Here is a 69,079-nt window from a genome sequence, read left to right as displayed (position 1 = left end):
GAAGCCCAAGTACCCGAACCACGTCAACAAGCTTAGCCAGAGATCCAAATCCCACATCATTAAAGGCACTGGAAACTGTAACTGGCCTCACTACTGTTTAGCAGTGGAGATGGTTCATCAAGGAATGGGTGCAACGCAGAAGGTCACCCACGCAAGCCACGATGCACGAGTAAGCAGTGTCTGGGGCGGGAGAGTGGGAGTTATAGCATCCTCCGAGGGCAGAGCCCTCAGCTCTCACCTGGGGCTGCCACCTCCACCGTGAAAGCTGCTGGGCTGGGATGATGCCCTGCTATGTGCAAAAAGCTGCGTGGCAGGGCTCATGCACTCGGGTCAGGCAGGCGAGGCTGCCCTGTGTCCATCCCTTCAGCATCCTTTTCCCCCTTACTCCTACACTTTATTTCTGCTAGAGGACCATGATACTCCAACCCTAACTGCAAGGGGGATGGGCGGGGGCCTCACAGATAGCCAGTGTTGGGAGCCGAGGGCCTGGCTTGTGCCCCTCTGCAGCAAGGCATCTTGAACATGTCCTGGCTGTGGGAGGTCGCTCGTATCTCTTTGACTTGTGTAAACCTAACCTCACACTTTCCTTGGGATAGAGGCTCCCCAAGGCTTCTCAGGTGCAGAACTCTCCTTTCTGAAGCTCCAGGTCCTGAGATATCTGGCTGTGGGAACAGGGCTGAACTGGGCACGGGGTCCAGTGAGCCCCACCTTGACCGGCAATTTGGAAATCCCCTAGCCAAGGCCTTTGTGCCCACAGGCTCCAGCACCAGGGCTTAGACTAATGCACTGGGCTGGTCGGCCATGCTGAGCTTGGCCGTGTAACTTTGGTCCTGTCCTGGTCTTTCTTCCTTTTTCTGGATCCCAGCCTCGCCCTGTGCCCATGCCTGTGCCAGGCGCAAGCCACCACTCCTGCCTGTTTCTTCTGCCACCTTCCTCTCAGTTCCTCCTGCTTTAAACAGGGTCTGCAGCCAAAGCTTGAAGGCTCAGTCGTTCTATCAACAGGCACATTACCCATTTCCCTGGCCTCAGGGCTGTATCACGAAAGGTCTCTGCAGCACTGGAGACGTCACTGGAGACCTACTCAGTCCTGTGAACTCCCTAGGCCCTTTCATATTTCCCCTGAGGCCTGGGCTCCGCCCGCTGAGGCCTCACAGCCTCACTCTTTTGAGACCAGACTTCATCTTGCCCTCTAGTGGCCTGGACATGGTGAGAGTTGGTAGTGATTTCTTGTAGTTTTCCCACTCAGTAGATGCAGGCCAGCGTGCAGAACCTGTTTTCTCTGACTTGTCACTGACTTGTTGCATCTGCCTTCATGACTCAGCCCTCGCCATGTTCCCAAGTGCTTTCTTCACAGCACTCCACCAGAGTCTTCAGTCCTGTGTTGTTGCTGTGCTGCCTCAGGAAATCATCCTACAGAGTAGGCACTAAATGCTAGCTGGCCTAAACTGAGCCCATGGGTGGGACGGACTGCAGGGTGGGATGGGCTGGTGAGACACCATCACGAGTCCCCTGGGCCCTCTCGGAAGCTCTCCAGGCTGTGAGGTTCTCATGTTCTCGGCTTCTGCAGGAGTCTTTTCACAGATGTCTGAGTGCTTTTCTGGCATTTGCAAGGCAGTGACAGGGCTCACAGGCAAGGAACAGGCAGGACGGGGTGGGTAGGGGTGGGGTGGGGTGGGGAAGCTGGGACTGACCTTGGCTCTGCAGGCTACAGGCAGCAGACACCTGACCCACAGGTGGCTTTTCCTGTGCAGGCACTAATTTCAGCACCAGGCCAGTCCATTTTCACCCTACACTTGCCTGACTAGACTCTGCCTGACAGAAAAGCCCTGAGGCTTGGGAGGGTCAAGCTAGGACCAAGCAGTCTTGAGGCCCTGTGGAAAATGTTTCCACCAGGCTTGGGGGAGGGGGTTACTGAACACATCTTGCAGGATGTTGGCAGTGGGAAAGAGACTATCTAGCCCCTGGGCAAAGGTTGGCACTCAATCCAGACCTGGCTGGATTCTACCTGCCCAGGGAGGAGGGCCTGCCAGGGAGGGAGTACATGTCAATGCCTTGTTGTGGTGGTGGAACTGGAGCAACAGAAGCTACGTGGTAGCTGTGTGCTCTGGGCAGGTAGCTGGACCGTGACTCTCTGTACTGCTCACTGGCTTGAGCACATGACCCTCCCGGACCATGAGTCATATTCCTGATTATTACCTGTCTTGTTTCTGTAACCCAGGAACTACAAGAGGGAAGATAGGCCGACCTTTGCAGCCCCCTACATGACAAAATAGGAATGTGTGGGGAACATGTGCAAACCCCCAGGCAGGAACTGACCTCCCTGACACGGCTGTGGTGCTCACAGTCGATGCTAAAAACAGGCAAAGGACAGGCAGGGTGCTGGAGGAAATAATGCAATGAGCTTGCACTTCTGGAAAGATGCTTAAGAGCTAGAGAGATGGCTCAGTAGTTAAAAGCTCTGGCTACTCTTGTAGAGGACCCCAAGTTCCCATCACCCACCTGGTGGCTCCTAACCACCTGTAACTCCAGCTCATGGGGACCTGACAGCCTTGCTGTCCTTTGCAGTTAACAGGCACAAATGTGGTGCACATACATGCAGGTAAACACTCATGCACATAAATAAAAATAATAAAATCCCAACAGCAACAACAGCAGCAGCAGCAGCAGCAGCAATATGCTCAAATTTACTCCAGAAGGCTGGGTGTGGTAGCTCACACCTGTAAACCTAGCACCTGAGAGACACGGGCAGAGGGACTGTCTCAAGTTTGAAGTCAGGCTGGGCTACATAGCAAGTTCCAGGCCAGGCAGAGCTGCACAGAGAACCTATTTTAAGGAAAAAAAGAAAAGGCCAGGTAGTAGTGGCCTACACCTTTAACCTCAGCACTGCAGAGGCACAGGAAGGCCAGTCTACAGAGTGAGTTTCAGGACACCCAGGGCTACACAGAGAAATCCAGGAGACCGGGGGGGGGGGGGGGGGGGGGAGACATAGGGAGAAAGGGGAAGAGGGAAGAGGGGGAGGGGGAGAGGGTTCTTGCTGCCCAGATGTTGCTGTGTGACTATTTCCTTCCCTTCTTGGGGCAGAGAGCTCATGGGAAGCCCAGAATACCATGCAGAGGGCTGCAGGAATGAAGACTTCATGAGCCTAGGGTAGGTTTGTCCATGGTAACCCTAATAAACTGACCAGTTCACCCACTATCCTTGGTGAGCTGACTCGGGTCTGCCACTGATGCTTTTCCTCTGGAGTGAACTGGCATTTCCCTATTTCTCTCCATGAAAGGCCCACGACACTGATGACAGGACCCCAAGGACTGGTGAGACTGTGGCCAGTGGATTCTCAGCAGAAGCAGTGTTCCGCTCAGGCTGGGCCAGCCCAGGACGGGAGCTGGGCAGATCTCCAAGACTGTAGTCTGCCTCCTGTGACCTGAGTGCAGACACACCTGAGCCTGTGCAGAGGGACCACTGCTGCCTCGTTCTCAGAATGAGAGAAGAGAACAGCTGGTGAAGGTCTCCATGACTTGGGGACCGGGCTGTTAACGGAAGGCCAGGTGTCTGTAGGGAAGGCTGGGTGCTCCTTATGTGCTGATGAGGGAGGCCCACCAGCTGTAAAGCTAAGTGACACATGGCAGAGGCCTCGTGGGAAAGCAGGGTTGGGCCGGGGCTTGGAGGCATCCCTTGACGCTGTGTGTCTCCTTTCTGACTCCAGGAGGCGTCTACACACGCTTGTGAGGGAAGAGTCTGAGCACCTGATCCTCATGTCCAGGCGAGGGCCTCAAGGACTCAAGAGGCTGAGTGACTTTAGAATTCGGCGGGTCCAGGGTGACCTCTACGCCTTCCGCACTCAGAGCAGTGTGGCCTCCTTGCTCACTCTTGGCCGGTGGCCGTCCACTTTGCCTATAAGTGCTGCAGGATTCCGCTGGGCTGAGCACAAGGACCACAGGCTCTATTACTGGGGTTGCCTGCTGGGGCACAAGGGCTCTATGCCACTGTGGTCCAGAGTCCCCAGAAGGACTTGTAGGGCATCCCCTGCCCACTCTAGTCTGAAGGAGCACCAGGGGTTTTCTGGACTCTTGTACTTTCTATTTTACTTTAATAATACTGAGCCGGGACCTCCCAGCATTCCACATCAGTGTGGGAGCCCCAGACTTGGGTCCCCAACTGGGGCCCACAAGAGGGACCTGAAAATGTCTTAAGCTTGGATAAAGGGAGTCCCTTACCTGTCGCTCTGGTCTGTGTGGCTCCATCAGGTTCACGACCTGCCCTTGCTGTACCAGGATAACCTGGGAGTCTCCAAGCCAGGCGACATGCAGCATTGTTCCTGTGATGAGCGCACACACCCCCGTGGTGCCACTCTGTAGTCGCTGCAGGGAGAGAAGGAGATCCGTGTAGGGGTGCAAAGGGCTGAAGAGCAAGGTGACCCTACACTAAGGAGCCCCACAGCTGTACCCACGTAATTTTCATACTGCCTGGAGAGAACATGTCCCTGAAAGCCTAGCAGTGATGGCGGGAAGCAGGCTAATGATGCTGGGACACAGGGATGGAAGGGCAGGAGCAAGGATGGAGCCACACCGACCAAAAGAAGAGGTAGGCAGGACCAATACTGAGGGAGGACTTCATGAACGTATGCGTAAGTCAAAACTTCCCCAGTGCATGCTGTAAACCAGTAAGACTATGCCGAATTGTATCTCAAAAAATCAACATTAAAAAGAAGGGGGCTGCTGAAGGGGGAGCTCAGTGGTGGAATACTTGTGTTAGCCACAAGAGGCCCGAGGCTTGAACCCCAGAACAAGGGAGTGAGGGAAGGAAACCAAACACCCTGCTAAGAAACTTCTTCCTCTATTCTGAGCTAAAATCGAGCTTCCGCGCGGGACACAAGGGAGAACACCAGGCTCCCCTTAGGGCTTTAGATCCCCAATGGCTATCTGTGGGGAACAGGGGTCCAGTCCTGCTGTACTCCACTGAGGTCTGTTGCTCAGTGTATGACGACGGAGAACCCTGGGATTCCAGGGTGACCATCCTTGCTTTGCCTGAGTGCAGGCCCCGCAGGCCGTGTTTCTGGGTTGGTTTCTTAAGCAGTCTAAGCAGCAGTGTATCAGTATCTAAAGTGGCTATAGTGCTAGACTCTGTCCTCCCTGCTGCAGGGAGGGCCCGCTGAGGTTGCTTTCGGTCCACAGAAGAAAGGCTCACTGTCTTTTTTCATAAACAAGGGCTTCACCCCTACACATAACTGTCGCTCAAAGAAGAGGAGTCTCTACTGAGACCTGGCTGAACGGCGGGGGGGGGGGGGGGAGTTCGGGGGCACACACTGAGAGACCTGGCTGAACGGGGGTGGGGGTGGGGTGGAGGGTGGGGCGCTGGGACAGTGTGTCACTCATATTTTATATTTCCCGTTTTGTTTTTTTTTGTTGTTGTTGTTGAATTGACATGTGCGGCCTTCTTGATCCTGGCCAGGCCACCACTCCCAGAGCTGTCAAACTTTTAGCAACCTTGCTCTGCCAGTATTACCTTTCACAGGCATGCCAGACAGTCTGGAGCCCACCGGCCCAAAGCTACCTCCTTCACCTACTGGGTCCAAGCTCACTGGCACTGGCCGCCAGCTCAGATGAGCAGGGTTGTCAGAGCACCTAGGACTGAGCTGACTGGGATTCAGGATCCCTGGGAAAGCAGGCTTGCCCTCTGCCCTGTCTCCTGCTTGGGGAGCTATGGTCAGTTCTCCTAAGCACCTCTCTGGTGTCCTGTCCCCCTCAGCCGAAGGAAGCAGCCTGGGTCTCAGGTCAGGTAGCCCTCCGCTGGGTCGGCAGACCATGTCTGCGTCATAGAGGTCCAGCATGGTGGCCCCAGGTGCTGCACGTCAAGTGCTGTAACTTGACTCCATAAGGAGATATTAAAGGCGCCAGCTATGGCGTCAGGGAGGAGGATTTTGCTGGGGGTCAGCACTGGGAGAGATTGGGGCCAGGTAAGGTAGAGGGTAGGGCTCCTCAGAGTTAGGTCCCGGTGGCTTTGGGGGAGGAAGGGAGACCAGAAAACACATGCACACACATACAGGTTCGCCTGAACTTCCCTTTTTTACTCTGAGCTACCATGGCACATTACTAGCAAAGCCACTATCAAGCAGGCCCCGTGCTTTGCACAGCCAGAACTGAGTCAAAACAAACCTGTCTTTATAAAGCGACCCAGCTTCAATTATTTTGTTATAGTAATGAAGGGCGAGACTAACAAGACAGACGAACTTCGTGCTGCTTCTGCACAGATAAAAGCTGAGCACCACACCTGGAGGAATAAAACAGCACGGCTGCCAGCAGCGCGTGGGGAGACCCTTCCTTCCTGAAGCCCCAACCGTTTCTGTTTTCCTTTCTCCATGGAAGACAGACTCTCTGACACTAACGGCTACAGCTCTCCAGACAGCACGTGAGACCCAGCTGCCAGGTCTCACCTCTCGCCTGGCTTTCCAGAGGAACATGTCGTCAGTGCGCCGGAAGGCTTCTTTGAGGGCCGCGGCCGGGTCTGTGAGCAGCTCTGGCTGGTGAGCAGCCTGGGCGTGCACGTGGACAGAGGCATACCTTGCAGCATCCACACCTCCGTGGCCGTCAAACACAGCAAAGTAGGCACGGTCCACTGAGTCCTGTGGGAGGGGTGGGAGTCAGATCCCCGCCAGCTGCTCGCAGCTGGGGAGGGTGTTCTCCAGGCAGTAGCTAGGGTAGCGCTACAGTCGCAAGGTTTGTCCACACAATTCGCGTGTTGGAAGCCTAACCCCCACAGTATGTAAGAGGATGTTGGGGAAGTTATTGGGGTTGAATGAACTATCAAGAAGTAGCTTTTCGGGGCTGGAGAGATGGCTCAGAGGTTAAGAGCACTGACTGCTCTTCCAGAGGTCCTGAGTTCAATTCCTAGCAACCACATGGTGGCTTACAATAATCTATAATGTGATCTGATGCCCTCTTCTGGCCGTCAGGGGTACAAGTAGGCAGAGCACTGTATACATAATAAATAAATATTTAAATATTAAAAGAAGAAGAAGAAGAAGAAGAAGAAGAAGAAGAAGAAGAAGAAGAAGAAGAAGAAGTAGCAGCAGCTTTTCTCCTTGGGAACCTTGGTCTATCTTGCTATGTGATGGCTTGCAGTACCTTGGTGCTCTGCAGCATGTCCCCATCAGTATGAAGGCCCTCTTCAGATACAGCCCCTTTACCTAAGGCCTCTCAGGCTCCAGAGCAGGAAGAAATACATTTTTTTTAATTAATGCCCCAGTCTCAGGCATCTCATTAAGCAACAAAACAGACCCAAGACAGGCAGGGTCTGGAAGAACTGGCCCAGCCCTGACTATCAGACAACTTAAACTGGCTCAAGTTCTACAAACAGGGAGGCTTGGGGAAGGACAGGCCTCAGTCCCCGCCGCTCTGCCAGGATGTTGCAAACCACAACCTAAGGTGAGGCGCATCAGGACGTGTCTGCTGGTGGAGGCTCAGCAATTCAAGTTTGAACCTGGCCTCTTTATATAAAAACACAGGCCAGGCTGGGTGTGGTGGTGCACGCCTTTAATCCCAGCACTCGGGAGGCAGAGGCAGGTGGATCGCTGTGACTTGGAGACCAGCATGGTCCACAAAGCAAGTCCAGGACAGCCAAGGCTACACAGAGAAACCTGTGTCAAAAAACAAAACAAAACAAAACAACAACAACAAAAAAAACACAGGCCAACAGTTGTCTTTGTTTAGTCTTTGGCTATGGAAGGCAATGTGCCTTGAAGCTTGGCCCTGAGGCACTGGTGCTCTGAATTAGCCTCTCAGGCTCCCTGGGTGGTACTCACCCTTAAGACAGCAGCTTCTCGGTACTACTTCCCCAGGCCCAGCCCAGGCTGGCAGCTACCTTTTGCACCAGCTGCTCCCCCCTCCCCCGGGTGCTCCCTTCCCTCACCCCTGGCCGCCCCCCTCCAGCCGTCCCCCCCCTATCCCCAGCTCCCCCTCCACCCCTGGCCGCTCCCCCTCTCCCCTCCAGCCGTCCCCCTCCCCACCCCATGCTTTACTGCTTGCTCTAGGGCTCTGCAGGTGCAACTCACAGACAAGCCGAAGAGCTGGTTGAAAGTGGGAAGGGACACATGCCGATCCTCCATCTTGCGCCGTGTGTTCCGGATGGCATGGATAGAGACCAGCCACTGCCGCTGAGGGGCCTGGGCAGCCAACGGCAGCTGCTTGTGCCACTGGCTACATGCTTTCCAAAGCCAGTGAAAGAAGCTCCGTGCCAGGCCTTTGGCATCTAATACTGATGGGCATAATGGAGAAATTGTTAACCCAAAAGTAAAACCATGCAGTTGGGCTTAGCTAGTCTCCTATACCCTTTCCCAGTCGGGTCCCCAGGTTCTAAATAGCCCCTCCCAACAGCCAGCATGGGCCCCACTAGTCCATCCCTTCACCTCCTGGGACATTCTCAGCATACCAACCTATAAACTATGCAAGAAAGCCTGCTGCCAGTGATGAGAAGTCTCTGGTAATTGCCCATTAATTAGAAATACGTTAGGTCCAATGATAAAGGAATAAGTGAATTCTAGCCTGTTCTGACAAAAAAATTAAGCCACTGCTAAAAATGATTTTCAAAACTAAACATGCAACTGTCCTCTAAGCCAGCATCTACTCTTGGGCATGGATCCCAGAAAAGTGAGGACTGTTGCCACAAGAACAATGCGCGAATCATCCTAGCTGCATCTGTGACAGTCCAAATCTGTGATCTATCCAGATTCCCTCCAGCCTACAAATGGCTCACCGGCTAGGCCTTGGGTGAGGGTCCAGCTGCAGAGCTGAGTGGAGCAGCTAGGTCCAGTGTGCAGAGGACCACGCCAAGCGGAAAACTGGCGAGTCCACTGATAGGGTTTTTTTTTTAATGACATCATTAAAATGGAGAAGAGTCGTCACTGCCAGGTCTGAGGGACTGGGTATAGCAGGGAGGAGTGCTACAGTGACCTGTAGAAGGTAACCTATGGGGTCCTTTTGATAAGGGACCTGTTTTATGTTTCACCATACTGAGATCCTGTATGTAGCACGCCACTACAGTTTTGTATGGAGCTCCTAGGAGGAGACCGGGCGGGTAGCTGGGGCATCTCATAATTAACTGCATGTATACTTATGGCTATTTCAAAACTAAGTTCACCTAAAAGATGGAACAGAACACAACAACAACAACAAGGCCCAAACCAAGCGAACAACCAAAAAGTCCCGCCTGTGTGGGATGTGGCCCGTGTCAGAGCACTGGCCGAGCACACCTCAGGCCCACGGGCGAACTACAGGTAACATGGAGAGGGCATTACAAAGTTTTCAAAAATGCACAGCTGCTTATGACATGATTCTAAATGAGAAAATGATAGAAAATTATATATATAGTTATCCACAAGTACATGAAAAGCCACTTAGTTCCAGAAAAGGGGGTGTGCGTGGCAGAAATGATCTCAATATAGTCAAAACACTGGCAGTAGGACCCCAGGGCTGCATCTGTGGGCATATTTTTTCCCCTATATGTACACTGTCCTAACACTTTCTCAACTCTCCATAACGAGTACCTGCCCTATGTGGTGGCTCTGAAGTCTGCCGGTTCCCCTTTCAGCCACTGCCAAGTGTCAGACCAGGCAAGCTGCTGCTGCTGCTGCTGCTGCTCTCAGGCATTAGAGAACACAGCTCCATAAAGCCTAGCTTCTCAAGAAGAGATCACCAAGATCAAGTTCAAAGGAGACTTCAGGGCCTAAGCTTTCAGGCCTCACTTCGTTTCAATGCATATAACCCTCCTGCCAGTGTGGGGGAGTGTGGTCAGAGCCATCGTCTAAGAGGGTAGCTCAAGGTCAGAGAGCCGAAAACCAGAGTCCGGGCATCAGAGGCCACACCAGAGGGGAGAAGTGTCCTTAGTCTGAAGCATGGCTGTGGAAGAAAAGGGCAGGGTGGAAGGAAGCCAGAGGGAGAGGCACTGAGCTGCCAGCAGGAGGAGCACACGCGGGTGGGGCAGGAAGCCTGGATCTGCAGCAGCCGGCGTGTCCAGGACCCTGTGCCACTCAGGACATTTACCAACAGCTGTGGGAGTGGCAGGCTGAGTTTGTTAAGCCCAGCTAGGCAGTGCAGCTCTAACTGTGAACTCACGGTCTGCAGCCGGGGCTTTCATTCTCACAACGGCCTGGGGCGCTGCTGTGCTCTCCTTCTCGCCCCTGGAAACCGCTAGTATTTAGGCAGCTTTGAGCATGGCAAAGCCTCTAGGCCTGGGCTGCCTCCTTTTTAGCTTTCGGTTATACTGCTTTTTTCCAGAAATAGGTTTGGATTTGAATTTTGCTCAAGCAAAGAAAGGGCAATTAAAACTGAGGAAGGCAAGCCCTCCAGCAATGCTCAGCCTTGAATGGCAAGCCCTCCAGCAATGCCCAGCCTTAGGCTGTGGGAGCCCACTCCTGACCCCGCTTTTCTGGCCAAGGGCCATATAGTCCTGAGCTGGGAGGTCTGTCTTCACACCAATCACAGGGAGGCTGCTGGCAGGTGGGCACAGGGTGTTGTAGTCTCATGTCTGCCTGTGGCGGTAAGCCTCAGAGAATGTGCTGATACAGCCGGGCAGCAGCAGCTTGGAAATTGCAAACCTGCCCTAAGCGCTCAAGGCTGCAAGTCTAGGCCCGCGCAGCAGCTCTGGCACAGGAAGGGAAGGTGGAGCAGGGAAGGTGGAGCCTTGTGCCCTCAGGTAAAGCCTGGCTTGCCAGCTGCAATTCTCCTTCCCACCAGCAGGTGATGCTGTCTTTTGCCTGGAGGGGTAAGGTGGGGGTGCTTCCTTTGTGGGGCCCTGGTGGCTGGACGCCTGCTGGATTTACAGAGAACAAGGGCTGCCTGTCCTCGTGCATAGTTGTCTCCCAGGCTGAGGGGCAAGGCCACGCTGGGATGAAGGCTGGCAGGGAGCTGTGGAAGGGGCCGGAAATGGGGCTGGGGAGGGGGCTGGTAGTGGCGAGGGCCAGAGGACGCATTTAGCTTTCTTTTCCCTTCTGCTGTGTTCTTTGTTTTCCCTTGTACACACACCCTAACACTGAGCTTAAAGTTCGCAACAGCAGCAGCAAAGGGGGACTTCGTCTCATACCAGGCAACGCCTCGGCAAAAGACTAGGACAGAGAGCCACACAGAGTTAGGAGTCCTGTGTCTCAGAAACTGTCAAACGGCCTCCAAGCCGCTTGGCGCTCACTCCCAGTTTCTGGGGCCCTCTGGTTGTGGGGTACCATTGGAGGGCCCGGCCCACTGATGGATGCCACTCCATTAGCAATGGACAGGTAAGCCTGTCTTTGCCACCTCATGATCACTGACTTCTGGTGGTCTTAGCTGAGTAAGGTAAGTCAAGGCCAGGGACCGAGACAATAGAGGCTGCCCTCCAGGCAGACATGCCACTCTGTGGAGAGCCTTGCGTTAGCTGAGGGGAAACAGCAAGTTCCGGTAAGGTTGGCTGGGCGTCAGCACCTTGGATTCCTCATGGTAAAGCCGGATGAGCACCATTTATTTTTTAAATGCACGCTTAGGAGAAGCCTCAGGTAGGGCCCGTCTCACTGGCTGGCTCTGACCTGGGCGCTGGTCAGTCCACTGCAGGTTTTCTATACGCCATGCCATTTTTTTTTTTTTTTTTTTTTTTTGACTCTGACCTTGCTGTCTTGATAGCACCCTGGCCCTGACCTTTACTGTCAACCTGAATCTGACACTTGCTAAACAGTCCCAGAGCTGGACGAGAGGAACTCACAGGTCACAGGGGCTTTCTCTTCCTCCTCCTCCTCTTCCTCTTCCTCTTGTTCAGGTGACTTCTTAAATTCAGAAAGGTCAGTCTGTAGGAGCTGGGAAACTGCTTCGTGGGTCACGGCTGCAGCAAACAGTGGGGGAGCATTCCTAGGGAGAAGACATGAGAGGCGGGGCTAGAGCAGCTCCCAGCTGACGCCTAGGCCTGAGAGTCGGAGATGATGGTGATCTCTGCCTCCAGAGGCCTGAAAGGGGTGTTTACACAACAGCAGAGGCACGGCGTTTGCTGGGATCTGATGGGAAGATTACCTTAAGGGATACGAACCTCAGTAGCCACGGATCTGGCCTGATGTTGAAAGTGGTGACCCCGGGGACTAGGACATGTGAAAAGCTAGGGTGTATCCACCTCCAGTTCATATGCTGAAGGCTGAACACCCACTGCCTCAGGCGGGGCCATTCCTGTGAGCGCTAGGACAGACCACACTGAGGCAGAGTAGGATGGCCCCTTGCTGCAGCATGCCTGGCTTCTTTGTGAAAAGGGGTAACTAGAGACACAGATACACACGAGGGGAAAGCCGTGTAGCTATAGGACAGGGATGTAGGGGTGATTATATGCAGACCACCAGGAGAGCTCAGCTCCGCCGACACTCTCATCTCCATCGGTGGCCCATCCTGTGATGCAGTGATGACTATCATTGCCGTGTCTGGTCTGTGTGCTCTGGGATGACAGCCCTGGGAAACTGAGGCCCATGCTGCTCAGCAGAAGCAGTGCTCTGTGCAGCTCCACGTCTCAGAGCTGTTGAGCTTGTAGAGAAGGGAGCTAGGGGGAGGCCAGGCTGGGGCCACAGGAACTCTGGTCTGTGCGGAAGACAGACACGCTGAGTTCTCAGATGTCCGAGTGCAGGAAGGATGGGTTGGATGGGGAATGGCTGGTGACCACAGTCTGGAGAGGCCAAGGCCTACAGGCTGGGCAGGGAGGGCGCCTCGGGGTCAGAGAGGGACAGAGCAGAACAGTGTTGGGAGCTGACCAAGGGTCAGAGGAAAGAACAGAGAAGCAAACTGGATCTGAGCAGTTGGGCTGGGGGGAGGGGCAGCCCCGCCGCTGAGCCCAGGCGGGACAGGGAGCCAAGCTCTGTTTCCACAGGTACTGCAGAGTTCAGGAGACCTGGCAAGCTGTGGGAACAGGGCGGCAGGTGACAGAGTCACAAGAGAACCAAAGGCTTGGAGGCCCAGCTCCAGGAAGAGTCGGTAAAGTGGGGGAAATGGCAAAATAAGGGACTAGGCTGGCTGGCCACTGAGCTCCTGGGGTCTGCCTGGTTCTATGCCCATATGGGGGTTACAGGCACATGCAGACATGTCCAGCTTTTACCTGGTTACTAGAGATTTGAACTTAGGTTCTCATGCTTGCACAACAGACGTTCTTACTACTGACCCACCCATCTCCCTAGACCAGCATCTCATGCTGCCCAGGCTGGTCTCAAGCTTGCTGTATAGCCAAGGCTGACCTTGAACTCCTAACTCTCCTACCGCTGCCTCTTCAGGGAGTGCCAGGGTTACAGTCATACTCTGTCATGCTAGGCTGACACTTCAGCGTTAACGAGAAAGATGACCTTCTCAGAGCCTGGCTGGTGAGTCATATCCTAAGGGGACTGGCTAGCTACTGATGGCCTTTCATTTTAGAGACCTGGGAATTGAACTCAGGGATCCTGCAGATGAGGCGAAAGTCTGTCACAGCTTTCTTTCCACTTTTCGAGCCAACCTGGCCTTCAGTTTACCCTGGCTCCTCGGCAGGCTTGAGCCGTCAATTCTCCCGCACCAACCTCTGGAGTAACTGAGATTATAAGACTGCGCTGCGAGGCTCTGCAGCTGCCAACCTGTGGAACTGCACAATGAGCTGAGCTCTTCAAAACAAAAGAGTGACTTGGGGACATGGGGAGAGATCTCTGGAAACAACCAGCTGAGATGGGGTGCAGCTTGGTGGTAAAGCACTTGCCTAGCTTGCTGAGACCCTGGGTTGCAAGTGTGTCCATCCCCCGCCCCCACTTTGAGGTATTTCCTGTGAGGCCGGGGAAGGGCACCTGCTCACTGTGGTGCTGGTGAGGTCATGCTTAAGCCTCTTGCCCACTGGCTGCCGCTGCTGCTGGGGGCAGGGAGGCCACTTCCAGCCATGGAGACACAGACAATGCCTGGCCTCCAGCCACCGGCATTTCCTTCCTGGACACAGCTTCTACTTTTTCCAGGGACCCACCCGTGGATGTGCTCTAGAGGCCCTCAGTCACCACACCATCCTGGGCGTGGAACCCTTACACTTGACTAGAGTACACTGTGCCAATGAAATGTCCACCTCAAGGTTGACTAGGTGCCTACAATATAACAGGAGACGAAAACCATACACAGATCATTAGAGTATAATTCTATATTGCTCAGGGATCTAAAGACGTAACAATAAAACCACAAGCGGAGGAGAAAGGAAAAGGAGTGTGTAGCGCCGGAGATGTGACTCCAAGGTGGGCTCAGAGGAAACACCATTAGAATCTGAAGAAAGAGCTGATGGGTCAACGTATCTGAAGCCCTTTATACCCACAGCTCTACCTGCGCTGTGGGGACATGAGGGTCTGCACAGCACAAAGTGACTGCGTGTGCACATGGTTGAGTGTGCACTTGGTGATAGTGAGTGTGCACATCCGTGAGTGTGAATCTTGGGAACTGCTGCGCATGATGCCAGTTAGCTGACACTACAGATGACACATACACCCATGTGCATACGTGAGAGAAAGCGCTAGAGAAGAACAAAACCATCTTTGGGCTACAAAGTAGACTACGCATAGCATTGCACTAAATTTCTGTTTGATTTATTTTGTTTTGTTTTGAGACAGGGTTTCTCTGTCTGTCCCGGAACTCGCTTTGTAGACCAGGCTGGCCTCGAACTCAGAGATCCACCTGCCTCTGCCTCCAGAGTGCTGGGATTAAAGGTGTGCGCCACCATGCCGGGCTCCATCTTCTTTTAGTTGAAAATAAAAACCTTAAATTCAATATTCTGGTCATGCTTTCCCCTTCCCAATTTATCCAACTCCTCCCTCTCTCCTGCCTCTCTCATATGCAGGGAAATAAAAACAAGTAAGCAAACAAAACCAACACCTAAAGAAAAAGCACAAGAAACGCACACCCACAACTCATAAACACAAAATCAGGAACTATAATATACAAGCAGAAGACCAGTAAGATAAAAAATGCTTACACAAAGCAATATGGGACATATTGGAGATAAGGGATAGAAGCCTGTGCCCACTTCCTCTCGCAGGGAGGGGTCCAGGGTGGACATGGCTCTGAAGCAGACGGCCTGTGAGTTGTTTACTCTGCTGGGATCCTAGCAACCAGTGCTGGAAGAGTAGAGAAGGAGTGGGTGGGCACCAAGGGGGCAAAGAGAGTACACACTCAGGTGACACTGAGGTGACAATATGCTGAAGCTGGGCTCTGGTGCAGCTGTGGGATATCTGCAGAAGAGTCATGAAGAATACTGAGATTAAGAATCATGGGCTTGGGCTGGAGAGATGGCTCAGAGGTTAAGAGCACCGGCTGCTCTTCCAAGGTCCTGAGTTCAATTCCCAGCAACTACATGGTGGCTCACAGCCATCTAAGAGAACTAATACCCTCTTCTGGCATACATGCAGGCACAACACTGAGGACAAAGGAGCGGAGAGCAGGCCCTGTCATGATGACATGGGAGCAGGAAAGCTGGCCCTGTCATGATGACATGGGAGCAGGAAAGCTGGCCCTGTCATGATAACATGGGTGCGGGAGAGTGGGCCCTGCTCTGAGGACACAGGAGCAGGAGAGCGGGCCCTGCCCTGAGGACACAGGAGCAGGAGAGCGGGCCCTGCCCCGAGGACAAGGGAGCGGGCCCTGATCCAGGGCTCTGAGTGGACCTCACCCCAACATCTACCCCATGTATGACCTGCTGGAGCACAGGAAGGGGCCGGACCTACAGATTCAAAGATTAAGAATCTCCTTGACACACGGTAACAACATGATATCCAACAGCAGTCCCAGTGAGGATCAGGCCTCAAACCAGACCCATGACTCATAGCAATGAACATTTGAAAGTAAACATATGTGCACAAAAGGCACACACAGACACACAAAGTGAGGTTACACAGACAAGGAGGATGCCACGCAATAACAGAGGCAACCCCAGAGAGGCAAGTCTCTACACCAGGGAACATTAAAAGTCACCACCAGAGAGAGCCTTAGAACAGTCTCCTCTGTGACCTTTGAGAAAGCGAGGTCTTGTTCACATGTCGATTTTGGGTTTCTGGCCCCTAAGACTTGTCAAAGGACAAGCTCCTGTTTCTTCTGCCCAGACTGTCATCTCAAAGTTGCACTTTCTGTTACTTTATTTACTTTTAACAGTGGGTTAGAAACATTAAATGGAAAAACGTATGGGCTAGAGAGATATCTCAATAGTTAAAAGAGCACTTGCTGTTCTGCTAAAGAACCTGGGTTCTGTACCCAGCACCTAGAGGGTGGCTCACAACCATCTGCAGGCAGGCAAATACACAGGCAAAACCACGCACTCACACACATAAAATGAAATAAATAAAAGAAAAAAAAAATAAAGTAACAACTGCAGAAATAAGAAATAAATAACTTTGAAGTTGTTCACTATTCTGAGTATTGGGATAGAAACTTAGCTTTGTGCTTGTCTTACTGGGAATAACGGATCATGTCCGCCCAGCATATCTGTCCACTAAGTCACTTAGCAGCTGTCTTAGTACCACAGTACCCAAAAGCCCCTTATTTCACTTAGTAGTAGCCACAAAGCACAGCAGTGGTGATACTGTTTTCAGACAGTACAGAGAAACCATAAAGTATTTCCTTTAAATGAGATGGGGGAAGTCTGTGACTTAATAAGGAAAGGAAACAAAAGCAATCCCCAATTACCCCTTGCCCAAACATTCTGAGATGGCTAAGACTGATGGGGACGGAGCCTTCTAGCTGCAGAACTGAGAGACAAAGAAGCAACACATTCTAGTGTTTCTGGATCTGTACTTAAGAGAGAGGCACTGACTGGCAGGGCCCATCACTCTCGGAACTTTCTGGCTGAAAGGTCCAGATATGGGATGGCCTCATCACTCCCATGAGACTCAGGCAGGGTAACCACCTGATAGAACACTGCACCCCGTCCCTTTCCATCAAGCTCCTCCCTTTTGAGGTAACCCAGGCCTACCTGCTGCCCAGGAAGCCCATTGCCAGCTCAGCCAGCTCAGCCTCCACCTCTTCCAGGCTCAGTACTGTCCCTGGGACCTTCCATGGCAGAGGGCTCTCCAGGCTCAGTGGGGCTGGGAAGTCTCGGAGGAGTGTGTCTAGGAAGTCTGGGATCTCAGTGTCACAGGTCATCTGTCGGCTGTTCTGTGGGGCTGCAGAGGCCATGCCCAGTGCATCCCGGGGGGCTTGCAGCTAGGCTGAGGTGAGATGGTCTACGGTCAAGTCTTCACTCTAGGGAGAGAAGTCAACGTCAGCAATGTCACAGGGTGACAGTGTCTATACGACATGGCATACAGGTGCTCAGCAAGCAACGCTAGGCAGGTATCTCACTAAGCCCTGGGACTCACTGTTCAGGGAACACAGCTAATGGAGTGCCTGCCTCAGCCCGTCCCTACCCACACTGGTCCTTTCACATCTGAGGTACACAAGATGGCCAAGACTCTTGCAAGTCCATAGCTGTACCTTGGTGTCGTCCCGGAGGTGGGATTTTAGCTCTCATCTGACTCAGAGCCGCCTACGGCATAGTCAACCAGCCTTTTCTATACTTACTGTCCAAGCCTTGTAGGCTGGTCTGTCTGTCACCCCTTTAGATACCTGATGACCCAAATAGACATCTGTCTTCCTTTACAATCAATCATCCACTTCTAATAAGACTGGAATGGCTCTTGCATATGTCTTGGTTTTGCCCTTTGTGCTGCTGGAAATTGAGCCCATGGTTTCAAGCGTGCAAGGTAGGCCACCCACCAGGCCCCTCTGCCTTTCTTTTTTATGACCTGTGATATATTTTGGTCCCTCCCTAGCCCTGTTCCCTTTGGGGCCCCTACTTCTCACCACACCTGGGCAGATAACCCCCTGTCAGCACCCGTTCACACAGGCCCCTCTCTGCAGCCATTGCCTCTTGGCAGGGGTACCTCGGGCCTAGTGCAGCTGCCCAATCACCCTGGCTTAGGGACCTTCATTAGGAAAGAGCCCAGTGTGTTTACCACCACAGGAAACAAATGGCGCCCTCTAAGGTGGTAAGTTGGATGTAAGATTCTGAGCACCCCAAGTTCTAGGCAGGAGAACCCCAAGAGCAGCTTCAGAGTGCATCTCTCTCTGGGGGCCTTTCAGAGTCCAACTGCTTCGTAGTCCAGAGGGAAAGATAGGTGAGACTTCTAGAACAACTACAGACGGCACCTCCAAACTCTGCCAAAAGGGGGGGCTAAGGTGTGGAACAGACAGATGAGGAAAGCCTGAGGAGTACCGGGAGGGAGCTCAGCTGCAGCGGAGGCTGTCACTTATGACCACTAACTTTATAACGAGGCTTCCAACGGCAGAAAAAGTAAGACACAAAGAAGGAATGGAAACACATCGGGGGCTGCTGGCCTGGCATGCACCAGGCCCTAGGTACAAAAGAGACAATGTGGTATGACAGTTAATGCCGTCAATTTGACAGGACCTAGGATCGCTGAAGGGACAAGCCATGTCTATGAGGGATTCTCTGGGTTAGACAAGTGAAATGGAAAGGTCAACTGTGGGTGCCTGGGGCTCTCTGCTAAATAGGAAGTGTGCCAGCTGAGCCGAGCACCCATCTCTGGCTTCCTGACTGTGAACAGTGTGACTTGCTGCCTCTCACAATTATGTGGTCACCATGGATTGTATTCCTTGAAACTGAAAACCTAAATAAACTCTTCTTTTAAATTGCTTTTGCCAAGCTTTTGTTTGTTTGTTTTTGTTTTTTTGAGGCAGGGCTTCTCTGTGGAGCCCTGGCTGTCCTGGAACTCGCTCTGTAGACCAGGCTGGCCTCGAACTCATAGAGATCCACCTGCCTCTGTCTCTACCTCCTGAGTGCTGGGATTACAGGCGTGCTCCCCATCTCATCAAGAATTTTTTTTTTTTGTAACAAGAAAAGTAACTGACACAAATGATGATAAACAAACAAAACATAGCAGCTCTCTCTTCTCTCAAAGGCTGAAATCAAGAGCGAATTTGTTTTTTAAAAAACACACACAGCGAAGCCATAGGCTGGTGCTGGCACATGCCTATAATCCCAGCACTCAGAAGGCAGAGCCAGGAGGGCTGCCACAAACTTGAGGCTATTCTGGTCTTCAAAGCATCAGCCAAGGTAGGCCAGGTGACAGACAAAAACAAAAAACAAACAAAAAAACAAAAAAACAAAACCAAACAGCCTCCAATTCTGGGCAGAACAAGGGGATGTAGCAGAGGCAGGATCCCGCACCATGGCCTACAGTAGGCAGTTTGGGTTCATCCACCCGGCAGTATGATAAGGCAGAAACCCTCAATTTAAGGGAATGAGAGACTACAGGCTTTCTGCTGCCATTTGCAAACAGAGGGACGTAGGGATTCATACAGCGGAGGCAGAAAAGGGCGGGGAGGAGGGCCCCAGCAAGCTTCGTGTCCAGCCTCCCTGTGCTTTGCTGGCGTATGGAGTCAGCGCTGCTGTGCTTGCCTTTCTTCCTGCAGTGTGCACAGGGTCCTGCACATTCCCTCTGTCCTGGTCCCCCTCCCCACCAGCCACTCTGGGAGTGTTTTTTATTCCTCTGGGGGCATACCCCAAAGCATTAAAAGTAGCCTTGCAAAAATATATAGAGAGTATTTTTTTAATTTGGTTTTTCGAGACAGGGTTTCTCTGTGTAGCCCTGGCTGTTCTGGACTCACTATGTAGACCAGGCTGTCCTCGATCTCACAGAGATCCACCTGCCTCTGCCTCCCTGAGTGCTGGGATTAAAGGTGTGCGCCACCACCACCTGGCAGACACAGTACTTTTTACTGAAGGTTATGTTGCTAGAGTTAAAATTCACTGTCTACAACATTCCCATTTATTTAACAGTTAATAAAATGTAGCCTGGGTTACAAAGATCAAGCAAGTAAAAGGACAGAGAGTAAATAAAGCAAAGAAAGAAAGAAAGGTTAGGACGGGAATGAGCCGGACGCCACCTAACCCAAAGGGAGATAGAAAAGAACAAAGCGGGCCCCGGGCCACAGTTGGAGAGATGCTCAGAGGTAGCTGTCAGAGATGCAGAGCATGGAGACAAAGAGATGACATTAATTCCTGAGAGGACCAGGCCAAGTGTCACACCGTGCTTGTGCCCCACCCCCCACCCCCCAGCCTCTTGGTATGCAGGAACGGAAGTGTGAACATTGCAAAGCTGTTCCCAAGCAAATGACAAGCACTTGGGTTTTGTTTGTTCCATGGAATTCTCCAGGGCCCAGAGGTACTGAAACCTCCGCCAGTGTTACGGGCTAACATAAAGTTATCATTAGGACCAAAGGGAAAACCCCAACTGGCAAATCCCTGCCCACAGCACCACCCACCTGGCACTACGTATGCTAGGTGTTTCAGAGGGCAGATGGGCTGTTTCCTTCATCGAGAGCCCTTCCCCACAGCCCACCTGCTTTCCTTGCAGGCTGGGCTCATCTCTGCATTACAGCACTATAGACCCAGGTCTTCGTGTAACCTGCTGGACATCTGCTCTCACTGCCCCTCTCCCTCTGCTCCAGGCTCAGGACCTGCTATGGGCCCCACGGCTATCTGCACTGTGCATGCTGAGTGGGGCCTGGGTGGCAAGGCACAGAGCACCACACCCTGCTCACGCTCCCATGCAAAGCCCTGCCTGCATCTGCTGCCTTTCTTCTCAGGGCCTGTACTGACCGTCCACTTGCACTATAAAGGCAGTGTACCCAGAGAAATTCTGTCTGCTGCGACCACTCAAGACTCACTTCTGCACTGTGTGGCTTGGGTTGCAGTGAAGGACCAGGTCTACAGTTTTCCTTTTCTGGGGGCTAGCTGGAACAAAGAAAAACAGTACTAGCCTTTTCCTGTTTTCTCTCTTTTCGACAAACTCCTAGGTCTGACGCATGCCTCTCCAACAACCCTGCTCTGGAAGCCCAAGACCAGGAGAGAAAGGCTCTGGCAGTAACAAGAAATACTGGTGAAGGGCATGGCACCACTCGGATTACTGGGGGGCAGAGTGGTGGCTGGCTGGCAGGCAGCGGCTGGATGCAGGAGTCTGGGGAGAAGCGGGGCTGGGCAGAACAGACTGCTGGGCCCGGGAGGTGTGTGCGTGCTTGATTTCAATAGTGTCCTCACTGTGGCAAAGGCCTCAGGATGAGAGGGACATGTACAGCAGGGTGTGCAAGCCACAAACAAGACCCTGGAGGTGGGGTGAGGGGTGGGGGGCGGAAGGATGCTGAGCTCTCGACTCCCGGGGCTGCAACGCCCTGGCTGGTTCCTCCTGGTTCTGGGACTGCTGCCTCTCTGTACTTATGAGCTGGCAGCTGCTCTCCAGACCCTGAGCTCGGGATCTTCCTGCCTCGACTTCTCCAGAGCTGGGCTCACAGATGTGCACCACATCTGGTTTATGTGGAACTGGGAGTCACCATGCACGCTGGGCAAGCTATATCCCCAGGACTCCTATTTCTCTGTTTGTAACTAACTGCTAGGAATAGTTTGGTATAAATCCTTCTAGATCACAACTAATTTTTTACTACATAAATGGAAAAGATTTTGTTTATGCTTATAAATGCTTATTATAAATATTGTGGTAAAATATACATTAAAAAATTATCACTTTAAAAAAAATATCACTTTAGCCTGGCATGGTGGTTCATGCCTATAATCCCAGCACCTTGGAAACTGAGGCAGGAGACTTGACACCAAGTTTGGTGCCAGCCTCAACTACTGAGTAAATCCTTGTCTCAAAAACAAAACAAAACAACCCCCCACCCCCAAACAAACAAAACCCAAAGGGTGGCAGACTGCTGTTTGGGACAGCAGTTTAGTTGGTAGATAGTTGCCTTGAAAGCACAAGGCCCTGGGCTCATCTACAGAATGGAATTCCAGTTCTTGGAAGACAGGCAGGACAAAAAAAATCACAAGTTCAAGGGCATTCTAAGCTACATTATGAGTTGGATGCCAGCCTGGTCTACATGAGACCCTGTCTCAACAAAACAAAACAAAACAGCAAAGCAACACTATCAAAAAACACTAAGAATATATTTTTTTCTCTGGGTGCTAGAGATTGAACCCAGGCCCCTGTGTATGCTGAACATGCACTCTACCCCAGCCATGTCCATATGCATGCTGAACATGCACTCTAAGCCAGCCATGCCCCTGTGCATGCTGAACACGCATTCTATCCCTGCCATGTCCATTCAAACCATCTTTAAGGGGCCATTCAGTGGCATCAGGCACAGCCACAGGTTATGCAGTCACTTTTCTTTTTAAAGGCGTGCTACTTTTCAATGGCTCCTAAGCTTCCATGTGGTCAGTGTCCTCGGGCCCTTGTGCTCAGTAAAACTGGTCACTGAGCTATCAAACAGGAAATGAAAACATTCCTTTAGTACACTGGGTAGCAAAGGTAGCCTTAAAGACAAGGTTGGCTTCCAGTGACATCACAGAGGAATTCTGAAAATAAAACTGTTGTGGGAGGTTTATGGTGTTAAAACAATTGTTTGTTTTGTTTACCTCTCAGAACTGCGCATGAAATCAGGCCACACTGCGGCTACTCTAAGGTCACCAAAACAGGGCTCAGTGAAGACTCTGGTTGCCCAGTAACTTGGCCATTCCACCCCAGTTTGTTCCCAGAAAAAGAAGTAAAAATTGACAAGGGGAGGGTTATGCGCATAGAGACCATGAGGTAGCGATGGGCTGGGCTCTGTTCCTCGGGTGGGACCAGTTCACAGGGCCTGTCCCAGGTTATACTGTAAAGACATCTGTGAATCAAGGGGCCTCGAAGTAGAAGGCCTGGGTGGAGTGGACCACCGTCTTCCGCTGGGCCTCACTGGATGTTAGTCTCTGCAGAAACCCCTACAGTGCCTTTCCTCCTCCTTGCACAGGGAGCCTAGGGGCTGGCCTGGACCACACAGCTAGAACGCTGGGGCCCAGGCTCTCAAGACGGAGACCCTACTGCAATCCAGCTAAACATCCTCAGTTCGAGCGCCAAAACAGGTGTTCACTAAAACACCAGCTTTAAATACCCTGAGGGGCGCCGCCGGGCGGGCATTCAGGTTGAAATGTGGTCCCAGGAGGGTGGAGGGTGGGTGGGTCTTCACTGGTAGGGCTGAGAGCAGGGCCGTGCGCCCGGTCCACAGGGTTCTGGCGGGCAAAAGGACGAGAAATCCTTCCAAACGGAAGCCTGTCACCCCTTAGTACTCCGTTTTGCCTCACAGCTCTCAGCCCCGTCATGGACCTCAGTTCGGTCACACCCCATGTGGTCAGCGGATTCCCAGTTCCGTGCCCTAGGCTCCCTATGCTTTGCCTCCAGCTCCTCAGGCGCTGGCTGCTTGCTCCGATCTTTTGCTCACTGCTACCCACAAGTGCCCAGGCACCCGAAACCCATCTTGGTCCTAGTGCTTTCTCATTTCTCCATTTCGTCCGCAGTCTCCTTTCACCCTCGTGCATCTCAGGCCCCCACATGGCCGCCACCCGAGTCCGAGTCTTCCACCCCTGCTCTTCATCCCAAGCACCCCGAGGGCCTCACCTGCCAGCCTGCCAGCCTGCCGCAATGCTCCCCACGAGCTGCTTCGGGCCGGCCCCGCCTACTTCCCGTCCTGGGCGCCGCAGGCTCCGCGCAAGCGCAGTCGGGCCTCGGGCGGGCCTCTGCTGCCCCCTGCCCTCTTGTCTTGGGCAAGACAGGCGCCCTATTTGCCAGCGAGCGAGCGGCTTCACTTCTCCAGTCTTCTTGAGTAGGCAAAAAGCAGTCCCTGCCTCACAACTTGTGTGGTGATCAGCCACAGGGCAGGGATGCAGCTTTGTACTGCCCAGGCCTGGCCACCCATCACAGACAAAAGGCGTATTCCTCTGGGTCTTGTGTTTGTTTTCTTTTTAAATGAGAGGATCATGGGGATGGTTTCTTTTAAAGACAAAAGAAAATAAAACCCTTCATGTTAAAGAAAACATTTAATGTGTAATGTTATATTCTTTTTTTTTTTTTTTTTAACAATGAACATGTACAGTGACCGGCTACGGTGTGGACAGAACGCCTTCACGTTTCACTGTGGTCCTGCCCACTTAATCACAGCCCACCCCCACCCCCTCTCCTTGCGGTCAGGGTCTCTGGTCCTTTGTGCACACTTCTTAGTACATTGGGTAGCAAAGGCAGCCTTAAAGACAAGGTTGGCTTCAGGTGACATCTCAAAGGAATTCTGAAAATTAATCTGTGTGGGAGGTTTATGGTTTTTAAGACAATTGTTATGTTTACCTCTCAGAACTTTGCTGACAAGTACATGCCACCAAACCACCCTGACTTAGGGAACTAAGGTCTCAGAGGCTCCTCACTCACTGGCAGGTTTCAGGGAAGCCGTGGGCCTGCTCTGAAGGGAAGCTGCTGCGTGGGTGTGGGTGGGGTGGCATGGTTGGGAGTGTGTCTGTCTGCTATGCAAGGAGCAGGGTGCTGGTTCATTCAACCGGCGCAACAGTTGAGGCCACTTATAACCAAGTGAGGTAACAGCAATTCAACTTGAGGTTGATGGCTCAGGAAAGATATTAAAAGTAGGCACCAGGAACCTGTCCCTGTTAGGCTCCCGGCCAGCTGAGAGCTGCTGTCTTGTCTGTGGTCCACCATACCAAAGCTTTTATTCTTGCCAAATTCTCAGTATTAGCTATACCAAGCAGCTTAGGTCAAATCTATGGCCTCAGCACGGCCCACGCAAACCGTGGGGTAGCCCAGGAGGTCCCAGAGTGCTCAGTCCCAGGTCTCCTCATCCTCTTTCCCGGCCCCGCTACATCCTTTTCCAGAAGCCTGCCCTGAGCACTCTGCAGGTGGAGGCAAATGATCTTCTTGTCCCACCAGCACATGTCACTCTTCTCAGAGACTGGGTATATCACCAAGGCTTTAAAAATCTCAGTGCCGCCTGTGACCTCAGCAAAGGCCGGCAAGCCCTTCTCTCCAGAATCCCCAGGCTTGGTGGTGCTTCCTTTTACACATAGCTGTCATGACTTGAGTCTGAAGGCCCTTGAAAGCTTTGGTGTTGGGAGGTGACTGGGCATCAGGGCTCGAACCTCATCAGTGGATCTGTCATCCACCATGATGGCATTATTAGGAGACAGGGAAAACCAGGATGGTGGAAGGTCATGAGTATGCGCGCCCTAGAAAGGCCTATTCTGCTAGCCCTTCCTCTGTCTCCTTGAGATGTCGCAAACTGAGCCCAAATCCATCTCTCTTCCTCTTAGTTTTGCTCAGGTGTTTTATCACAGTGCGGGGAAGGTGACCAATGGGATGTTGGCTCCCTCTTGAGTACTGACTTCTCTAATAGGGATAGGACAGGATGAGGTATAGCTGTGGGGCCCATGGTACCTTTTGCAGTGCTAGGAGGGTGTTGCACTTGATCAAAAACAGACTTCCTTCTGTCAGTGTGCACCGTAATCTCAAGGTAACAGAAATGGGATCTACAATGCCTGAGGGGTGAGGGTGGGGCAAACTACTGGCCCCGCCCCTATAAGCCCTAAGTAAAGACAAGGAGGGCTGGCCTATGAAATCTTGCTTCCCCAACACAGGCCACCCCAAGCTCTGACCGCCCCAGCTTCCAGAGCAGAAGAGGTGATGGCCAGGAACACAGCTGCTTTAAAGACAGTTCAGCTTTAAAACAGGTCTCACCTGTCGTCCCAACTGTCGTCAGTGGACAGGTTAGCAATGATCATGAGGCTGTACAGCTCTAACGGTGAAAGGTGAGTGGGTCAGGAGTTGAGTATAGCTTAGATAGCTAAGGGTATCCTGGAGTTTCACAGGAAAGGGGTGATTTGAGGGGAAAATAAAGGGCTACATTAAGATGCCCGTGAGGTTGAAACCTCAGTATAGATTTTAAAGATGGGTTTAAGGCCTGTAGGAAAATCTTTCCCCAAAGCCCAAGCTAACCAAACGACTCATCTGCCTTCCCGCAGTCTATGCAAGATGGAACTGGGCCAAATGGGCAGAATGCAAAGGCACAGCCTTGTGCTGGGTACCCAGCTCAGATGTGGTCTTACTGAGGTCCCAGATTCTGACCGGAGTGGAGAGGACAGGCTCTGAGTACCCTTTTTGTCCTATAGCTTATGCTTCTGTGCCACATTCCAGCAACTTCCAAGTAGCTTTCCCAAGGCGTCACCTCTCCCTGTTGCATATATGTTCTTTTATGGTTGCCAGGGCTCGGGTGGGAAGTCCTGGTGGGGCTCCGTGGACAGGCTGCTACATGAATAACTAGTTGCCTTATGGCTTTCTCATGAGTCTACCAGGCTTGTGTGACTGTGAACCTACTGCAGAGGGAAGGTTCCTTTGAGGAATGTTGGCTGCCTCTCAGGCAAGCGTTTTACAGAGCTGTCTTGGGCAGCTATCTCACTGAGCTCCTGCTACCACATAGCAAGGCATGGCCAGAGGGCAGCCAGTTTCTATCACACCCAAAACAGGAACCCATGCTGTGTGGGTGGAGAAGGGAACACAGGAAGGGGGTGCAGTCAGAAAGGCGGCCCATTGCTACACCCAGCTACCACAGAGCAGTCTGGCTTAGAGTATTTTTTGAACTTGGCATCTGACCAGCTTCAGGGGGGCACCCAGCTGCCTCTCTGAGGCAGTACAGGCTCATGATAAGGAGTCACAATAGATTCACCATGTCACCAGAGTCACATACAGGCTCTACATGCCAAACTTGATTGGTGTTTCTGAGTGGCGGCCATAAAAATATGGGTTAGGGATGAGGACACTAGGGCACAGGTGGTGGGCAAGGAACTGAGAACCAGGCTGAGTACTTCTGGCTCTGTCTGCTCCACCTGGCTCATCAAGACTTCTTTGGGTTGCCGATGTCCATCTTCCTGCTAACCTTAGACTGCCCCATTTGTTGTATGCAGCTACCTGACTGTGCAGCACACACTTGGTGTGAGCTACTGACCGACTGCTCCCCATGGTCGCAGACTTGGAGGCTTTCTGGCTGGCCCTGGCATGGTGCAGGCAGAGTGGGTTCACGTTAAACATGGCCAGGACAGAGGGTAAAGGTAAGCCTCATGGGTTTCCTGGTTCACCAGTAAAAGACCCCAGGCTTTGTCCTCCAGAGAATACAAAATAAAAAGCATTTTAATGGTTTCCGTGGCTCAAAGATCACCACCATGATGTGTCTGCATCAGACTGGGGCTGGAGTGGGGCAAGATGGGTTGTCATACGAAGTAAGCAGCCAGGGCTGACATCTTGTCTTTTGGCCGCCTGGGGTTGGGCTTTCCTGGAGGTCTCCGGCCCCGCGCCCGCCCACGGCCCTGCCTCCTTCCAAGACCACCTCGGTGCATAGGGTGGCAGGAGGCCGCGTGTTTCAGCTCCACCAGCTCCTGGAAGACGGGGTCACAGAAGATGCAGCCTGTGTGCTGTGTCTCGTTGCCAGGAAGGGGGGACCTGGCTTTGTTGAAGTCGACATCAAGCAGAGCAGCCTCGCAGGTGTTGCAGGTGTCAGCAGATACCCGTACTCGGTGGGCATTTTCAAAGCAGTGTGCCACCACATTGCATGTATTGCAGGCCACCTTCCACTTGGGACCGGAGGTGGGGTCCAGAACCAAGACTCCATTCTTGCATTCGACGCACTGGCCAATGCCCAACATGCTCAGTGAGTGCTGGCAGGTGGGGTGTGTGCATTCATTGCAGCCCATGCCTGAAGCGAGAGGTCAGATGCCAAGTTCAGAGCAAAGCAAGCCTGCCCTGCTTCCCTCACCTCCGGCCGCTTTCAATGCCAGGTTGCGAGATGTTTGCTCCAGAACAGAAGGGCACTCTTAACTGCTTTAGGGGCATCTTGTTCGCTGGCTTGGGCTCCTTTGCTTATCTAAAATGTTCAGTTCTCACGCTCTGAGGACCCCAGCTGACCCCTAGGCCCTCATGTTGTTTCTGCAGCTTATTAGCGGCTATTCCAGGCTGCCCTCAGAGCACCTGGCACTTACCGGCTATGCTGCGAGCCACTGGGGCCAGGAAGAGAGCCTCATTATCTTGCTAGCATGAATGTAGACTGAGCCCCATGAGAATCCCTTACAAATGCCATGGGTAACAAGTGCTGGGCACGGAGCCCCCTGGCTCCAGGCTTGGCATGCTCTGGTCAGCCTGAACACGCGCTCTTCTTTTCTACTGGAGAGTGCGAAGGGAGACAATGGCAGTGCCTGAGAACCTAGGAGGCCTGTCTGCCAGGTTCCTTTCTGCCTGCCTCTCACTTAGCCCAGGCCCTGAAGGGCACAGCTGGCCCCTGCCCAGATCCTAAGTAAGCAAGCTGCTTGCTCAATTATGACCCAGGCATACCTAGGCCAGATAGGCTGTCCAGTGACTGAGCAGTGGCCCAAGGATTTTCAAAGGTCCCTGATTCAGTAACAGTGGGTACAGGTAGGGATGGATGGGTAAGGGACCCCACTGGTGTCTGCTAAATATGAAGCTGGGGCTGTCAAATGCCACACTCACCTTTCTTCATGTCTCGGAAGGGTGGGTGATTATAGCAGTAGGGGCACAGTGGGTAGCTCTTGCCCCGGGAGCCCGAGGACCATAGGACCAGTTCAAAGTCATCCAACGGGCACCGCAGCTCCTTGTAGAGCTTGATGGTACCATTCTGGGGGAGGGTGTAGGTTTCATCACAGTGGGAGCAGTGCAGGCGGCTTGGCTTGGCCTGTGGAATGGAAGCAGTAACAACAGAGATGAGGCCTGCTGGGCCTGACTCGCTTGCACACTGCCCTTTCCTTCACAATGCTGAATAGGTAATGCAGACTGCCTAAGAGATCCACAGAATGTAGACGCCAGTGTCAGGGAAGGGCCTCTCAGTCACTGGTATAAGGTGCAGTTGGCACACCTCCCCAGGCTTCCCTCCCTCACAGAGCCCCAGTGTGCGCTGCTGCTGGTTTGTCAGGTAAAGGTGCTGCTAAGCCTGAGTTCAAGCCTTAGAACCCATTTGCTGGAAGGAGGAATTGACTCCTACAAGCTGCCTTTAACTTCCATGTGCATGTTGTGGCATGCATGCATGTGCGTGCCTGAGTGTTGGCCTAGTGGTTTATGTTGTTATTGGTGCTGATTCAAGCCTTTTAATCATTCTGCGTGACAAGTAAGACAATGAACATTATTTCTGCTTGACTAATGACAACGCAGAAGTTTAAGGTGACGTCTGCACAAGAAAGAATGCTCTGGTCAGATGTGGCCACAGTCCCTCAACTTCCACATACCTGGATATACTTCATAAATCGATGGCACTTCCCACAGCGTGAGAGGGGCTTGCCCGTGGCAGCCAGAGGTGAAAAGGATACCTCCATCAACTCGTCCATGCCTGAGAGCAAGCAGGGCACAGGAGTCACGTCCCTCCTGGTCTTTGGCAGCCCTCCCTCCAGTAAGTGGCTTGGTGGAACTGGGTGAACTAGACGAAGAGGCCACCACACACGATCAAGGATCCAAGTATGACTGTGCCTATCAGCCCTGATCGACAGCTTTGTATATCCCTGATGTGGATTTTAACTAACCTGCTCCTGACAACGGCTAACGAGGAGGCATCACTGCTGTGACCTGCAGAGGCTCAGAGGCCAGATCTGGGAGTGGGCCTCAGGTGGCCCTGTCCTGTCGGAACAGCTGCTGATGAGGGGCAGGGAAGAGGCAGGTCTTACCAGCAATAAAATCAACAAAGTAGTGGAACTTTCTCTTGAAGATATCCAGAGTGTGGCCCAGCACCTGGTGGTAGTCAGCTTTGCCCTGGGCAATAAGGTTCAATTGCTTCTCCACTGCGCTGCGGATGGTGGGCAGTACCAGCTCTGCATCTGTGAGCAAGTGGGCGATGCTGCTGTGGGCATCCAGGACCTTGCCACCCCACCAGGCAGGCAAGAACATCTGTCCTGTTCATCCCAGCTCTGAACCAGTCTTCCTGGGTGCCCCAGACTGCTTGTCTACAGAACTGAAGGCAGCAAGGGCAGCTCATACTGCCACCAGGCTTTTCTTGCTTTCCTATCAGTAGAGTCTGTGGAGAAGGCTTGTGCAGAATGGCCACGTGTGTGCTGTACTTCTACATCTCTCACAGAACTGGGGGCACTTTAGTGGGCAGAGCTGGTGGGTGCCTTAGGAGGAACCCAGGTTTGGTTTGCAGAAGACCTGTTTTACCTTTGAAGCCATGACAATCTGCTCACCCACCAACTCCCTGAGTCCCCATAGTCTGCAGTGGGGACTGGGGAAGTGCATGAGGGCACTGAGCCTCTACAGGAGGTGGCTAGCGGGACTGCACTCACCAATCTTGTAGTAACCGTGCACCAGGACGATGCCGAGGTTGGTGGGCTTGAGCCGGCGGCCACTCTCCACAGTGACATAGTTGCGCTGGCAGATGTTGTTGATGTGCACCGGGATGCTGGCATCCGTGCCTGGAACGCACAGCACGGCTCTGGGTACTCCTCAGCCTGCCCTAACTAGATGCTCTGGACTACGTACTCTAGTTTCATTTCCTGCCACAGGAACCCTGTTTCTTGGACCCTCCCAGCACCCATAGGAAGGAGAGTTGTGTCACAAACTAAAGCCTATTTTGCTCACTGGGTCTAGGCTGCTGTCTCCTGCATAACTCCAGAAGCCACAATGCAGAAAGATTCCCACAGCAGAGCAGGGCTGCCTCTGCATGGTGCCGGCATGCCTGTGAACCCAGGGACAGCCTTCACTGGAGTTTAGTGTTTTTGTTTTGTTTTGTTTTCAAGACAGGGTCTCTCTGTGTAGCCCTGGCTGTCCTGGACTCGCTTTGTTGACCAGGCTGACCTCGAACTCACAGCGATCCCCCTGCCTCTGCCTCCTGAGTGCTAGGATTAAAGGCGTGTGCCACCACGTCCGGCCCGGAGTTAGTTTAGTTTTATAGTTAAAAGGCAGAGGCCCAGAGTAGATAAAGGACTCTGTTATGTCAGAGAGCATTTCCTGAACCCGTTGAATGCAACCTGGCCTCTTCCACCTGGAAACTGGCACATCCATCCTCTAGATACCAGGGTCCAGCTGCCACCAGAGAGCTCACAAAGCCACTGTGGAGCCAGGCAAGGTCCTCTCTCCTACGGTCTCTTCTCTCTATAGCATGTTCCCCACTCCACGGATGCAGCTTCTTTCACCCTGCAGAAGTTTCTTGGCAGCGAAGTCAAAGTGGAAGGCAATGCATTCTGCTGTGGTATTGACCAGCGGATGTGAAAAGGAGACTTAACATTGACTGCACTCTTGCTAGTGATGGCAGAAGAACACTTTCCTTCCCATAGGTACTCTGAGCAAGTTTTACAGGGGAAGACACTGGCACTAGGGGTTAAACAGCCTTCAGAGGTTCCATGGCTCATAGTCAAGGGTAGAAATTGGTCCCAACCATGGCAGTTGGACGTGGATGGCTGCTATAGTCAGTTCTTTTAAAACTTTTTTTTTTTTTTAAAGACAGAGTGTCATTCCATAGCCCAGGTTGGCCTTGAACTTGTGGCAATCTTCCTTTCTTAGCCTCCTAAATGCTAGGACTACAGATATGAGTCATTAAGTCTAGGTAGTTAAGCTTTTTTCATACTGCCCTATGGACCTTGTTCAGCAGCACTGCCTTTACTCATGTTCCTATTCAGAAGGCCACACAAGCACTCTGCCCACTGGGTCCAGACAGTATGTAAGGCTACTAGGAGTCATGAGTGTGGCAAAGGTTCTTAGCACTGCGCTATCCAACAACAGGACCCCAGCTGCAGGCTAAGGTGACTGCCAGGATTCACTTTAGGCACGTAGGTCCTGGGGGAAGCAGGCCCAGAGCAGAATCCTAGGGCAGGCCTGCCTAGCTGTGTGACTGGGGAGGCTGCTGGTCTGACCCAGGAGTCCTTCACAATCCTGGACTAACTGTGAGTCTGGTGGGCACTTGTCAGTGTGTAGCAGTCCCATGTAAAAGGCTGTACCACAGTCATTATATAGAAGGCCAGGTCCTGATGATAAGGCCTGGTAAACAGCTTTACACAGTGAGTGTGACTAGATCCATGGCCATAAACTGGGCCGCCTGTTACCGCATGCTGAGCCAGATGCATGCGGATCAGAGGCAGGTTTCCCAGCATCAGCTCTCGGCCCAGGCCCTAAGAATGAAAATCCTAGATGTGGGTACCCACCGATACCATGCTTCTCCATGAGTGTGATGAGCTCGGCCTCAGTCAGATAGTCTGGCGGGCTTGTCTGTTTCTCCAGCATCTTCACTTCACCCACAGTGAAGGTGTCACCTTTCTGGCATGTGGGCAGACTCTCTTCCAGGGGCACACTCTGCCAAGGCATGATCTCTGTGAAGCCTAGAGAGATAGCACTGCCACTAGAGGTTCCCATTTGGGCCTCCCATCTAGGGATCTCACAGTGCCTGTGGAAATGAGAAGAAAGGGACTCCCTTGCCCCTGTACCTGGGGAGATAACTGTCTTTCCCACGCAGGTGAAGTGCTCAGGCCCGATGCTGAAGGAGATAGTGCTCTGCAGATACTTGCAGTCATGGCTCACTGTGGCAATGAAGTGCCTGGTGATGTACTCATAGAGTCGCCATGCGTCACCCCCTGTAAAGGCTCAGTGTCACCAGGCGCCCAACAGGGCCTTGACATGGCACCAAGGAAGTATGCTTAGTTATGCTGCCAGGGATTGGGTGTAGGCCTTAAGTGCATGTCAGGCAAGCGCCATTCCATTAAGGCCATGCCCAGCCTCAAAGCCTGAAGGAGGAAGAAGACCTAGGCGAGGGCGGCCCCTCGATGTGTCCAGCACAGGCCTGTGTGGAACTCTTGCTTCACATGCGCATCTGCCGCACTCCTGGCTCCACTGACACTGCTCTCCCTCACTACAGGCCTTCTGGAACATGGTCTGGGTAGGCACTCTGCTACTCTGCCTCATCCCCCCACCACAGCTGCCTGTGTGCTGACTCTCTGGCTGCAACCACGTCACTTGTGTCTTAGCTGTTTGTGGTGAGGGTCCATAGGCCACGGCAGGCTGTGGAGCGGCCGTCCTGGTAACGGGCCGACCCTGTCTAGGTGCCACACGCTGGTAGCGGCTTGCCCTTCACACCCTGGAGGCTTGGGGAGTGTGAGGACGCTGGGAAGAGGGACACCCAATACCTAATTCAGCCTCTGTAGCTGACTTCATAGGTGTGATGGGAGGATGGTCACCAGCATCATGGCCTTTGCGTGGGCGGTTGATGCCTTCCGCTAAGAGCTGCTTTACCTGAGGGAGAGGACGCAAGGCATACTCAAGTCAGGCCGGCTGCCTCCCACAGGTCTTCAGTTTGGCCAAACCCTGCCCAGAGGCCACAGCTGATGGGCTGTGGAGGGCAAGGCCCACTCTGCTTACCAAGTCTGCCCAGTACGGGTGGTTGGCCTGCTGTCGCAGAGAGCCCTTCAGGTCAAAGTTCTCAGGGTAGTGGGTGGTTTCTGTCCGTGGGTAGCTGATGTAGCCCTGTGTGTATAACCTCTCAGCTATTTGCATGGCGTGCTGTGGTCCCATACCTGCCCAAAACAGGAGGCATAGGAGCCTGAGGTGTCTGGAAGGTGGCCAGGGCGCACCCAGGGGCATTCTTATCTACCCCACAGATAGTTCTCAGTGGGTACTGCCTGTCCAAAACGGAAGTCCTAAACCTGCAAAGGTGGCCCAGTGGGCAACACTGCTCACTGCTGCATGTTACCACTGTACAGTGCTGGTAGCAGTGCCGAGGACACACTCTAAACTCTGTCCACAGAGCTGGAACTAGGCCTCTGGGAGCTGAGCCTGCTAGGACTGCACCTCACTTCTGAGCCCCTGGTTTCTGCACTCTGGCCTGGGAGTTGGCACTTGGCTACTGATCATCTGATGGCAATGCTGTATCAAGGACCAGCCCGTGAGGGTAACGCTTAAGGACACAACTGTCAAGGACCACCAACTTTTCAGCCTAACTCTTGTGACAGCTGAGGAAGCAGTGCTGGGAGGAGTCCCATTCTAGAATATCAAGATAAAGGAAGCTCACATGAGACTCAAGACCTCCACCCCCCAAACTCACACATCACAGCCTGATGGCTGGGTGTGGGCTGTAATACTCCTGCACCCGGCTCAATGGTTTGGGCGTGCTTCAGAGAAATGTTTCTACATACCCAGAGCTGAGCTGGCCACACGCAGCATCTCCACAGTGTTCAGAGCAAGTGGTCTCTGCTTGGCCTTTTCTTTCCTGCTTGTAGCCTCCACCTGAGGGCAAGACAAATAAAGTGCTATTTGGCAAGATGAAGAGGCCATAACAGGGTTGAAATGTGTGGACAAAGGTCTGAATTAATTCTTTTGGTCTTTCTGCAGTCTGAGAATTGAGTATTTAGGATCAGGAAAGGGGGGGGGGCATACATTCTATTTTTCTTGAAGGAAATGGTAAAGACCTGAGGGAGTGTAGATGTAAATCCCACAGAAGTCAACATAGCCCAGGGTTGTTGTGGGCTGTTAGGGAAATGGCTGCTAGTGGCCGTTTGTGCATGCTGCCAACTGGGCCACTAGCATTGCAAAACTTTCCTGTTTTTTAAGAGACGCTGCAAGTCATGATTTCTATGGGATATCTCACAACTTCTCAGTGTTTATCATTTTGAAATTAGCTCTGAGCTGTGCTTGTCTGGTGACCCACTATGGGATGGCATACTCATAGAAAAGCTGACTCTTTGTTTTGCCTACTGCAAATATAATCCAAACAAACCAGCCAGTCTCCTGCCTTTACCACCCTCATTCAGACTGGCCAGGGCAGCACATTCCAGATTCCAGACCAACAAACATGTACTGACACTGGGGATATTTGAGTACACGTGGCACTGGAGCTAGGGTCCCCTGGAGTGGGTCCTGATATCAGAGTGACCAACGTGAAACAGCCTCACATGTGAACCAGCAGAGCCCGAGCGAAATGGCACCAAGGCAAAGTTTGGAAAGGCAATCAGAATGTGACTGAAGAGGGCCCGGAAGAAGGCCAATGGCGGTGAGTTGTCACAGCAGCAGGGCCTGGGCTGTGATGGCTGTGACCCGGGTCTACCCTGGGCAGCCCTGCCCTGGCCTAGCTCTACCATCTTTCTAAGCACTAAGAGGCAACCACTCTAATTCAGGAAAGCCCTGAGGAGGAAACACCACCCAAAGTGTGCAAGTTGACTGACTGTGGGAGCTCAGACCTGCATCTTTCTAGCTTTGTGACCCCAGGCAAGCTTGCCAATGTGCACACAGGTGCCTCTGCAGCTGGCAGCTTTGGATACTACAGAAAAGAAACATCTGTGCAAAACAGAGCCCTGTCAAAGGAGCCCTTGCTCCTGGGTCTGTTGGGGGAGACAGTGGAAGTGGCTGGGAGTGGCTCAGGAGTGGCTGGCATGAGGCAGTGCTCTATAGCTGCTGCACTGGCACGCGTGTACTAGGAGTGTACCTGTAAGGAACCATTTATTTGTCCAAGAAGCCATTTGTGTTTCACAAAAGGCAGAGAGGCATGGCCCGAGGTCACAGTGATTCCTCTGATCATGTATTTCTAGGGCTTGCCCACCCAGGACACATGTGACAGATGTGGACATAGAAAGCATACCCGAGCTTCTTTCTCTAGCTTTGTCATATTTAGAAACATCTGCGCAATCTCCCGGTCGAAAACTCTAACACGGTCCCAGTCGAGAAGCAGAGACTCCTCTCGCTCGGTGTGAACCTGCCGGGAGACAAAGGGAAGCACACTGACGCAGGGGGGGCTGGTGTCCGTGCACAGACAACATCGCCTATGTGCTGAGCTGGGCATCCAAAGCTGCCTCCCTACTCCTACCACCCACCCACGGCGCAGACACTCCTGCTGAAGGCGGGTGCAGCAGGAACACAAGGACAGAGCTGTGCCTCTCACTCTACCCTGCCTGCCAAGGCCTGGCAACTCACATTACCTTCCCATGCCCACATAGTCCTCAGCCCTGGAGGCAACCAGAGGAATCTGTACTGTTTTAAACCTGTTGTGCTTTAGAAGGCTTTGGTGTAAAAAGGCCCTGAAGACCACCAATAATGTGTGAAAGCCAGTCTTCATCCTGTGCAGACACCATGCCAATAGCTGACCTCACCTCCACCCCCAGAGAAAACGGACTCCCACTTATTCAATGCGTCCCACTGCAGCTCAGCCTCACTGTCCCCATGAAAGCTGGGGCCTCTTCCTCCTGGGCACCAGAACCAACGACTGTTGGGTGGTGTGATTCACACCTGTGCTCTCAGCCTGGAGGCAACAAGGTCCTCATGCTGATGGGGGAAACGCTCAGAATCCACAGCCCAAACCTACAGCAACAGAACAGCAAGAGAGAAAGATGAGAACCTTGGCCTGCAGCACCCAGTAGGTCTCTGGTTTGAAGGACTGGATTTTATCATGTCTTTCCACACAGAATCCCAGGGTAGGAGTCTGACATGGCCCAAAGGAGATAAGAGAGCTGTCTAAATCACCGTATTTTCCCTGGAAATACTTTGTTTGGAACCTAGAGGGTTGGAGAAGAGAAAAAAATAGCTGATGAATAATTCATTTTAGACAAATTTCAAGTAACCCTGACTTGTGGATCTAGGGGGATATGCTGAGGTCACGCAACAATGCTGCCGCACACCTACAACAATAGGAAGTGACGGAGTGTGAAGCCATGGAAGAACAGTGTGTGCACAGAATGGAGCAAGGACAGAGTGCATTCCATGAACACTGTCCCAAGCATGAGTGTGTGCAAATAATCTGCTTATGAAGCGTGATCTGTGTGATGTGTATCTGATAAATACGTAATTTTTTTCAGGGTTTTAAGAACGGGCATCTCTGTAGCTAATGCAGGCTCCTCGGGCCCTAGGGAAGGCAGCATCCTGGCTGAGGGGCGAGTATGTGCAGGCGGCAGGGAGCAGCACCTAGTGAACGCACAGCCGATGCGCAGGTCTAGCTCCTGCCGGGCATCCACCGAGAGTGCCTCATTGTGGTCTGGCTCACTCAGGCGGGTCATGGCATTACAGATGTCTGTGTCAGTGATGGAACTGAACCTGGCCCGGAACACTGTCTTCTCACCATTGTGGGCACTATTCATGACAGGCAGAATGGCATCAAGAACCTGGGAGGAAGAATACTGCAGTCAATTCCTACATCCCTGCCTCTCACTCTTTACCCCCACTGCTGGGCTGGCCTTGTGGGGTTAACCTCGCCCCCTGCCTCTAGGCTCTCCCCTATCCCTTTGCCCTTCTAGACACCTCAATCTCCCCACAAAGCCCTTGCCATTTTGCTATCTTTCTGGTTTCTCAACACACCCTTTCTTGGTGTTGTCACCTGACTGCTACCCTTTCACTTCTCTTGTGCTTGCACCCAGGCCAACCAGTGGATGCTAGTACCAACACCAACGGCCTCACGGCCCAAACCCTCCCCATTCTGACAGCAGGGAACTTGGATGGATAGTAGAGAAAAGACAGGAAAGGAAAAGAGAAAAGTGAGTAAGAAGGGAAGGCGGCAGCAGGCTCTGTGGGTGGGTGGGTGGGGGCTAGGCACAGGAGGTCCTGGAACTGAGACTCACTCAGGCTACGCAGGGGGAGCAAAGTCACCAGAAAAGCTGAGGCATACAGTGGCACCATTATAGGAAGGCTGTGGCTCAGGAGCTGCTACTGTTCCTAGCCCCAGAAGCAAAGGCGTTCCTAAGGGTTACTTCTGTGAGGTAGACCAGTGAAATGAGAGAAGAGGGGATCTGAAAAGGGACAGTATGGAATGGAGTTAAGAGCACTTGCTGCTCTTGCAGAGGACTCAGGGTTAAAACCATGTGTAACTCCAGGTCTGGGAAATCTGATTTTTTTTTTTAAACTTCTGAGGGCACCAGGCACATACATACATGGTACATATACATAACATTGGCAAAACATTCAAACATATTAGGAGATATCCAAGGAGATTTACTTCAGCAAGTGAAGGTCTGCAACAAGCATGGAGCCAGGCCAAACACAGAATCCTGACACTTGGACCTACCCAAAATGGTGCTTAAAAACAAACCCAAACATAATTATGACGATGACCACAACCATAATGTGTACCGCATGCATACGGTGTGACTCAGAGGTCAGAGGACACCTTTCTGGAGTTGGCTTTTTCCTACGTAGCGGGCCTCTGGGGACTGAACTCAGGTCGTTAGATTTAGTGGAAAGTACCTTCACCTGATGAGCCATCTTGTGGGCCCTAGTTTATGTGTTAAACTTTTTTTTTTTTTTAAAGATTTAATTATTTTGGCCGGCCAGTGGTGGTGCACGCCTTTAACCCCAGCACTTGGGAGGCAGACGCAGGAGATCCTTCTGAGATTGAGGCCAGCCTGGTCTACAGAGTGAGTTCCAGGACAGCTGGGGCTACACAGAGAAACCTGTCTTGAAAAACAAACAAACAAAAACAACAAAAAAGGTTTACTTACTCACTTTATGTGTACGAGTGTTTGTCTGTCTGTCTGTGCCCTATATGTGCATGCTTAGTGCCCTCGAAGGTCAGAGGAGGGCGTCAAATGACCTGGAGCTAGGAGCTACAGAGGCTTGTAACCCTGTGGCCTTTGTAAGAGCAACGGGGGCTTTTAGTCACTGAGCCGTTTCTCCAGCCCCTGGTCCACGAATTTAGAGTAGCTACAGATTTTCTGAAGGAGGAGGAATGGGAGATATTTTCCGAGCCGCTATACTCCCTATGTTAGCCTCAGGAAGAGTGTGACAAACTCCCATCAGGACGGTGGGAGAAAGGTCTACAGGGAACCAGAGTGGACTCCACACTCACCTCAAAGCAAATATTCTCGCCTTCCTTGTCACAGTCTAGCCACAGCACAGCATAGTCACATCCTCTGCCCTCCACCTGTCACAAAGCACATGTTGACAATCATCCCTGTGACAGTCCCCTCTGGGGACAGGAGATGGAACCAAGTAGGAGGAATGAGCCTGGGCTGAGTGAGAAGCTGTCTGCAGTGAGGCTGTCTCAGCACTCAGGAAGATTTTGGCTCAGAACTATCAACTTTTTAGATCAAAAACATAAGGACAGTAGGATCTATCCTTCTGCATGTGTGGTGCATGCCCATGGCGTGCAGGTGCATGGGTATGCAGATAAGCCCTGTGGGACAGAGACCAGAGGGTGTTGCTGGGTACTTTGCTATACCACTCTCCGTCTTTTTACAGACAGTGTGAGCTGCCATATGGGTGCTGGGAATTGAACCTGGGTCCTCTGGAATAGCAGCTAGTGCTCTTAACCACTGAGCCATCTCTCCAGCCCCCGCTCCTCTGTCTTATCCCTTTAAGACAGGGTTTCTCACTAAACTTGGAGGCATTTGGTTGGCCAGCAAGCACCAGCGATCCTCTCACCTCTGCCCTCCAAAGACTGAGCACGGGTGCTGAGATCCAAACTCAGGCTCTTATGTTTGTGCGGCAAGTGCTCTTACCCACTGAGCCATCTTTCTAGCCCGTACAATAGGTCTTTTGTTTGTTTGTTTTGTTTTTTGAGGCAGAGTTTCCCTGTGTAACCTTGGCTGTCCTGGACTTGCTTTGTAGACCAGGCTGGCCTCGAACTCACAGAGATCCATCTGCCTCTGTCTCCCGAGTGCTGTACAATAGGTATTTTAAAAACATTTTTACTTTTATTATGTGGTCACAAAATACAGTGTGTACTGCTTTAATTTCCAGAGGGAAACAGATTAAAGTGGTTTGCTGAAGGTTTTGTTTTTAATATTTTCAAACATATATTAATTTACTTTGATGTATTCAACTCCTTTACTTCCTCTCGGCCTCATCTGCTTTCACTGGCTTCTTCCTTTCCTAAAATATGACCTTACGGCCCCGACCTACACATTCAAGAGCTGAAAGAGTTAAGTATCCATAGTGGTTGTTTTGGGTCATGTGACTATACTTTTTTTTCCTTTAAACTTATCTTTATTTTCCTTTTTTTTTTTTTTTTTTTGGTTTTTCGAGACAGGGTTTCTCTGTGTAGCCTTGGCCATCCTGGACTCACTTTGTAGACCAGGCTGGCCTCAAACTCACAGCGATCTGCCTGCCTCCCGAGTGCTGGGATTAAAGGCGTGTGCCACCATGCCCGGCTATTTTCCTTTTTTTTTTTTAAATAGTATGTACGTTATTTATCTTAAAATTGGGAAAAACTCTCAACTGAGCCATTATAAAAGCAGAAAGTTTGCTCTCCAGAACTGGTGTCCAGGATGTCTGGGTTAGGGAACCAGGCACAAAAAGTGCCAGGTGGGCCAGCAGAGTTTTCATGGAAGAGGGAAGAAAGATGGGCCCGTGGCCGCCAGCAAAAGCCTCAGTGTCCAAGACGTGGAAGAAGGCACAAATAATGGTGCGACATGAGAGCCGTGGCACGTATGGCACGGGGAGCTGGGAGGGGCTCTGTGGGCGGCTCATGCTCCCTTGCTCACCTGCAGAAACTTGACCATGTTGAGCTTGGGGTTAGCCTCCTTTTTCTCTGTTGGAGCCTGGCTGAACAGCTCTGCAGGGTCCACCTTATCCCACTTGTTGTACTTTCCTGTAAAGCACACTCATGAAGACAGAGTCACACTTCATGGCTCACAAGGGCTCAGCGTCTGCAGCTGTCGCCACCCTAGGCGTATGGCAGGGAATATCATGCAAGGATGGGTATGGGTGCATTGCTTAGCTGCTCCCTGGGGAGTGCTGTACAGTGCTCTTCTCAAGAGGACAGGGGGAGGATGGCCATCTTACCCAGAAAATCCAGAGTCATCACATGACCACAGACAGATGTCATCTTGAAGTGGACAGGTTGGCCAGCAAAGGTTCCTGTGTACTTGTGCACTGAACATACCCCATTCAGCCCTTTGTGTGATGACATGTTCCCTAGGGAGGCAAAGCACACAGACAAGTGTGAGGCTCAGAGTGGACGCTGTGGGTCCTTGAGCCTACATGTTGACTCTCAGAGGACAAGAGTCCTCTCCCTAGAGTGGTCGCTGGTAAACATTCCTCAGCCCCCCTGAAGGCACTAAGTGACTAGGCACTGGGTGATATAATGGTGCTTAAGGACAAAAGCATCTATGAAAAATTTAACAGAGACTCATCAGTCCCACTCTGGCTGGGAACTAGAGGCAGAGACTCTTGGGTTCTCACCACATTTCTGTTTTCTTTTTTCAATTTGAATTATATCTTCAATTATTTAGATTTTAAGGTTACCAGAAACCTCCTAATTATTATATCCTACATCATGGTCTCTCAGTTGAACACTCCTGGTACTTGGAGAGGAGACGATGCCTTCCTGGACCCTGCTGGGCCTTTAGACTGTGTATTCTCAGCTTAACTTGGGGCTCTTCCTCCTCCATCTGCTAGTAAAGGGAGATCAAGGCACATGTTTGCTACCTAGCATCCAAGTGCTCTTCCAATTCAGAGGGAAACAACCTCCCATGTACCACCTCAGTGGCAAAGGCCATCCTAATGGGCAAATCTCCCCCTACCTTCCTGTCTCTGAGGTCTCTGGCCGCTTGTGAGTGACATGAGATGTAACTGTAATCACACCAAGGGCCCAGCAGACAGGGGTGAGACTTAGTCTCACCTGCCTCCTTCTGGTCATTTCTTGTGCTGTAGACCAATGCCCCTACCTGGTCCAGCACCCTGGCGAGCACTGCACTTTCTATTTCCTTGTTTTTCCTGGAGGCTTGAGCCCTGGTACTTCATATGGGGCAGAGGACAGCATAGGAGGTTTGCTACTGAGGGGCTTCTTAAAGCTTGTAGATCCCAGCTGAACCGACCAGCTATGGAGCACACTTTGGAAAAAGAAATGCCTAAAAAGCATAAATGACTGTGCTTATAGACTAAAGCAATCAAACAGCCTGGCGTTTGTTTCTTCCTACCTCGGGAGAGGATTTTGGCAATGGACTGTGCCAGGGACGGCTTTTCTGCTACCATGAGCACGGTCTTCATCCCTGCTCCAGGCTGTCAAGGCCCAGACTGCTGCACCCAGACCCAGGACGACAGCAGTACCACACGACTGTCAACGCCGACTCCTGAAGAGAAGGAAAGACATTACATTTCTCTGCCTCCCTCCAGTGCTCAGGGGACTCTGTGAAGAGGCAACAAGAAGGCACGAGCCAGAGGAAGGAGTGGTGTGCTGTGCAACGCTTTCTTCTAGGCAGCCTGTATCCCTAGGCAGTTGGCAGCTGCCGAGGGAAGGAGATACATTTTCATCAGTGCTGTAGCTCTGGGTGAAGTGTCCAGGATCCTGTAAATAACCTAATACAACTCACTGGTTCATGAAGGCGACATTAAAGTAGAGGGCCACAAGTTGGGAAGAGGAAGGGAACCGCAGAGAATAGAGCAGCCAGTGACAAGCGTGATAAAACACACTATACTCAGGCATCAAGGTCACACCATGAAGCCCTCAATTAGGCACAATTATTTGCTGATGACTGGTTTGGTGTGGGCAGGTGAGCCGTGCATCCATAGGAGCCAACGTGGAGCAAGAATCGCCCCCTCCCTGTTCTGGGCCTGCACCTGCACTGTAGCTGTGTGACGCCCACTCTGCCACTCTTGAGGTAGTCATGTAGCCTGGTGGCCAGGTTTCAAGTTAAAACTTCCTATTTCTTTATAAGGTCACGTCCCGCTAACAACTGGAACTCTTCATGCAAATGAAGCATTCCCAGCACCTGAGCCCCAGCCAAAGACATAAGCTCACCCTGAAACACCGCCCCCTTTCCCACTTCCCCAAGGTTTATCTAGCCCTTATATACCACTAATAGAGCTCCACAACCCAAGGGTCCTATTACTGCAGAGAACCGTTACACATGTCATCGAACATGGAGAAGCCGAGCTGGTGACTAACTAGAGGTTTCACCACTACTGACGAGCACTCATGGTACTGCAAAGTACCCTGTATGCTATCAGAGGAGAAAGTAATTATCAGCATCTCCCAGCTACAATCTCTGCAACCTACCAGAGATCTGCTAGTTATTAGTACAATAGTGGCACAAATGTTGTGGGGTAACCAATCGCTTTCTGATTGGATTTAAGGCTCACTCCACGAGATGGAAGCCATACCTGACACTGCTAAAGTGGCCAAGAACCTGAGATTCGATGGGCCTCCGGCAAAACCAAATACTGCTGCTCTGCTATGGGAGCACAGCGGTAACATGACTCCTAGTAACATTCTCATACACAATTAAACCAGAGCCTTGCTCAGCTATCGTCAGAGAAGCTTCTTCTTTTGCAGTAGATGGAGACTAACACTGAGATTCGTTTGTTTGTTTGTTTTTTATTTTTTTGAGACAGGGTTTCTCTGTGTAGCCTTGGCTGTCCTAGACTCCCTTTGTAGACCAGGCTGGCCTTGAACTCTCAGTGATCCGCCTGCCTCTGCCTCCCAAGTGCTGGGATTAAAGGCATGCACCACCACGCCCGGCTCCTAACATAGAGATTCTTAACTGGACAATATGCAGAGACTAAGAGACTCAGACCTAAATGGAATGTCTTTATCAAATGCCCCTCCTCGGGGCTCAGGGAGCTATGTGAAAGAGGAATCAGAAAGATTTTTAAGATCCAGAGGCAATGGATGACTCTAAGAAAAGTATCTTCTAGACATAACAGGATTGATACCCATGTGAACTCACAGGGACTATGGCAGCAGGCACAAGGCTTCCACAGGATTAAGCCAGATGGAGTCCCAGCCCTGAGTGAAGAAAGCGGACATGGGCTTCCACCCCTAGCCAAGAAGCTGACTGCAGTTGATATCCACTGGCAAAATAAAAATTAGTTTTCTCCAACAGAGTCTCAGCGTGCATACTGAGCACACATCACGGCATGCACTATCTCCAGGAGTAGTCAGCTGGCCAGCCCAAAATGAAGTTAATAGTATTTTCTGTAGTCTCATTTTGCTTTGTTTGGGCATTTTTTTTTGTCTTATTGATATTTTATTTACTTTGATTTTGATTTTATAGGTGTGTGTGTGTCTATGTGTTTGCATTTTTTTTTTTTTAAAGAGAGAAAAATAAAGAATAACAAAGTTGGGTGGGTAGAGAGGTGGGAAGGAATTAGGGGAGCGAAAAACATGATCCAATGTATGAAAAAATGATTTTTCTTCCCACTAAAACTATTTGACACCCCCTACCGTGCCCCCAAACAACAACCCTTTTTGGGAACTTAAAAGAGAGGCAATAGCATGAAAAGTTTAAGATCATTGGCTGTAAGGAAATCCATCTGGAGCCTGTGTCTGCCTGTGCTCTGACTAGACAGTCCTACCACCCTGGAACCGGTTTGGTGACTCCCCTCTCCTTTTTGGTGCTGACTTTGGAAGTCAGGCTCTTGCATGGAGCTGTGCTCAGCCTCAGAGCTCTTCTGCCTTTCAGAAAGATTTCTGCAGACATAACTGTGGTTAGTCTCAAGGCCCATCTTCCATTTGACGGCTTACAAGCATCACTTATCTACCACACTCACACTTTGACTTAGTAACACTGCTTTTCATTTTAAGTTGTTTATTTTTGTGTGTGAGGGGGGATTGGTCATTGAGACTGGGCTTTGTATAGCAAAGGCTGGCCAAAAATTCACTATGTAGCCAAGGATGGCCTTGAACTCTCCATCTTCCTATCTTTAACTCCTGAGTGCTGGAGTTGACTTAACTACTTAACATAAATCTACATAACACACCAAATTTGGTATTGTCTGTCAAGGCTCTTGGACTACAGTTCGTCCTGTTCTGGAGTTAGGTAAGCAAGTGCTCAAGCTAGGTACTGAGGCAAAAAGAGTAAAAGGACAACTTGCCATATCTTGCCAAATCTCACCAATAACTGTGTCCTTTGGGAAGCACTGCAAATATGGGCATTTCTTTTTGGGTCAGTGTCTTATGTAGTAGTGGATTTAACTTGAAGAAAAGCCCCAAAAGGGTTCAGCAAAGCATGGAATGTCTGACTATTTAACACTTAAGTGATTTTTAAGCACCTACGGATCTTAAACTCCTTTTCTGTATTTGGCATATGCAGGTTTATCTACCAACACCTCTATAAAATAGGAATTAAATTTAAATTTAAACAAATTTATGTTGTGTGTGCGTGTACATATATGGGTGCACAAATATTCCAGGTCACAAGTGGAGGTCAGAGGACAACTTGTGGGATTCAGCCCTGTCCTTTCAAGCATGTGGGTTCCTGGAATTTGGTTGTCAAGCTTGGTGGTGAGAGTGCTGAGCCATCTCACCAGCCTAATTTAAAAAGCCGGAGTAAATTGCAGTTTATAACAATTCAGACTAGTGACAAGGGACCTTGGCAAACTGTGTTTGTTTGTGGGGTTTTTTTTTTTTTTTTTTTTTTTTGCCTAACGGGCTATCAAACCCAAGCCTTTCTGGCTTCTCCCCGTCCTGTTCTCGAAGGCGCGAGTGACAAACAGATTAGGAGAGGTCACCGTTTTTTCCTTTCACCTTTGCATAAGTAGCTGGTTCGCCCAAACTTTCTCCTACGCTGTCTTGGTCAAGCAGAGAGAACAGGCGAGGTCTCTAGAAGGAGCAGGCTCTGGGAGGGAAGGAGGTGGAACGTTCGGGATCGCGGGTCTGAGCCAGGGCGGGCAGCACGGCCTCCCGGAGCCTGTTTCCCTACCCGAGATGCGCAGGGTGGTGGCGGGAAATCTCACCTCGGGGCCGCGGGGAGCTCGGTGGAGAAGGACAGTCGCCCACTTAGCGCGGGCCCACACCACCCAGAGGCCCCACGGCGTGGGCGGGACGGCGAGAAAGCCGCGCCAGGCAAGGACCCTCCCCCGCGCCCCCGCCCGGGTCTGAGCTCCCGCTACCATTCCGGAAATGCCTGAGGAAAGCCAGCGTCTTCCGCTTCCTTGAGCAGCCAGCAACCCACTGCTCACCCGCTGTGCCGCGGCAGCTCTCGCTCCGGCCGTGCTCTCCCGGTCGCCACCCGCGAACCCACTTCCGGCTCTGTCCGCTTTTGGCGTCCCCTCATCTGCTCTCCGGCGTCGACGCTTCGTTGTCTGCAAGTTCCGAGGCTGGTGAGTTCCGGGATCCCTGCTGTCTGCGCACGGTTTGGTGCAGCCAGGGTTCCCCAAGCCTCCACTGTTTATTGTTCCAGCAGCCTGGAGTGGGTCCTCCAAAAACCATGCAGAGAAGACTGCAATAGTGATGATTGTAATTATGATTTTGAAAACTGACAGGAAAACAAATGCTATTAATAATTAAAATAATGTAAACATTTCAGACAGCAGGCTTCTTTCAGTGTTAGAAACGTGTGAGCCAGGATGGTGGCTCACACTAGGAATCAGAAGGCTGCATAGTGAGTTTCATTCCAACAAAACAAACTAACAACAACAACAACAACAAAATAGAAACAAAAAAACCAAAACAGAAAACACCATAAAAAATTCTGTAGATCGTACTGTTTGTGTTAATGTGTCTGGAAGATGATGTATAAAAAATGTTAAAGCTTTAGTATTATGGAAGTTTTAAAATAATTTTCATGACTTTTTTAGCATATCATTTTTAATAATCCCAGCACTTGGGAGGCAGAGACAGGTGGATATCGTTGAGTTTGAGGCCAGCCTCAACAACATGGTAAGCTCCAGGACAGCCAGAGCTACATAGTGAGACCCACTCTTTAAAAAAAAGAGCCGGGCATGGTGGCCCTATGATCCCAGCACTCTGGAGGCAGAGACAGGTGGATTGCTGTGAGTTCAAGGCCAGCCTGGTCTACAAAGTGAGTCCAGGACTGCCCAGACTACACAGAGAAACCCTGTCTCAAAAAAAAAAAAAAAAAAGTATTCTTTAAAAAAAATCTTTATTTATTATTATTATTTTTAAAGATTTATTTTTTTATTATTTATACAGTGCTCTGGCTGCATATACCCCTGCAGGCTGGAAGAGGGCATCACATCACATCACAGATGGTTGTGAACCACCATGTAGTTGCTGGGAAATGAACTCAGGACCTTTGGAAGAGCAGGCTGTGCTCTTAACCGCTGAGCCATCTCTCCAGCCCAAAAAAGTATTCTTATCTACTTATTTTCAAATGGTCTCATTATGTGGCTCAGGCTGGCCTGAAACTCACTGTTGACTCAGGCTGGCCTCAAACTTCTGGTTTGAAGTCATCCTTGTGTTATTAAGACTGGTCCCTGACAGCCTGAAGAAGCCAGGGTTGGGCACACACCCTCAGTACATCCATTAAAGAGACAAGGTGTGGGAGCACAGAGGAAGGGGATGCAGGCTATCCAGATGAAACCTGATAGGCTGTGGCCAGATAGTGGGGGAGGAGGACCCTACCTATCAGAGGTCTAGGGGAGGGGAATAGGGTAGAAGAGTGGGGTGGGGTGGGGTGGGGAGGGGAACAGAAAGAAAAGAGCAAGGGAATTACAATTGGGATTATATATATATATATATAAAATATGGCTCAGCAGTTAAAGACAGTGGCTGCCAAGCTGTCCATGTACACACAAAATAAATGAAAATGTAATAAAATAAATATTACATTTATGTGCCCATATATGGTAGAGGGAATACCCAGAGAGGTCCAATGGCTTCCCCTACAATTGTTTGGGGCCTGACATGAGGCTTAAGTTTCAGGAGAGAGCAAGAGGTGTGCTTAAGTCAACATTCACGGTCAAGGTTGGTCTTGTCCATCCTTGTCAAAGTGATCTGATCCATCACGAGAACTGAGTGAAGTTCCTTTCAGTGGTTTGCCCAAGTCTTCAGCTTTCCCTTCCTCCCAGAAGGAGATTCCTGGAAAAAAATTTCATTTTGGGGGGACCATAGTCTGATAGCACAGGTGTCTCTCTCTAAATTGTCATTGTAACGTCCTGGCACGAGTGACAATATTCTGAAGCTCAGCCCCTCCCTTTGCCGATCAGATTATGTTCTCTATAGCTTCTTTTTTGAAGTCTCATTACCTGGCTTTGTTTGAGGAGGGAATATTCAGGTTGAAGGCCCCTCTCTGAGAACCCCAAGGAAGACGTGTTTTTACCACCCGGAGCATGTATCCTCTCGGCCCAGTTCACCAGGCATTTAAGTGTGAACAGGAAATCTGCTTCCGTGGGGCTCAGCTTCTCACGGGGGAGTTGAGGTGACTCTCCCTCAGGGAGATGACCCACCAGCCAGCTCCTGGGTTCTGAAGCGTGGGTTTCCAGCAGGTGTTTCCTCTTGGAATGCTTCCTTTGTGGCTCAAACCTGGAGCCACAAAGGCTGCCATTAGACCATTCTGGTAAGTGACGTTGCAGAGCCCAGAAGGCCTGGGAGGGTGGTGAGTAGGAACCAGGAGTGCAAGGAGCCCCTCCTCAAAGAGGGAGGAGAGCGCTTCCCAGCTGACCAGGGCCCCAGGAGCAGTGGCTCTGCGTGGCAGGGGCTGCCGATCTCAAGCCATGGTCTGGACTCCTGTCCTGCTCATGTTGTTGGCCTGGCTCACAGGTAAGGGAACCTTTGGGGCTCCGAGCCTCCTTGCCTTTTCTCTTGCCGTGCTCTGCCTCAGTGATGGGCTTGTTCCTATCTTCCCAGGTTGTGGCCCTCAACCGATGCTGCATCAGCCACCGTCAGCCTCTTCCTCCCTGGGAACCACCATCCGCCTCACCTGTACCCTGAGCAGAAACCATAACATCGGCATTTACAGCATTTACTGGTACCAGCAGAGGCCGGGCCACCCTCCCAGGTTCCTGCTGAGATACTTCTCACACTTAGACAAGCACCAGGGTCCTAAGGTCCCCCCTCGCTTCTCCGGATCCAAATACGTGGCCGGGAACCTGGGGTATCTGAGCATCTCTGAACTGCAGCCTGAGGACGAGGCTGTGTATTACTGCGCCGCGGGGCTCCGGAGGGAGGAAAAGGAGAAAGGGATGGAGAGGCAGTGGGGAGGAGAAAAGTAGCTTACAGATTCGGGATCCCAGGCTCTGGAGACATCCAGACCCTGAAGTGAAGACGGAGTTTGCTTGGCTTGGCTAGGCTGATAGAGGGAGGACGGGTAGAGCTCTGGGCTTCGCGCAGCCAAGAAGATGGAGCCACCCAGCATTTCCTAGTGTTGCAGTGTTGCTCTGAGCCCCATCAGATGCTGAATTACAGAATTAAAGCTGTTTTTCTGAGTTTGGTTTGGCTGGTTTGTTATCTCAGAACCAACTTAAGAACTGGCTAGGTCAAAGTCCTTGAAAACCGACTAGTCTGGTCAGGCACCATGAACAGCATTTGCCTGAGCCCCACTCACTATGATCGTGGGCAAGTGGATGACAGAAACGTCTTGGCGGGGGACCTCCTTGTCAAGGACAGCGCCATCTCCTATTGTGGTCTCCACAGTCACAGAGTAAAGGAGTTCAGCCAACACCATCACTGGGCCTCCACTTTGCGGGAGAGCAGGTGCCAAGTGACAGGTCTAGAGCAGGTTTCCCTCATTGGTACTAGTGATGCTTTGGGCTGGACAAACCTCCATCATGGGCCTGCCTGTCCTGTGCATTGTGAGTGCTGAGTAGCATCCCTGGCCTCTGCTACCAGAACAGAGCTCTTGCTCCCCAGTGTAAGGGATGACAGCCCCAGATAGCAGTGAAGGCCCAGGGTGAGAGCGATGCATCTGTCTTCTGTGCAGAGGAGTGATGGGCCAAACAGCATTTAAAAAAAAAAAAAAAAAATATATATATATATATATACACACACACACACACACACACACACACACACACACACACACAGACATACATACACACACATAAAATAATTCTTTTATTATTTTCTTTTTTATTTTTTGAGACAGGGTTTCTCTGTGTAGTCCTGGCTGTCCTGGACTCACTTTGTAGACCAGGCTGGAACTCACAGTGATCCACTGCTTCTGCTTCCCAAGTGCTGGAATTAAAGGTGTGCACCACCACGCCCAGCTTTTTTGAAAATAGATTTTTCATACAGTACATTCTGATTACAGTTCCCTTCCCCCTATCCTTCCCAGCTCCCCCCTACCTTCCTTCCTGTTCAGATACATACCCTTTCTATCTTGCTTTAGAAAACAAAAAGGTATCTAAGGAATATCAATAAGACTTAACAAGATAAAAAAACAAACAAACAAATTGGTATAGAACAAAACGATCAAACAAGAAAAATAACCCAGGAAAAGTACAGGAAACACATAGAGATGTAGAAACATACAAGTTGGGACGCCCAGGAATCCCATAGAAACTGGAAACCAAAATATATACAAAAGGAACAAACATACACACCCTGACTGAAGTTATGAGACAAAAAACCCTCCTAAGATGCCATTGAGTTTGTGGTTTGGTAATCTACTGATTACCTCTCTTTAAGAGTGCTCTGTTTCCCCAGCGAGACTCCCTTGGAGAAAACAGATTTCTCATTCGCAAGTGGCCATCAAATGGCGGTAGCTTCTGGGTTAGGGATGGTGTGTGTGTCTACTTCTCCTTTCAGTTCTAGGGCCCCAGCTGGTGCTGACCATGTAGGCTGTGTGCATGCTGCCACATCTCTGCATACATATATGAGCACCAGCCCCGCGTGTCCAGGAGACCTCAGTTCCTTGGTGTCCTCCATCCCCTCTGGCTCTTTCACTCTTTCTGTCTCTCTTCTGCAGAGTGCCCTGAGCCCTGAGGGGAGGAGGGATTTGATGCAGTCATCCCTTTTAGGGCTGAGTGCTCCAAGTCTCCTCACTCTGCATATAGAGTCTAGCCTTAGGTCTGTGTATTTATTTGTTCCCATCTGCTGCGGGAGAGGGCTTCTCTGGTGATGGTGAGCAAGGCAGGGGTTTATGAAAATAGCAGAATCTCATTACTAGCTATTTTATTGCTACATTCCTTTGGCAGAACAGTAGTATTTATTCTAGGTTCATGCCTATCTATTTCCATATTCTTGGCCACCCAAGCAGTGTTGGACATGGGTTCTATCTCATAGTGGCCGTAAGTCAGCTATGGGTTGGTTACTCTCACAAGCTTTGTGCCCCATTTTGCACCAGCACATCTTGCAGGCAGGTCACTTTTGTAGGCTAAAAGGTTTGTAGGTGGGTTGGTGTACCTCTCCCCTTTTGGTAGTGTGCAGAGTGCCTTCCAGCACCATGAATGGTACCCATCCTGGGTAGGCAGCAGCCTGCCTTTGTTATGGCTGATACGGAGCTGCTGTGTATTCAAATCTTAATTGGTTTCTCCCCAAATTCCTTATGAGCAAATTCTCACATATCCAAAATGCATGTGGTATAAACCTTGCCTCCCAAGCCGGGCGTGGTGGCGCACGCCTTTAATCCCAGCACTCGGGAGGCAGAGGCAGGCGGATTGCTGTGAGTTCGAGACCAGCCTGGTCTACAAAGTGAGTCCAGGATGGCCAAGGCTACACAGAGAAACCCTGTCTCGAAAAAACCAAAAAAATAAAAAAAATAAAAAAATAAACCTTGCCTCCCAAATTGTCCCTGATTGGCAAAGAAAGAAAGTATCTACACCTAGGCTGGGCAGGAACAAGGTAAGTGGAGCCTAGGTTTGCAGGCTTTTTTTTGGGGGGGAGGTTATGGAAGGACCGTGTGAGGGAGAGAGAGGGGAAGGAGAAGAAAGAACAGGTCACCATGGGTTAGCATGAACCAGGAGCACATGGCCAAAAGCAGCTTACTCTGAGCACTGGCCTGACGGATCAGGAACAGCCCAAGTGGAAGATGTGCAAGTATTTTATGTGGTTTTTGCATGGGAAATAGACAAAATAACTTAGAGGGTTAATGCATACCCAGCCCCAGGTGTATTAAGGCTTATTAAAGACCTAACAGCTTTCCGTTTCTATTTATTTCTAAAATAGCGGGTTAAGGGATAGATAATTGCCACCTTAATAATTACATGAATCAATATTAAATATTAATAACTCCACACCATGCCTTCTCTATTCAATGAGTAGTGTAGGTGCTGACTTCATCAATAGAGCCTTACTGTCAGTTGGTGTGAATCACTTCTCTTCTTTCGTCCTGTGAGCCAGAGGGATTGAACTCAGATCCTAAGACTTGGCGGCCAACACCTTTACTCACTGTGCTCGGCCCTTCACTCTGCCCCTGACTGCTTCCTGTGGGCGCGAACCTGTAGTCCCGGCTACATAGGAGGCTGAGGCAGAAGGGTTAATTTGAGGGTTAGCTGGGCAACATAGTAAGATCCGCTCCTCTGAGTCCTGACACGGAAAGGAGGAACTTTTCCTTCGTCTTCTTTTCTGTCTTTTCTTTGGGATGCGGGCCAGGATGCAAGCACGCCTTCTCCAGTACTGTGGCCTTTTTTTTTTTTTTTTTAACCCACTCTTCTCTGAATCTACCTCCTTTTTGCTAGGTGGCTGTTTGCCAACCCTCCATACTTACTGCAAAGAGCATGGTTTTCTCTCTTCGACTCTACTCCCCTCCACCTCGCCCCCTTATACAGTTACTGATATTTACAGCCTGCCTACCCTGATTTTTTTCTTTAAATGCTAATAAAATTGTCCTTGAGCATAAAAAAAGTAAAAAAAAAAAAAAAAAAGAGGTGAAATGATTTATAATGATATACTTTATTTACCACAACATGCTCCAAATATAATACTTTCTCTTTCTTTTTTTCTTTTTCTTTTTTTTTTTGTTTTTGGAGACAGAGTTTCCTCTCTGTATCCTTGGCTGTCCTGGACTCCCTTTGTGACCAGGCTGGCCTTGAACTCACATCGATCTGCCTGCCTCTGCCTCCCAGGTGCTGGGATTAAAGGCATGCGCCACCACCGCCCAGCTAATATTTTCAATAAGCATTATAACAGGCACATGTGAACATTATTTTTTCTTTGGCACTCCATCTCTGAAATCCAATATGTATTTTACATATTGTGGCTTATCTCGGCTCAGACCCACAACAACTGCGTGTGGTGTATGGAAAGAACAGACCGAAGGGACAGAGTTCAGATTCCTCATCGTCCAGCCTTTGGCTCTGGCCAGGTCCCGTTCTGAAAATCTTGTTCTCTGTCCCTTTCACCTGCACTGTCCATTTCTGCTGGGCTCAGCTAACTGCCGTTGGTCAGGAGCCTGGTTTCCTCAGATGCCTCCAAGCCTTCACTCAAGCTGTTGGTGCTAGGAGAACTTCCTGTCCCTGGACTGCATCCTCCCTCTGTCTGCACTGATGCAGAGCAATCTCACCCCCCACCCCACCTTGGGCAACCATTTCCTGGCCACTCTTCCGTTGTTACCTTCCTCCAGTGGGCAAACGGCCTGTTTTCCTAATTACAGTTAGCACCTGCCTCGCAGCTCCGATTTTATTTAGCAAGACTCTTACCCTAGCCTGCAAATTCCCAGCTGGCCGGATCCTGTGTGTGTGTGTGTGTGTGTGTGTGTGTGTGTGTGTGTGTGTGTGTGTGTGTGTGTGTGTTTCACACTCTAGGTGACAGGACAGGCAGCGAGTGAGGGAATGAGTGCTGAAGGCAAGCCAATGGATTCATGTGAGTCCCCGAATCCGGGGAGAAGCAGCCAGATGTCCTTCCACATTTGTGACTGGCCACACTCTCTCTTACTGATACTTCATTGTTCTGTTTGCCTCTGTCACATCACTGTGCTCTGACAAACAAAGCAGGGAAGGAATGTGGGGAATGCCCCAGCTGAGGTGGGAGAGCTGGTGGGGAGGGCAGGGCGCCCAGGGTGTCAGGACCGCAACCCAGTACTGCCAAGACTCTGCTTCAGGAACCAAAAAGACACCTGGCAGTTGTGAAAACCAGGCTGCGGGGCTCTAAGAACTGTGACCTAAGTACACACCCTCCAAATTCAATAGAAAACAGAACCAAATGAGCTGGGAGATGTTGCCTGTGACTCAGCCATTCTGACCTGAGAAAGATCTGGAGACCCTGGGTGTGTGTGTGGGGGCGGGGGGCATCTCAGGAGCTCCTGTGATGGGGACAGGTGTTATGGGGCAGCACTTAGCTTTTTGCCATCTGACTTCCGTGGTCAAGCTATTATGTTTATTTTGCTTTATTCTTCCTTCGTTCCTACCATTCTTTGTGCAGCCTGTGATTACAGTGGGGTGAGTGCTGACAAAGGGCCTTAACCAAACATCAGCGGAGTCAGCCTGGGTCTGCTCCTCAACCCTGGCTCATAAAGACCACCTCTCAAACACCGACCCCCAGCTCCTAACATCAGAGGCCCCACGTCTGGAGCACCTCCCTCTCCCTTCCTCCTCCCTCTCCCTCGTGGTCCTTCCTGATCCCCCAAAAGCCTGCAAACTACTGCCCAGCCTAGGTGTAGGCACTTTATTTGCCAAGCAGAGACAATACGTGAGGATTTGCTAGTGAGAAACTTGGGAGCAAGCAATTAACATTTGAATACACAGTAGCTAATATCAACCACAACAGATCTTAATGTAGTTTTGAATTTGGTTTGCAAGAATTTTGTTGTAACTTTTTGCATATATTTTTATTAGGGAATTTGGCTGATGCCTTGTTTTTTTTCCATGTTGTGTCTTTATATGGTTTTGGCATGAGATTGATGTTGGCTTCATAGAATGAGTTTAGTAGTGTTCCTTCATTTGTTAATATTGGTTTGTGTGTGTGGAATCATCCTTGCCCCTTGCCTTCTTGTAGTAAGCCCCATGTGGTCTTGGTGTGTGATTTGTTTTTGTTTGTTTGTTTTTCTTTCCTTTTAGGTTTTTCAAGACAGGGTGTCTATGTGTAGCCTTGGCTGTCCTGGACTGGATTCGCTTTGTAGACCAGGCTGGCCTTGAACTCACAGAGATTCACCAGCCACTGCTCCCCTGTGTGCTGGGATTACACATGCTTTATTTAACAGTTATAACTCATCCCATGGGTTAAGTGGTGGATATCCAGGACCCAGCAGCAGGGTCAGCGCAACCTCTAAGCCTCTCTTTCTGACTCCAATAGGGTGAGCACATCACCCTCTTGAACGGGGCCTTTGACCTTTCAGATGATAGAGTGGCTGGTGTCATCCATCAGTTCCACACGCACGTGTGTGCACTGTCCCTGCGAACTGGTCCTGCCCAGCACTTTGGTCACCTTAGCCCACTTTATGGGCTGCACGTGGCTCGTGTCCATGATGACGGTGATCTGGCGGAGCTTTTTTTTTTTTTCTTTCTTATAGTATCTTTGTCTGTTTTTGTTTTGTTTTTTTTTAAATCAGGGTAATGCTGGCAACATGGCAACATAAAAAGAATTTAGTCATGCCTAGTAATGCACACCTTAAATCCTGATATGTGGGAGGCAGAGGCAGGCAGATCTCTGTAAGTTCCAGACCAGCCTGATCTACGTAGAATTCCAGGTCAGCTAGTGCTACATAGCAAGGCATTGTCTAAAAAAATAAAAAATAAAAAATAAAAAAATGGGAGAGGGGGTAGCTAGAGAGGTGGCTCAGTGGTTAAGAGCAAAAACTGCTCTTGCAGAGGACCTGGGTTTAGTTACCAGCACCCATGTGGCAGCTCACACCTGTCTGTAACTTCAGTTGCAGGAGACCATACAGTCTCTGGCCACCACAGGCACTAGGCACACACATGTTGCACAAACATACATGCAGGTAAAACACCCACATACATAAAAAAAAAATTGGACGTGTTCCTGTTCTACTGTTTGGAAGCATGTAAGAAGCTAAGCCTGGTGTGAGCAGAGGTAGGCTTGGTGTGAGCAGAGGTAGGCTTGGTGTGAGCAGAGGTAGGCTTGGTGTGAGCAGAGCTAGGCTTGGTGTGAGCAGAGCTAGGCTTGGTGTGAGCAGAGCTAGGTCTGGTGTGAGCAGAGCTACGCTTGGGAGTGAAGACAGTGCAGCATGCCTGGTGTGAGCAGAGCTAGGCTTGGAAGTGGAGATGGTACAGCATGCTTGGTTTGGGTAGATTCTTTAGAGAAAGCCAGCGGGTGAGCTATGCCTCCTGCATTGAGAATTTCTAAGTAATTATGTTTTAAATCAAAGAGAGTATTATGGGGAGCAGGATAGTGTCCAGTATTCAGGATTCGTTTGCTCTACCTGGATAGGAGTTTTGTGAGGCAAGGAGAGCTTTTTAAGAAGCACTGGTCTCTAGTAACTTTCATCTCTCTCAATGTGTAGTAGCACCAAATGGTAAAAATAAGTAGCCATTAAAAAAAAAAAGTAGCCTTTATAAAAGCTACCATTTTAGGTAGCCTCAGGCATCAGAACCTTTGGTCCTAGCAGTTTTACAATCCTGTGCAGATCTCAGATATTAGAAGCCTTGGCCCTACAAGCCTAACTAATAGCCTTGTGCAGATATTGGGACCTTGTCCCTGTAAGCATCATATCCCTTAGATATTAGAACCCTTGACCTCACAAGTGCTATGGTCTCCATGTAGTCCTTTGGTACTATTCCACTAAGCCATCCTGTAGGCGAATGCCCCAGTCACCTAATCACCTTCCAGTAGACTCCACCTCTTTTTTTTTTTTTCTGTGCATATGTGGCATGCATGCATTTGTGTATTCACGTTAATATGCATGTGTGTTGTGTGTCTAGAGGTTAGAAGTTCATTGCTGGAGTAGGGTCTTTCACTGGAAACCAGACCTCACCAGTGCAAGCTGGCTAGCTTGCTCCAGGAGTCCTCACTTCCCAGCTTCCACGTGCTGGGAGTATAGATGAGCCTTATGTGGTTCTGGGGTGCAGCCTCTGGACCTCTATCTTGTGTGTCAAGCACTTTAACCTCCGAGCCATCTCCCCAGCCCCTAGACACCACCTTAAAAAATATTTATTTTTTTTAAATTTAAACAATTTATTCAGATTACATCTAGATTGTTATCCCCTCACTTGTATCTTTCGTTTCCCCCCCTCCCTCCCTCCCTCTTTCACCATATTCCCCTCCCCTAGGCTTGTGACAGAAGGGGACATCCTCCCCCACCATATGATCACAGCCCATCAGGTCTTATCCAGATAGCCTGTTTCCCCTTCCTCTGAGTGCCACCAGGCCTCCTCACCAAGGGGAGGGAAGTGGTCAAATAGGGGGCACCAGAATTCATGTCAGTCAGTCCTGGCTCTCTACACAACTGTGGAGAATGCGCTGTCCATTGGCCATATCTGAATAGGGGGTCTAGTTTTACTGCATGCATTGTCCTTGCTTGGTACAGTAGTTGCCCCTGGGTCCAGATCTGCCAGCCTTGCTGGTCTTCTTGTAGGGTTCCAGGACCCTCTGGGTCCTTCTATCTCCCCATTCTCCCATACCTTTCTTACCTGGAGTCCCAATAGCAAATCCCAGCATCTGTCCCAATCCCCCACTGACTGAAGACTCTCAGAGGACATCCATGATGGGCTAGTATCCAATTATAAGTGAGTATATACCATGTGTATCTTTCTGGGTCTGGATTAACTCACTCAGGATGATCATTTCTAGTTCCAACCATTTGCCTGCAGATTTCAAGATTTCCTTAGACAGCGCCTTTTAAAGGCACCAGCACAAAGCTTGGACCACGTGAACTTTTGGAGAGCAAACTACATCCACACCATAGCGAGTGAGTGTTGGGGGGGGGTGTTTGTTTTCTTCTCTCTGTCCACATGAGACACCTATGTGCATCCTAGTGGCTTCTGACATAGATGTCAGAAGAGCTCTAATTGGCCTCTGGTGGCAGTCTTAGCACATGCAACACAGATGTTTCCTTTCAGAACTCTCTGTATTGTGCGGTTGGCTCTGCATGGGACAAGCCCAGGCTTGGCATTTTCAGATGCCGGGGGGTTTGTTAATTTTAGGTAGTGTTGGCAGTGCAGGAGTGGTGGGCAGAGCTGGTCCTCATGGGTGTCCATCCCACTGACCCTCCGTCGCTGTGCGCCCTAGGGATCTGGACCCAGTTCCAGCAGGCCTCTGCTCGGAGCAGGGGCCTGGGTGTTAGTGACTAGATTTGAACGTGATCCTTCTGTGAGAGAGACTTGACTACACCTAATAGCTCACGTCTCCTGGTCAGAAACCTGTCTGGACTGAACTCTGTGAGTCTTGAAGCCCTGCCGAGGGCCATCATGTGCTGGTTCAGTGCAGCAGGAAAGTTGTAGTGAAGGTTAGTATTTCCCCGCTTTCCCCAAAGGCTATCTGTGGAGCCCCAGGAGTCAGGAGCAGCACACATCGTTTCCTAAAAGGGTTTCTGTGGCTTTCCTCACAGTTTTGAAGATAACGGCTCATCAAAGGCTCAGTGTCTTTGGACTTAGGTCCCTTTATTCCTTCCCAGCTGGGTAGGAAGTGTCCCAGCACAGACCGCTGTGTCACTTCAGCGTGCTGTCTGTGAAGGACTGACTGTACCGAGCACTCCATGGATATCAGATGACATAGCTGACTTATTAGTAACGTTCTCTAGAGAAACAAAATGCCTGTGCGTGCGTACGTGCGTGCGTGCGTGCGTGCGTGCGTGCGTGCGTGCGTGCGTGCGTGTGTGTGTGTGTGTGTGTGCGCGTGCGCGTGTTCTCAGGAATTGATGCTCACAGCTTTGTAGCAGATTAGAGCTACACACGGCACCTGGCTTTTACTCCAGGCTGAGATGGTCACTTGGGCCTTGCCAGTAATCGCTTGTAACTAAGGGGTGATTGTTATCTGAGGTTTGTGGGGTGGCTCTTCCTTGGGAATCTCAGACCCTTCCCATGACCTCAGGCCTAAGACATTCCTGGAAAGCCTGGAATTCTTATAATGACTGTGTCTGCTTAGATAATGGCTCCCTGCCACAATCCTAGATAAGATAAGAGGCTTTGGTATGTGGGAATTGACCTGCTAAAAGACCTTTTATTTAACAGTCAATAAAAGCGCTTTGGGAGGCTGTTTGTGGGGCTCTGAGTGGGAAGTGTCTGGAGTCTGGTGCTCATCTTCATCATAGGATAGAGTCACTGAGGGGCTTGATGATGCTTGAATGAATGGTACTCCTAGGTTTAGGCTGGTCAGGGAATGGTACTCCTAGGGTTAGATTGGTCAGGGAATGGTACTCCTAGGTTTAGATTGGTAATGGAATTCGTAGGCTAAAAGCTGCCGTTAGAAACAGGCTGGGGCAATAAGGAATAGTGATGCTGAGTGGTTCTTTGATAAGTAATCTCATTGCATCTGCAGGTGAGGTGGCTTGGAGTTCAGTTAATCAAAATTGATGCCCCTGCCCACAACACATTCTGCAGTGCCCTTCTTTCTTTGACCTGACCAGCATCTCTCAGAACACCCACACAGGCTGAAGATGACAAGCTCAGAATGTGAAGGGGCTGTCAGGCCAGAAGCCCAGGGAAGAGTGGTCCCTGGTCCAAGCCATGGTCATCAGCCAGCAAAATCTCCTCTTGTTCGGGGGGCATTCAGTGTTTGTGTTCCAGTAAGCTAGACGAAGCTATGCGTATCATAAAAGCTAATCTAGATTATTTGAAGTCCATGAGTTAAATGTTCATTTCACCAAAATTATCCACAAACAGTCCAGATTGATGTTTGGCCAAGTCCGGGGCTCCTGCAGCCCAGCCAGGTAGACACATCAACTTCATCATGGTGCTGGCCGTAGGACAGGCCTGTGGTTGCTATGCTATCATTCCTGTGTCCAGGGAAACCTTGAGATCCGTGGGCTTTGGAGAATGTTTTGAGCCCTCCACAATCGCAGAGGCTATCTTAGAGAGGGTCTTGGAAGCCATGGAACAGGCCAGGGACTCTGAAAGCCAGGAAGCTTCTTCTAGAGTGTTGACATCTGTAAGCTGGAAAAAGCAGTTGTACAGCCGTTCAAAAGTCAGTCTGAGTGTGCGTAGGTGGGTCTGCAGTGGCTGCAGGCAGCCTCCCTGCAGCCTTGAGTAGAGAGGTGGACAGGAGCCCGAGGAGAGGGGTAATTGTCTGGTACCAAAGCATGGCAGAAGTACCTGGATCGAAGACCATTCTATATCCAAACACAGGAGAGTCAGGCATCTTGAATGTTGAGCAAGGGGATTTTCTGATGCCTACCTGTGAATAGCTGTAGGAAGCTATGCTCTGTGGCTGCTTCTTGCCCAGAGGCTGTGGTCGGATCAGGGCTCAGAGAACAGTTGACATGCTATATCTAGTTAGGGAAAGTCTGGAGATCTGGCACTGCTCCAAGAGGGGAATCACGGGTCCCCTGCGGTGTGAGGCTTCTGTGGTTGAGTAGCTTAGTCAATGTCCCCTGGAACCGTTCTTCAAGATATAAGGAGCCCAGCTGGGCGTGGTGGCGCACGCTTTTAATCCCACCACTCGGGAGGCAGAGGCAGGCGGATCGCTGTGAGTTCGAGGCCAGCCTGGTCTACGAAGTGAGTCCAGGATGGCCAAGGCTACACAGAGAAACCCTGTCTCGAAAAAAAAAAAAAAAAAAAGATATAAGGAGCCCAGCATAGGCAGAGGGGGCTGTGTGCCTCGAGTGAGGGAAAGCTAGGCCATGTCCAAGGTCCCTCTGTACGTCACACATCTTTTAGGGAACTCACACTTTACTGTCTGGTACCCTGCCCTTGTCTCAATGGATCACAAGCACTCCAAGCTAGAGTGCTTGTCCCTCAGGGTTTGCAGTCGGTGTCTGTGGGCCATAGGGATCCGAGGCGAATCTCATCAGTCCGTGGAATCTGACCTTGCTATGTCCCTCATGATATCTGGGAGACAGCAAGATGTCTGCTTATCACAGTATTCCACAACATGGCTGGATATATGAGGGAGAAATGTTGGATGGCCACATGAATGCCCCTATAGCTGGAGCCACGCTACAGGAGGTCTATAGGTCACAGAAGACAGCGATGAGGATAGACTTTACACATTCTGATCATGCAGAAAAACAAATAAGATGGTGGATAAAAGAGTCTGCGTTATTTCACAATACACAGGGTATATCCAAAGGACATGTCAATACACTCCTACTCAGCGTTTATTCACTTTCTTTGCTTTGTGTTGCTTCTTTGAGATAGGCTCTTGGTATATGTCCCAGGATGGCCTTGAACTCACCATTTCCGTCTTAGCCTCCACAGTGCTGGAACTGCAGATAGGTGGCACCATGAGTGGCTAACGTTGATCAGTTCTACTTTTACAGATATGGGTGATATCTATAAAGATTTGGGGTGTCTTAGTTTGTGATATGAGACCTACAGATGCTGAACATGGTGCGTAAAACACCATTTTAATTATTGTATCATCGTTCCTGGATCAGACTGGTGGCTTTTTGCTGAACCTGAGCCTCTGCTTGCAGGGTGCCCTCCCCCCCCCCCCACCCCCGGCTCTGCATCAGCTAGTACCGAATCTCGCATCCCTGGCATTTAGCTGTTCATGGGGCAGGTGTTCAGCTGCTCTCTGTAGCCCCTCTAAGCCCTGGAGACATGGGCCATAGACCCAGAGGCCCTTGGGGGCCTGGATATCAGTCAGGCAGAGCCCACCAGAGCTTCAGGGATGGGTTAGGCAGGCAGCTGTGAGTTGAAACAGTTGTGCTTGCATCCCAACCACAGCTGGGTGGTTTGCAGATGTCCCTTTGGGAGAGGCCTCCGCAGATGATGACCGCAGTCACTGGTGTGTGTGCTGCTGGTGGCAACCAAAGCCAACCGGGGGTTTGGCTACACAAATCTATTTGCACCAGAATAACTTCTGGCCATTGGAGGAGGAACAAGCCTTTTGCTGAGAAACCTACACTGCAAGTGGGGCCAGAGTTGACTTTGAACTTGAGGGCCAATGAAGCTCAGAGCAGGACAGACCCAGGGCACCATCCCTGGGCAGTGTACGGTTCTCCTCCTCCTGCTGCTGCTGCTGTTGGGCCTAGTGGATGGTGTCCAGCATGCACTTTCCCCAAGCTCAGCCCAAAGGAACAGAGCCACAGGCCCTGGAGCCTCAGTGGGAAGCAGCAGGCCGAGTCTGTGGACCCTGCCAGGCAGGTATGGACTACCTGAGCCGGGGGGGGGGGGGGGTGTGTGAGGGTGGGAGGGGAAGATGTATATGCTTGGGTCCATGGAATGAACAACTGGGAAGAAAAGTGGCCATGTGAGAAGGAGGATCTGCCTAAGGCGGGTGGGGAGTGGTGGGGGGCCTGGTCAAATGCCGGCTTAAACTCAGTACTTCGCTCATGCTAGGCCAGTGTTCTACCAATGAGCCACCCCCACAGCCATCTCCTGTTTCCATTATCTTGAGAGAAGGTCTTGCTAGGTTGCCCAGTCTGGATCTTACTTCGTGTAGGCGAGGCAGGGTTTGGACTTCCTGAGTCCTCCCTTGATCCTCTGAAGTAGCTAGAAGTGTGACTGTGGTACCAGGTCATTTCAGTGTGCCGTGGTCTTCATTCATTTAGAATTAACTGTGTGTGTGTGTGTGTGTGTGTGTGTGTGTGTGCGCGCGCGCGCGTTCATCTTAGTCAAGTAGTTGCAGTTCTGGAAATTTATTCTTAAGCAATTATCAAAATGTCCATTAAATATTATGGAAGCGCCTTGCGGTGGGAGGAGTAGAAACTGAGGCCGTGGAGGTCACTCAGTCAGGAAGACCTTGGCCCTCAAGCATGAGGACCCGCGTTCAGACTCTCAGCACCCATGTGAACAGACAGGTAGGCGCCCATGCCGCTAACTCTAGCCCAGGGAGGTTGGGATGGGAGGAACCCCAGGCTCCAGGGTCAGCGTAAGACCCTGTCTCAGAAAATAAGATGGTCTGCTCTGAGCTGCCCACAGCTGTCTTCTGCAGAGGGAAACACTGAGTGTTTCCATTCAGCCTGACTCACTGGACGCTAACTAGGTGGGCGGAGGAATCATTAGTTATTTTCTCTTTTTAAAGAGTAGGAACATAACCTTTGAACTTGTCCCCTTTAGCTTAGTATGACACTTTTGCAGTTTATCTTGAGTTGTTTCATGCATCAATATTTTGTTCTTTTATAACTGAGCAGAATCCTACTTATGTTTATTTATTTTATTTTTGTTTTTTTGAGACAAGCTTTCTCTGTGTAGCCCCAGCTGTCCTGGACTCACTTTGTAGACCAGGCTGGCCTCGAACTCACAGCGATCCTCCTGCCTCTGCCTCTGCTGGAATTACAGGTGTGCACCACCACACCTGGCAGAATCTCATTTTTTTAAATTTAAAATTTTAAGTTTTATTTTTTTTAGTTTTTTCGAGACAAGGTTTCTCTGTGTAGCCTTGGCTGTCCTAGTCTCACTTTGTAGACCAGGCTGGCCTCAAACTCACAGTGATCTGCCTGCCTCTGCCTCCTCAGTGCGGGGATTAAAAGTGTGCACCACCAGAATCCCACTTTTTATAATCATAGCTAAAGGAAAAAAAAAAAATCAATGACGCATTAAGAATTCTATTAAATCATAATGAAGAAACAACATTATAAATGATCAAGAAATGGAAGAGAGAAAAGCAAAGTTATGAATTATCCACATTGGTTGAGCATATCTAATCTGAAACGTCCCAAACCCCCAAGCTTTACAAGTGGGGAACCTGCATATTTAATTTCATAGTCAAAATGTCGGCTCACTGGAAATGTATAAAAATGCTTCTAGACTATTGCATAATGTGTATATCAAATACAAATTCTTCTTTAGAGTTGGGTTTCATCCCTCACATATCAGGTATGTGTGAAAATCCTCAAATCTGAAATATTTAAGAATTTCAGGTAAGAAAATCGTTTGCTTGTGACGGGGAGGGAGCATCCTAGCAGGTGCTATGGTCTAAGGTGAGAATCATGAAGACTTTGTCCCGATACATTTAAAAACACAAGCTACCAAAATAACACAAGACGAAGCACACATCTATAGTCATTGTGTTTAAAGACTGGATGCTGATGCAAAACACTGCCCTTTCCTGGTGGACGCCTCTGGTGTGGTACAGCGTTTAGAAAGCTGTCTGCTTTACCTGAGAGTGGGGCAGAGTGTGAGGGACACGGTAAGGACACTGGTGATGGTAGACTGTGGTCTTCACCCCAGTGTGATCTTGGCTGGGGAGTTTGTCAAGAACATCAGCATCCTTAGGTGCTTCTCCCTGACCTGGCTCTTACGGACTCTTTCCTGGAAGATGAAAACCAGCTTCTGCTATCTGGAAAGGGAAAAGAGGCCTCGGGACTCAGTTTCCAAGGGTCATGCGTTCACTTAAGTCTTGGTTCCAGGGTGGGCACTGACCTCAATTGGACACAGCAACCTCATAGTCCAGATTTACTGGCATTTGCATTTCCTGGGTAAATTCAAGCTAGATGGTATGCAGCTTTGGGGAAGGGTTCTAAGAACTTCTTTTGTAAAGTAGGTTTCAAATTCCTTTTCCTTTGACACTGCAATCTCTGGTCAGTTTATGTGTGTGGTATGGGACAGGGTATTGTCTGTCCCTTTGAGCCGTTTGTTTCTCTTTCTTTCTTTCTTTCTTTCTTTCTTTCTTTCTTTCTTTCTTTCTTTCTTTCTTTCTTTCTTTCTTTCTTTCTTTCTTTCTTAAGATTTATTTATTTATTATGTATACAATGTTCTGTCTGCATGCACACCTGCATACCAGAAGAGGGCACCAGATCACATTTAGATGGTTGCTGGGAATTGAACTCAGAACCTCTGGAAGAGCAGACAGTGCTCTTAACGTCTGAGCCATCTCTCTAGCCCCGTCGTTTGTTTCTTATACAGCAATCTCTGGTCAGTTTATGTGTGTGGTATGGGACAGGGTAATGTCTGCCCCTTTGTCTGAGCTGTTTGTTGAATGGTAGTTTCCCCCTTAAATTGTCTTGGCACATTGGCCAGAAAGTCAATCACAAATGTTCGTACCACCCAGAGTGACAGACCGAATGTGTGGTGGCACACCTCTTTGATCCCAGCACTTGGGAGACAGAGGCAGGCAGATCTTTGTGAGTTTGAGGCCAGCCTGGCATCCATAGCAGCCTGAAAGATCAGAGAAGGCCTTATGATAGAAATGAAAACTGGGTTTCCCTACAATATAGTGTGCATGGGTCCTGGAAGGAAGCGAATCTGGAGAGTCCATGAGGAACTGGTATAGAGGACACACAGACACTGTGAAAGGACACACACATACATACACACACACACACACACACACACACAGCAGAACTTCCTGCTTCCACCATACCCCCAGGACTTCTCTGGGAATCTGCTGGGCCTGGTGTTGCCATCAACACTGAAAACTTCAGAGGTTGGAAGTGGTAGATGGACAGATGGACTTGTGGGATACTAGGCTGTCCATCTCCTCTCTGCCAAGGCCATAGTTCATTTACTGTAGTACTGTGCCTGACTCACCCAACAGGTTTCTGTTCCAGATCATTCCACGGGGAATAGGTCCCAGGTGCTGGTCCCATGGGGCTCCACCCGAGCCCCAGTCATGGCACATCTTTGGTAGTGGCACCCACCTCACCATTCTAGGTAAGTGGCTCTCATGACCTCATGATCCAGCGATCTCACGACTGTCCATTCTCATTCTGGGGAGTTCTGCCTTCCCTGGCCTTACAGTCTTACATGTGCCGTTTTCTGTGGATGAGGGAGAGGCAGTAGACTTAAGGTAAATCACAGGAAAGGCCCCAGTACCTTTGTCTACTCTTCTGAGGAAGATGGTCAAATGAGGCTCAGGGGCTGGGAATCTTCAGGCCTTAGAGACCACTAGACCCCCAGCATCTGAACTGAGGCCCAGATGCCCATCCAGACTGAGAAGGCCACATAGTAGGTCCAGGAGGGTGGCTGGTGCTGTGAACCCAGCCTTCAAACCCCACAGAGGCTGAGAGAGGAATCAGGCTCAGTCTAGGCTGCGGCTCTCTGATCTTCTACTGGCTCATAAAGTCATGAGGATGCAGAAAAGGCTAAGAGTGACCAGGCTAGTAGAACCAGGTCCTCTCAGAAGGGGAGAAAAAAAAATACTAGGAAAAAAAAATGAAGACTGACTCTTGTTCCTGGGGTCCCCTCAGGCCTGGAACCTGGTGTCTAACTTGGGCAGGTGTTTTACTTGTCCATCTTCCTCAAATGGCCTTAGACATAGATAGATAAAGAATGTGGAAGCAGATGGTGCCCAGCGAGATCAGGAGCCACCAGAAACTTCTGCGGTGGCCAGGGGGCTGCTATCCACCATAGTTGGTTGGAGCCCTAGGAGGAAGCCAAGGCAGCGCTTGTGATTACTGTGGCCACAGCACCAGATGCTTGGCAGAGTTCCCAGGGCTTTTCTAGTTGAAAAGTGAGAGAAGCGAATGAAATCTGGAGCACAGCCCCCAGGACCCTTCAGCAGCAGGCGCACCTCAAGACCAACAGGACCGATCTTCTAGAATGAATGAGTACCAGTTCTCAGAGGAGGCTCTGAGTACCGAAGGAGTGACGGGGTTGGGGAGCTGGGCCAGAGGAGGGATGCAAGAGGTCAGGGTCGGTCTGATTCAGACTCTAGCTACTAGGGAGTCTCAGTGAGGATTCCGAGATTGCAAGTGGGGCGCGGGGTGTGTGTGTGTGTGTGTGTGTGTGGGTGGGTGGGTGGAGTGGGGAGTGGGGGTGGGGTGGGGTACTGGGTCCTTTCACCTGGAAGAGGAACACCGTCTAATGAGGTGCCAGGCTGTTTCCTCTTTAGGGGCCTCAAGTGGGCAGAGGAGAAGGAAGCACCCCTGGGTGCAACACCCTGATGCTGAAGTGAATGCTGACAGGGCTCCTGTTAAGAGACGGTTGCTCTGCCGGGCATGGTGGCGCACGCCTTTAATCCCAGCACTTGGGAGGCCGAGGCAGGCGGATCGCTGTGAGTTCGAGGCCAGCCTGGTCTACAAAGTGAGTCCAGGACAGCCAAAGCCACACAGAGGAACCCTGTCTCAAAAAACAAAACAAAACAAAACAAAAAAAAGACAGTCGCTCCCCTATCCTGTGGGCTGTCTTTCCTGGGACAACTCTCATGCCCTCTCTATCCGCACAGGTCAGCCCAAGTCTGACCCCTTGGTCACTCTGTTCCTGCCTCCCCTGAAGAATCTCCAGGCTAGCAAGGCCACACTGGTGTGTCTGGTGAGAGAATTCTACCCAGGCACTTTGGCGGTGGGCTGGAAGGTAGACGGAGTCCCTGTCACAAAGGGTGTAGAGACAACGCAGCCCTCCAAACTGACCAACAACAAGTACGTGGCCAGCAGCTACCTGACACTCACGTCTGACCAGTGGACACCCCACAGCAGATACAGCTGTCAGGTCACGCATGAAGGGAACACTGTGGAGAAGAGTGGGTCACTCGCTCAATGCTCTTAGACCACGATCCTCCCGAAGCTCAGGGGCCAGACCGGAAGTGGCAGATTTTTTTTTTTTTTGGCCACTAACCATCCCACTCCCTTTCCTGTGCCTAATACTCAATAAATATCTTACCTCCCACAAGAGTCTTCACCGTCTCGTTAGTTTACATGTCGTATTTCAGTTGTATGCCCAAGGATACAGAATCGGGGAGTCTCAGAATCCATCCGGAAACTAACCCAGAAGGCAGTTCCCAATCTGTGCGTTATCTGGGAAATAGCATTGTTGCTAACTTTTCTTCCTATGGGAGACACAAGTGACGTCTGCCCCTCCACCTAAGGGTCCAACGATGACCCAAGGCGTCATTCCAACAAACTTCATTCTGTGGAGTCAGTGAGTTTCTGTGCTCCCTTAGAGATCACAGGTGAGGGGTCACGTACAGGGGTGTGCATGCACCTCCCTCCTAACAGGCTACAGAAGGGACAAGGATTTTTCCAGAGCCCTCAATTAAGGCAGAAAGGTATTCAACAGATTGTAGGGGAGATCGAGAAAGTCAGTAGGACTCTCATACCTGCTCCAGCCTTCCATTTGGGTGTGTAAACATGCCCAACTGGGATGAATTATTATTATTATTATTATTATTATTATTATTATTATTATTATTATTATTATTATTATATTTTATTTATTTTTTTTTCAAAGGGCTGTGGCTGAATGCCCCAAGATGGTAGTTTCTTGGCTTGGAGAACAGTCACTCACAGGATTGCAGCCCGTGAGTCCCTGCTTCCTTCTCCCTCCAGCACAGCCCTTTCCTCACTTACTTCCTCCTTTCAGGACGGAGCTGTGGCCTGCCGGGTGGGATACTGCCCCTTCTATCTCTACTCTAGTGTGAGGGTCAAGGCTTAGAGACGTTAGGAAGTGGCCCAGCGCACATCTCAATTAAGATCAGAGCTGGGATCGGAGCATAACCCAAGACGGTTCCCTCACACGGAGCCCATCTGGCCGGTTTGTTAATGGCCCTACTAGCTGCAGCTTGGTTTATCTTCTCTGCTTTTTCCTCACCATCCCTGGTTCTGATTTAGGTCAAAGTTCAGATTAACCGCAGCCTGGAGGTTACTGGGGTGGCGAGCAGTAGTGTAACCTCAGATGGAGAGCTGATGGTAGAGTACAGTAACAGTTCCACCCAAGTCCAGCTTGGCAAGTTAATGCGATTATTGGATTTACCTTTCAGAACATGGGTGACTCGGAGGGAATTTCGTCACCAAAAGCCTCCCATCATGAGTGGCAGTCTCGTGAAAGCGGAGTTCCCGGAGGAACGCTGCCTCTTCTCCCAGCAGTCACTGCGGCTTTATGAAACCTTGTAAATCTCAAAATTAAAAAAAATTTTGCTCTGCCTCTGGACCTAGGGTTGCCTTTATTTAATCCTGTTTACAGACAGCTCTTGTACTAAAGGTGTGTGCTAGGGCTAAACCACACCACAAGTGTTTATTTACAGTAAACAGAAAGCTCTAGCATCAAAGGCTGAGCCACACTACAATTAGAAACAGATTTTTTTACCATTTACAATATCAGGGTTAGAAATGGGATCAAATATCCTGCAATAGCCATAGCCCACAGAATGGGGAAAATTTTTTTTTACTGACGATACATCTGATAGAGAGTTAGTGGACAGAAAATACAAACTAAACATCAACAAAATAAGTAACACAATTTTTAAAATGGGGTATAGAACTAACCAGAGAGTTCACAAAAACTGAAACACAAAAGTCTGGAAAACACTTTTTAAATGTTCTACCTCTTTAGTTATCAGGGAAATGCAAATCAGAACTGCTTTGAGATTTTATGTTATACCAGGCAGAATGGCCAAGATAAAGAAACAAATGACAGCGCACCAAGAAGAGACTTGATACACTATGAGCATATACAGGGGGAGGTAATCCCCCTCAGTCACACTCATAGGGGAGGGGAGTAGGGGGAAAATGGGAGGGAGGGAGGAATAGGAGGATACAAGGGATGGGATAACCATTGAGATGTAATAAGAATAAATTAGTAAAATTAAATTAAAAAAACAAACAAACAAAAAAACAAATGACAGCGCTTGCTGGGGTGAATGAGGGGAACAGAGACACTCACTCACTGCTGGTGGGGGTGCAAATCCATACAGGCCCTGTGGAAATCGGTGTTCCTTTAAAAAAAAAAATTGATCTACCACAAAACCCAGCTATACCCAACAAACTCTACATCTTACTACAGAGATACTTGCTCAACCATGTTCATTGC

At 50.4% G+C, this 69,079-nt stretch overlaps 4 protein-coding genes and 1 pseudogene across 5 annotated transcripts in view; 2 read left to right on the top strand and 3 right to left on the bottom strand.

The window, feature by feature from the left end:
- The window catches only part of Ppm1f (protein phosphatase, Mg2+/Mn2+ dependent 1F), a 27,178-nt gene extending 3,673 nt beyond the window's left edge, over positions 1-23,505 (bottom strand). Inside the window, exons 1-6 of the mRNA XM_051150598.1 lie at positions 23,459-23,505; positions 16,939-17,207; positions 11,719-11,861; positions 8,048-8,250; positions 6,431-6,619; positions 4,215-4,358 (exon numbers count right to left, since the gene is read on the bottom strand). Of these exons, the coding sequence (XP_051006555.1) occupies positions 4,215-4,358; positions 6,431-6,619; positions 8,048-8,250; positions 11,719-11,861; positions 16,939-17,141 (882 nt within the window). The 5' untranslated portion in view covers positions 17,142-17,207; positions 23,459-23,505. The remainder of the gene's footprint in view (positions 1-4,214; positions 4,359-6,430; positions 6,620-8,047; positions 8,251-11,718; positions 11,862-16,938; positions 17,208-23,458) is intronic.
- Positions 23,506-26,607: 3,102 nt separating this feature from the next.
- On the bottom strand, positions 26,608-41,818 carry Top3b (DNA topoisomerase III beta). Of its 2 annotated transcripts, XM_051150596.1 has the most exons (17): positions 41,698-41,818; positions 40,562-40,693; positions 40,261-40,367; positions 38,625-38,699; positions 36,752-36,948; positions 36,189-36,345; positions 35,436-35,549; positions 33,997-34,087; positions 33,224-33,378; positions 32,992-33,097; positions 32,296-32,442; positions 32,017-32,190; positions 30,163-30,291; positions 29,551-29,700; positions 29,119-29,219; positions 28,370-28,571; positions 26,608-27,581 (listed from the first exon to the last, which is right to left on the bottom strand). In XM_051150596.1, the coding sequence occupies exons 1-17, from the start codon at positions 41,765-41,767 to the stop codon at positions 27,100-27,102; spliced, it is 2,589 nt and encodes an 862-aa protein (XP_051006553.1). In that variant the 5' UTR covers positions 41,768-41,818; the 3' UTR covers positions 26,608-27,099. The 2 variants fall into 2 exon arrangements, with proteins under 2 accessions (XP_051006553.1, XP_051006554.1); XM_051150597.1 differs by lacking the exon at positions 38,625-38,699.
- Positions 41,819-47,989: 6,171 nt separating this feature from the next.
- Positions 47,990-48,685, top strand: Vpreb1 (V-set pre-B cell surrogate light chain 1). Its single transcript, XM_051150397.1, has one exon. The coding sequence runs from the start codon at positions 48,176-48,178 to the stop codon at positions 48,671-48,673; it is 498 nt and encodes a 165-aa protein (XP_051006354.1). The 5' UTR covers positions 47,990-48,175; the 3' UTR covers positions 48,674-48,685.
- A 5,905-nt stretch (positions 48,686-54,590) lies between these two features.
- Positions 54,591-54,800, bottom strand: LOC127193056 (40S ribosomal protein S28-like; annotated as a pseudogene).
- A 6,537-nt stretch (positions 54,801-61,337) lies between these two features.
- Igll5 (immunoglobulin lambda like polypeptide 5) lies at positions 61,338-66,820 on the top strand. Its single transcript, XM_051150396.1, has 3 exons — positions 61,338-61,537; positions 64,872-64,987; positions 66,501-66,820. The coding sequence occupies exons 1-3, from the start codon at positions 61,338-61,340 to the stop codon at positions 66,818-66,820; spliced, it is 636 nt and encodes a 211-aa protein (XP_051006353.1).
- Positions 66,821-69,079: the final 2,259 nt, after the last annotated feature.

Source organism: Acomys russatus, chromosome 8 (assembly GCF_903995435.1).
Source record: "Acomys russatus chromosome 8, mAcoRus1.1, whole genome shotgun sequence".
NCBI lineage: Eukaryota > Metazoa > Chordata > Mammalia > Rodentia > Muridae > Acomys > Acomys russatus.
Note: the sequence above shows the minus strand (reverse complement) of the source record. Positions and strands in the feature narration are given on the sequence as shown.

Bases quoted from the DNA above. Each gene is read 5' to 3' on its own strand.
- Top3b (XM_051150596.1), bottom strand. From the start codon at position 41,767: ATGAAGACCGTGCTCATGGTAGCAGAAAAGCCGTCCCTGGCACAGTCC. The intron at 29,220-29,550 runs GTAAGACCTGCC...GCTTGCTCTCAG, and splicing joins CTTTGTTGATTTTATTGCTG to GCATGGACGAGTTGATGGAG. The intron at 27,582-28,369 runs GTGAGTGTGGCA...CTCTCGCTTCAG, and splicing joins CTTCCGAGACATGAAGAAAG to GCATGGGCTGCAATGAATGC.
- Vpreb1 (XM_051150397.1), top strand. From the start codon at position 48,176: ATGGTCTGGACTCCTGTCCTGCTCATGTTGTTGGCCTGGCTCACAGGT.
- Igll5 (XM_051150396.1), top strand. From the start codon at position 61,338: ATGAAGCTCAGAGCAGGACAGACCCAGGGCACCATCCCTGGGCAGTGT. The intron at 61,538-64,871 runs GTATGGACTACC...CTCACCCAACAG, and splicing joins CTGTGGACCCTGCCAGGCAG to GTTTCTGTTCCAGATCATTC. The intron at 64,988-66,500 runs GTAAGTGGCTCT...CTATCCGCACAG, and splicing joins CACCCACCTCACCATTCTAG to GTCAGCCCAAGTCTGACCCC.